Here is a 64,282-nt window from a genome sequence, read left to right as displayed (position 1 = left end):
GTGTGTGTGTGTGTGTGTGTGTGTGTGTGTGTGTGTGTGTGTGTGTGTGTGTGTGTGTGTGTGTGTGTGTGTGTGTGTGTGTGTGTGTGTGCGTGGACATCAGTGGGTGCTTCACGTCCAACACCAACTGTTTCCTGAGGTTCCATACAGAATAATAGAGATTATGCTTTGTAAAAAAAGAAAAACACAAACGATTCAATCAGTAGCCCATAGGAACACACATTCAGAAACACAACCACACACTGCATCTAATTTCTAACCCACTGATTGATAAACTGAGGCAAGTGTTTCCTTGCCTCTGATGCCTAGTACTTGCTCTTGGTGGGAATTGTTGGGTTTCGGTAAATAACATCCCAGAGTGCGGTCTAGACCTGCTCTTTTATGAAAAGCGCTATGAGATAACTGTTGTTGTGATTTGGCGCTGTAAAAATAAAATTGAATTGAAACCGTTTGCGGTTAATGATTGTTGAAATAAAACTTGATATTTTTGATGTTAAAATAAAACTTTTTCTAATGTATTGCTTGTTTGTTCCTCATTACACTTAATATATAACATTAAAAAACCTTCATGTTTTAGTAACCTCATTGCATCTTGTTGACCAGAGGCAACAAACCAAAATCTGGTAGGGGGGGGGACACATTTTATGATTGATATATTATCAGGGACCCCCAAGCTCTCAAAAACTAGTGTAAAATATTTTTTTTTCTCCTGAAATAAAAATTCATGCCATAGAGGGTTTCGAGGAAGTTTTCCAATAGAATAAAGCACTCTGGAGTGTAAATGCTCAAAACAAGAACTTCAAGATCATAAAGACAGCCTCCCATACATGACTTAAATGAAATTAAGAGTCTTGTGGCTGGATTTACCAACCTCCTTGGGGAAAGACTCTCACCATGTCTTTATTTTTCCTAAGTTTAGTCTTTAGAAGAAAGTGAATCAAAATAGCAAGGTTCACAAATGTGTTACCGGTTTTTCTTAACTTGTGTAGATTTTTTTTTACTGATCATCTAAATAAATTTAACTAATTTAACTTATTTTTAATTCAGTGTGATTGTCAAAACAAATGTAGATGTTTACTCCTAAAATATTTAGGTGAAGAGAAAAGGCATAATTTATTGTACTTTCATTCATGGTTTAAGTAGACAATGTGCCTCTCTTAAAAGCAATAATTGCACTACAGTATAGAGTACTGCCCACTGCCTTCATAGGAACCAATAGGTGATAAGAGTTGAGACTAATGTCAAGAAATAGAAAAATTCTTCTGGTGTAATGTGTTGAGAGAGGTATTCTCTTGTGGCACAGTAGATCTGCTGCATTGAACTGCACAGGTAAAATGTAAGATAGGCCCACAACAATTCCAGCACAATTATTTTTCATATAAACTAACAGTATAGGTTAGGGCTATACAATATTCACTCAGATTTTCTCCTTTTACCTTTGTTGGCAAACATTATGGAAAATACAAACACAACAATTGCTGGGTTGAAAGTAAATTTATTCACAAGTGCAATAACTGTACAGTGTAGCTTACTCACAATATTATGAGTTGGTCTAAAAAAAAACTAGCAAACAGCTGTGGAAGAAGCACTAAGATCTTTTACTTATTAATAAAAGCAGTCATAACACATGTAAAAATAGTTTGGTATGAGTTAAGTAAACATTTAAATGAGGGCTATTAAGTAAAAGTGGAAAAAGTAGCCTATTACCAGCAAAATATTAAAGAAGGAAAAGTAGTTACAATACAGACTGGCCACTTTGCTAAGTGTCGTTACTGACCCATTAACATGTAACAGTGATGTAGCAGGATAATTTGAATCAGTTATACACGTTTAATTATAACAAGTTATATTTTATTTGCTGATCACATGTATTGTACGTTAAATATGAATCTGACAAGAAGCTGGCAACTTTAGCGGGCAAAAACGTAGTGGAGTAAAAAGTACAGCCGAGTAAAAGAATACAATCTAAATACAGTACAAATACGTACCGGCATGTACAAAACTTAAATAAATATACTTAGCCTATTCACTTCCCACTACTATTCCCAATTATTTTTTTCTTCTCCAAAGATGTCGAGCTCGCATGTCTATACACAAGTTTCATCAAATGGAGACACTGCTGTTTCACAGACGCTGGCTCGGTTTTAGCGGGTGATATTCAAAATAAAATGACGCGTATTGTAGTGTGCGCCAATGCCAACGGAGGGGGGCGTCTCCAACTATTTTGTTACAAACACGAATCCGGAGTAAGGAGTCTTTTTCCTGGGTATGTAACAGCTGCTTTAACTAAATAATATTTACAATACTGGTGCTATAACAAGTGAACGATGTTTATCTCGAATCGGGTAGTGTTTAGTGGTCATTCGCACCTTTTGTGTTTTTAAATGAATTGAAGGAGGCTTTTTATGGTAGCAAACGGCTACAGAATAGCCAAAAAACATAACGTGGTAGATGGCCAGATAGGCTGGACGTCATTTTGTCGGCTAGTAAACAATCTCCCCCCCGGGCTGTGTGATGGTAATCTGAGGCATGCCGCGGTCTGGAAGTCGAAACATTTTGTCTGCAGCGTTGTGTGAGCATGTAACGCTAACGGATCGGTGGGGGGGAGGGAGTTGTGGTGAGACAGGTTAGACATTTTACTCCCGACTATTGAAGTAAACAAAGAATACGATTTGTTAAGAGCGCGGTCGTCCTCTCTGCAGGGGAAAATGGGGTTGATCGGCTGCGTTTTCTCATTCGGTAGAGCGCGGAGAGAATGGCGTGGCTCCGCCGTGCCGATGTGTTTCCATAAAGCGACACCGTAGTTCCCGTTTCGTTTGACTTTGGCATTGTTTAGTAAGGACAAGTGGATCAGCTCTTGCCGCCTAGAAAAGATACAGCGTTTGTAGCCGCCTAGGCCCTGCTTCGCCATGCCCCTGCCAGCGTTTCTTACAAAGCGTCAATTACCACATGATGCATTTTTGTGCCATGAACCTTTTGTTTGGAGAGTGCAGCCTGCAAATACCCAGGGTACACGGGCTAGCTGATCCTCCTAACCGTGTGTTTTTGGTGTTGTGGGGATCTCCTCAGCCCGCACTGCGTTGTCTTGGATGCCTTTGCACAAAACTTGACAAAAACACACTTGTTAAGCTGTTGAAAAATACTTCAACGCATTCAGATATGCGTATTGTAATGTCAAATGCTGGTTTCGGTCAGTTTTGCAGAGGCACACAATAATGTAGGGGAACCAGTCAGGATAGTGGAATTATACGTGTAAGCTGCAGCCTACGGTCACTGCTGAATCCGCCTGGGCTGAGGAAGGAATCCCGGGCTGGTGTTGCAGCTCCGCCTGTCGTGGGCGATGGTTTATTTTGGAAGTTCAACCTTTTTGGGGATTTGTAATGACGGTTGCATGCAGCGATTGGCTGAAATGTCCACAAAGAGGAGGGACACCAGTGCAAAGGCAGACTCCCTCCTACAAAGTCACGTGTTACCAAACTCCAGGAAGTAGCTATAGTTGTGTAGATAGTTAAAACCCATCGTTATAGATATGACACTCAAACTCTAACATATATCCTATAAATATATGCCTGGTAATTTGCTGTAGCCTACAGCAGTACAGCTTTCCAAGTCTGATCTATTATGTTAATGTGTGCAGCGTAGGCCTATTTAATGGAAACTTGGTAGGGTACAGGGACCCAACAGTACATTTTTGCCCAGGTGTTCACAAATAGGTTAATCAGGCAATGAAAATATATGAATACCAAATACACACAACACAAAAAACTTTTGATGTGTATATTAAAAGTAGGCTACACATTTCACACACACCATTGTTCACATATACAATCTAATCTTTTTTTAATTATTACAGACATACAAACAAGTCCGTCAGTAACATATTTAAGTTTTGACGGAGTCTTGAATGAATTATACAGTACAACGAATAAGTTAAAAATATACACACAGACAAAGAGTAATGTCAATTCTTCAATGGTCAAAAAAGAAAACAATAAGTATAATCTGAGTACACGTTCACATTGCCAGGGAGTCTTACACATCAATCATACAGTTATCAATAATGTTATACTACCCACGCAGAGTATGAACGACTCTTCTCACTGCTGGCGTCGCGCTTCAAGTCAAAATGGGCGTGCTTGACAACTGTGCCATAAATCCTTGATTGACAGTTCGAATTCACCACCCGAATTCGTCCCCCCGCCCTTCTGGGGAGTCGCTGGACGAACTGACCAATGGCGCCTGTCGGGGGGCGGGACTATATCTGAAAACCCCGCCTCCTCCACAGCTAACCTAACGGAGATTGTTTTCCTCTCTCGGGAAGATTTCCACTTTGCAGTCCACTGCTTGAATTGTTTATTTTAAAAAAACCCACGCCACTCATAAGTTGCTTTTAGCACATACGTCACTTTGGTCTCTTTCCCAGCCAGAGGTGTAGCGGTTAAACCACAAATAACGGATTATCAAAGCATCATTTGGGATCTTCGGCTATTTAGGAGAGGGGTGAGTTCAGTTGAATTCATTCAGCTTGCTAATACAGCTAGCTACATACCTACCGTTAGCAGACGTTTTAAGTGAACCACACGGGGAATCGAGGTTCATTTGTATGTCACTCACTGGTAACTACACCTGATATAATTACTCTAATAATCGATAGATAGTGCTCGCTTCAGATAGCCTGTTTCAGCAACAGTGAACCTGATAGCTAATGGTTAGCCGCATGTGCTTCCCTGCTAGCCCCGGACTGTGCTCGGTGTCGGGCTAACGTTGCTCATTTTGTTTACATTAGCTAGCAGCTAACTGGCAGCTCACATACCGTGTCGACAAAATTAATTCTCGGCGTAGTTCGTAGAAACAAATGCTTCCGTATACTTTGAAGATGGGTAGGCAGTCAGACGTCTAGCAAGTCAGCTACTTTTCGTGCTTACCTGCTTGAAATGGGGTGTAATTTGCTGCACTCCTGCGCCACGCTCTAAATGGCGGGCGTGGGGAAAGCGTCGTGCTGTAACTCGAGGTCGGTGCTTGTGTTGCCAGGCCATAAAGGGGATGGTGAATCGCTGTTGTCGGCTAACGGCTGTTAGCATGCAGCTAGCATACAGAACTGTATTTGCCTCTACGTGACTATAACGTTACTACACCAAGTGAAGTTGAGGTGTCTATAAATACTGCAGCCGCGCTTTCTTTGGCTGCGGCTGTTTGGAGCGAGACTTGTTGGAACAGCTCAGCACAGCCACACTGTCGGAAGACCGAGCGTTACTTGGTACACTTCGGTTTGACAGTCTTTGTGTCACTTTTGCTCGATGGTCGGGGTTTTAAACGTTATTTATTCTCCCCCGTCGGGTTTCTAGCTCTGTCTTTCAATAACGCCATTCATTCAGATGCTCAGCAGTCGTTGCTGTCTTGAGGAAGTTGTGAATGGCAGACTGAACTCCCACGTTCCCACAGCACCTGTTTGTTGCATCGGTGACGTAGACTGTCTGTATTTCATTGGCTATGGGGACTGCAAGTTTTGCATTCAGTACATGTTAACATTTATAAACCTTTAAGGTCTCATTATAAGTCATCGCTTTATCACTGAGTGGGCACCTGAGTTCGTTGACAGTATAAAAAAGGCCATGTGGAAAAGTGGTATCTGTTGTGTGCTGCATTGTGAAGTATACGCCCATTCTTTATTAAATCCCAAACTGCAGTACCCAATTGTTGAGATGTGATTCAACTTTAGGCAGAACACAGGTCTTCAATTTATGAGACTGTTCTTCATAACAAAGAGGGTGAAATGTATGAAAGATATTAATCCCTTGATCTTTTAGTGAGACTTTCAGAACAGTTTGTGATTTTACCAAATCAGATTTCCCTTTTATTATTCAAAGAAAGGGAGTAGTTACATAAAAAATAAATGAAATAAAACAAAAGAGACAGGGCTGGCCGATATGGCTAGAAATGTTATAACAATAAAACATTTAATATCATTCAATATCGATAATTATTACGATAATTGTCAAATCATTATTACTTTCAACTATAAATTCAGATTTTTGCTCCTGAGTGAAAGTTGAAGAAACCAGGTTTAAAACTTTTCTATACGGTCAGAATAAACACGCTTTACAAATCTGAGGCAAAACATTCAAAAGAGTTATGATAATTTGTTTGTGATTCAAATGAATAAAATCAAACATTTATTGAACATTTGTTTTATTGTTATTGAGTAAAATTATATCGCGATAGATACATTGTTAATTCCAGGTGCTTTATCTTGTCTATTCTCACTCGCTAATTGCTTACTTCCTCCCTCCACCCTTACCTCCTCTAATCTACTTGTACACGCAGTGTTTCTTCATTTTCATACTGCTGCACCATTTCTGTGTTGACGTAGCTGCTCTGTTGTTACGTATGCAGCAGGACGGAGCTTCAGGTTTTGGGGCCAATGGCACTCTTGGAGAGCCTTGGAACATCAGCAAACCAAATAGTAGTCAGACACTTGAAGTCAGTCTGCAATGACATAATCTTTTGTCAGTGTAACTTTAGCGTAGTCGCTGGAGGTGGAAACATCCCAAAGTATAACACAAACTATAACTGAGAAGTTAGTAAATCATCGCGGTCCCAACTGGTGACGGCTGTGAACTCCCATGGTTCTTTGTGTCATTAAAAGCATTGGATGTTTTATTGGCTATATGGTCAGAAATCATGTAATAATTTTCTTCCTAAGCCAAACAACAGTGATGACTAGCTGGCACTGTGTGTATCCATAAATTCTTGGTTGAAAAAAAATTATTGTCATATGTTCCTCAATAACTTTATTCCCAGGTCTCACAGCTCTTACGAGTATGAGTTCATAATGAAGCGGCGACTGGAGGATCAGGAAACGGTTTTTGCGTCCCAGCAGCGGCGCCTTGCTGGCAACGCGGAGGCTTTCCAGCATCGTGTCCTGGCCCCTGCTCCAGCCCCAGCTGTGTATGAGGCTGTGTCCGACAACATGCAGCCCACAGCAGGCGTCCAGTATTCCGTCCCCCAGGGATATCAGGTATACTCTGCTTGTGCACTACAGATTTGTTTTAACCTAATGTATTAGAGTTTAAACTACTTCAAATGCAGCAGTTTTAAGTCACTTGTTGCTCATATCTCAGGCTGTCTTGTTAGCCTCTGTTAGTTTGTGGTGCCTGTTGGATGCAGAGACTGAAGCTCTTTTTTTTTTTTTCTTTCTGTAAGCCATCAGCATGTCTTACTTTTTATGAAGATAAATTGCTGTTCACTTATTGTATGTGGCGCTGTATAAATTTTCCTTTTAATGACAAGGTTGTAGTGCTAACCATCAGATATCTTTGTATATTAGTTTACTAGTTGCCATCATTTTTATAAGTGTCTCTGCCTCCCAGGTTCCCTCAGTGGCCCAGAACAGTGGCGGGCACGGGCACACTCCGAGCCCAGCCGTCCATGGTGGGTCCCACCACCACAACCCGGCAGTCCAGTCCCATGGGCCATCAGTGATGTCAGGGCACAGCCATACTGCTGCTCCTCAAGCCTCTGCACAGGGCCAACAGCAGTTCCAGAGGCTCAAGGTTAGTCAGCCTGTTTTATTTGGACAGGTCACAGTTTCCGTGTTAACCTTGGGTTTTATCTAGCCATGCAGATGGTTCATCATAGGCCGCAGGTAAGCATTTAACCAAAAGCATGCTGTAGTAAAGAACTTTTAATGAACCATTTAAGACCTGGGTTAAATTCAGATATATTTATTGCTTTACTTTTGTCAAGATTCCAAAATGTGATGGTGGGGTAAATGGCCACTGGTGATTTATCTAAGCTATACTTCTCTAACTGTAATAATGTTTGGTGTTAAATATTATAATACCAGGACACTGCTGCCAAAAATTTATATAAGAAATACAGACTGGCAGGTTGATGAAATTGACTTTCCTTCTTCTCCGTCCCTAAGGTGGAAGATGCTTTGTCCTACTTGGACCAAGTGAAACTGCAGTTTGGCAACCAGCCTCAGGTCTACAATGACTTTCTGGATATAATGAAAGAGTTCAAGTCTCAAAGGTGAGGCCAGAGAAAAATACTGTTAGTGTACTTGACTTTAACCTTTGTTGGATAACTGTGACCTGAATGACTGAGAATCTTCATAGACACTGTTAGTGTAAGTGTTAGTTATGATGCACATGAGACCAAGTTTCTAGTTTATCTACATTTTATAAGTTCTTACTCTTTCAGTTGTATCTTGTACAATAGTGTGATGGTACAACTAATTTGCACAATGCCGTAATAGGAATAATACAAATTCTTTGTGTCTGTAACTTGCAGAAGCCAAAGGATAAACTAATATATGATATACACCAGACTACCAATTCTAAGATATTGTAAAATATTATCTAACCAAAAGGATTCCCTTGTGTCCCAAAACATATGACATGTTTTTGACTTGCCTTTTAATCCTTGAGAAATTATGAAACATAAAGATAATTAGCATATTTCCACTCTCCCTTTTTGATGAAAACAACCAGCCTGTTATTCCTGTCACAGATGGTAGCTAAATATTGGCATTTGTTCAGAACAACTCAAGTTTAAAGGGTACAAGCTGCTATAGGTTTGGTAAAACTCTTAATGTGCCAAAATGTTAGCAGTAGTGCTGGCACGAATGTCATTTTTTTTGAGCTTCGAAGGTTTGACAGTAATTAACAGCAAATAATGGAAGCTTAGACGGCGCCGCGGGGGGAGTCCACTACTGGTGGCGTTACCCGTTGCCTTATGCCAGCTGTAAGCACGCTGTAATTTCACGAGATACAGCTATATATTTCATAGATTAAAGCAGAACAACAGAAGGATGAATGCCCAAAAAGTTCTGGGAATGAGTAGAGTGAGGGAGAAACCGGGGGAGAGATCATGAACAGCAGTCACTGACTGTGTGTGCGTATGTGTGAGAGAGAGAAAAAGAGAGAGTACTTTGTTTCTTTATTTACATGTAGGCTATATAATAACAGCACATTATTATTACCAAAAGATTTGTTTTCTCGCGGTTAGGCTAGTAGTCCCAAGTGCAGAACTAAGAGAGGGAGGAGACTGGTGTTAGATAAAAGAGGTGTATTTATTGCAGGGTGGAACTGAAGGAAGACTAGATGCTGCAGAACCAGGTTCGTGGCTGCAGTGCAGAGCAGAAGGGAACCGTAGCTGAGAGTCCAGAGTGTGAAAGCATGAGTTGAGCAGATCCAGAACAGATCACGGGAATATATTAACCGGGTGGGGGTCCTGGGAGAGCAGACAGGATGAGCACCGTTTCTGGTAGCGCAAAGTAACAACACATTATTATGTAAAATTTGCTTTTAACTTTTTTATAACCTACTAAATGTTCTTAAACCCCATACCTGCCACACTGCCATTGTCATCATTCAGTTTAAAGTGCTCCCACAGAGCCGAGGGCTTCATTTTGTTTTCCCTTTGATGTGAACTGGAGCGTTAAGTTCACTGCTGTGGGTAGGCGTGCGGGAAAAAAAATAGCATTCGAATCCCAGAATTGAAAATCGAATGTGTACCAAACAATCGAATAATCGGGTCCAGCCCTAGTTAGCAGCATTTGAATGCACTTCCCAGGATCACAGTTACAGTTTTTTCAATTGCTTACCAGCGTTGTTCAAAACTGAAGTCACATTGTCAAAACTCTTCACACAATCAGCGAAACAGAAATGTCTGTGGACCAAACTGTGAATCATTTTTCATTGCTTTCACATAAAATGCATTCATTGACCACTTTCTCCAAAATCCAGGAACTGTTTTCTCATTACTACTTCACCACCTGCAAAACACTATATATCTGCAGCACATTTTTCAGATGCTAACACACTGTGTCCAAAACTGTAAAAAACATATTCAAAACAGAATGATTGCAAATATCCTGCATTTTTGCAGTAGCTGGACAGATATATAGAAAATCTTAGCCATTTACAACATTTACATACATTTTATGTTGAGAAATGTGTGTAGTGTTTTAAATGTGGTTTTACTGTAAAACTGCAAGCTGAGTATAAAGCAGGAAATGTGCTTGTATTTTAGCAGAATTGGTTCAGGGGGTTGGTACATAAATTACAGGCTGTGGTCATTGGGTCTCAGGTACCAGTGTGTACACAACTGAGAAAAACTGTATTGCAGCACTGAAATTTCAGTAACTTCCTTTTTTCACAAGTAAATTACTGAATGCATTTCTGATTCATTCCTGTAACATTTGCTATAGTACAGTCAATAAAATTAAAATAGTTTATTCTTACAGTTCCTCTCAGTCACTTTGGTACATTTCTAGAATCATCCTTAACATTTGCAAACTATTTGTATTTATAAACTATTGCTACGGTTTGGATGACAATGATTGAAAATGCACATGGCTGGACTTTTTCTGTATGGCATAGATCAATTTCAACATTACAGAATTATACATTGCAAAGGTTTGGATTGAGATAGTATTCAGTTACACTCTTACTGTATGAACTATAATTTGTTGACAGAGCATGTCATTGTGATGCAGGAAATAAAAAAACACTGCATAGCACAACAGAAACATTTACAAAAAGAAATGGAAACATCAAAATACCCCCTCAGGTTGCTGTTCCTGTCTATTGGGCCACAGATTCCTATTCATATTACAACAGATATCTTCGTCAATTTACTGTAGGACACGTTTAGAAGAAAATCTAATCGACATATGTAAAAAAAAATGCACATTATGAGGTGACCATTTTGCATGTTGTGACTTATGCAATGAACCTATGACTAGATGTTTTGGTGTGTAAGACTACAGAACCAGTATACTGTAATACATTGTGATGAACATGACATACACTAAGCAATTGATGTAGGAAACAGCAGACAATTGAACATAATCATTTGCATAAATGTGTCAAAGCATGTGCAATTTGCAATTTCTTAAAAGACTTTTACATATGATGTGCACAAGTGACTTGATGATGTGGAGGTTGAACAAGTAGAATTTCAATTCTGATCTGAGAAGTGTACCAAAGTGACTGAGAACAACTGTATTCTATAATGAAATACTTATTTATATGAAAAAATCGGTCACATTTCGCAGATAAAAGTTCATCAAATTTACGTAATGCTTTCTGTTGTTAGTGCTTTGTAGGTCATTATGTTATGAGTGAGACTGTATGCTTTCCGAGTGAGTATTGTTGCCAGTGTTTTGATTTTTGGACTGCAAGATTGATTCACTTTGATGCCTTGTGGTTTTTCCCTCATGTACCAGCTGCTTGTATCTATATTTTCATGCAAATTACAGAAGTGATCTACGGGATGACAGCCAGGGGAGATTTGAATTAATTTTGTCTGTTTTTGTTTTCCCAGTATTGACACCCCTGGGGTCATCAGCAGAGTGTCACAGCTCTTCAAAGGTCACCCTGACCTCATCATGGGCTTCAACACCTTCCTGCCACCTGGCTACAAGATCGAGGTCCAGAACCACGACCTGGTCAATGTGACCACGCCTGGTCAGATCCACCACATCACCCCGCATGGTATTTCAGTACAGAACATCCCCATAACAGGAGCAGCTACCCAACATCAGGCCCAGGTCCCGTCTGCTGCAGCCACTACTGCTCCGCCCCTTCTGCCACAGCCCACCCCTGCCAAGATGAGCAAGGTGAGTGACTGATTGACGCCAGCAGAGTTTTACAAACCAAAAAAATGTTGTTAATCCCGTCTTCACAACGTCTGCATCTAAACAAATCTAGTGTTTTGTGGTGCAGCATTTGGTGAAATACCCCTAAAACCTCTATTTTTGTGGCCTTTCCCAGCCTCTTCAGCCCCAAGTGTTGACACCGAGCAGTCAGAGCAATCCGTCCATCCCTGCGTACACCTCTCCTCGCTCCCCGCCCATGCAGCTCCACCCGCCACTTAGCGGGACCCCCACTGGGCCACCCATTCAGAACAACCAGCCGGTGGAGTTCAACCACGCCATCAACTATGTCAACAAGATCAAGAACCGCTTCCAGGGCCAGCCAGACATCTACAAAGCCTTCCTGGAGATCCTTCACACATACCAGGTCGGTGGCCACACCTGAAACCTTAGTGATACTTGGGCATAAAGTACTATCGTGGCTTAAAAAGGTCAGAGGACACATGGGAGGTTGACTGACCACCGCTTAGTAGCATGTACAGCGACATAGAGCTGGAACTGAGAGCTACTGAAGCCACTGAAGAGGAATAAATCTCGTTCATGTGCAATGTCAGTTTTCTGCCAGGGTTTATTGTGGCCTGCTAATGGTAACACTAGTAGCTATGTGTAAGAAGCACAAACTGGGGCTACGGTCAGCCAGCGTTCTGCTATTTATACTCTGCGCGGCAGCTGACATACTAAATGGACCTCAGAGTCTTGCTTGTTTCGTCACGGTTAGGGAGGGGCCACAGAATTTGGCTGAACTGAACTTTCAAATCAAGCAGATGCGTACAAGCTGATTTTGAAAGGAACAGGCAGTCTTTACACACATCTGTTTTGTTGGAAAAAGCACCTGTATTAACATCATATGCCAACATGAGTCTATGTGATTATGTTTTCTTTGTAACCTCTCATATTACTCAAGGTTTCAGCAGTAACCTCACAGTAAACTTGTTTTCATCCATTACAGAAGGAGCAGCGTAATGCTAAGGAGGCTGGTGGGAACTACACACCGGCTCTGACAGAGCAGGAGGTGTATGCTCAGGTGGCCAGGCTCTTCAAGAACCAAGAGGACCTGCTCTCGGAGTTTGGGCAATTTCTCCCAGACGCCAACAGTTCAGTGGTGAGCAGAGTAGAGCCTTCTTGCCACTGTAGTGCAGATATATACGCACTTACTTCAAGTATGGAGTAGAAGAGTTACTGTTGTTCTGTGCTGTCTTTAAATACTTTGTTTGCATTATATTATGTGAGTGGGTATGTTTTCTATGTTTTTTTCAGCTGTGTACTCATTTCTCCAGCAGGGTAGCATCACCAGCTAAACAGTTCACATTAAACCGTGCTCTTAGCAAAGACCTGCTGGAATAATCCCTTAGAATCTATAGTTCTGGAGATCCAGAGTTGGTAGAGAGCGTATTCACGTACCCTCATCTTAACAAGTGTTTTGCATTCCCCATAGCTGTTAAGTAAGACCACGGCTGAGAAGGCAGAGTCTGTACGGAACGACCACGGCGGTACTGCCAAAAAGCTGCAGCTCAACAACAAACAGAGGCCCAATCAGAACGGCTGCCAGATCCGTCGTCATCCAACTCCAGGGACCACACCCACTGTCAAGGTACATACATGCATCTCACATACTGCTGAAGCTGTCGACTCCTGTTTCCTTGTTTCACCTCTTCAATTGTTAGATTGTTTTTGTAATTAATGTACCCATGTCTTCTCATTACTATTTTGGTAATGCTACAGAAGAAGAAGTTACTGAATTTGAAAGATTCCTCAGTGGCAGAGGCCAGCAAGCATGGAGTCGGAACAGAATCTCTGTTCTTTGAGAAGGTGAGTTTTCATTGTGCTGGGTTTTATATTTTTGTTTATGTGAAATACAAACAATCATACAAGGAAAGCATATGAACACAGGGTATGAATGAAGAAAACGTTATGCAGATAGCATTTTAAATCTTTGCTTTGCTTTGAAAAGCAAGGCGGAGACTCAGGTTTTACGGTATGTTAACAAGAATTTTACATAACCATAGATAGTAATATTGTTTTAATATTTTATGTTTGTTTAAATATGTGTCCCTTTTGGAATGCATAAGAAAAATACTACCTAATATAATCATAACATGTAAACTGTGAAAATAGTGAAGTATATGAACTTCAGTAAAGTAAAAATTTGTTATATGACTAAAGACAAATAGCTTAAGTTATGCTAAAGTAATTTATGTTCCTCCACTCGGCTCGGTCACATACTGTATGGTACTTACATTTATTTCTCCCCGCAGGTGCGCAAAGCCTTGCGAAGTGCAGAGGCCTACGACAACTTCTTGCGGTGTCTGGTCATCTTTAATCAGGAGGTGATCTCCAGGGCTGAACTAGTGCAGTTGGTGCTGCCCTTTTTAGGGTGAGTACCCGGCAAATGACATGGTGTTTTCAAAGTACAAAGTATACATCAAACGTTATGTTTTCACTTAAATATTTTACACAGAAAATTCCCCGAGCTGTTCAATTGGTTTAAAAACTTCCTGGGATATCGGGAAATGTCCCACATCGAAACATACCCAAAGGAGCGGGCAACAGAGGGCATCGCCATGGAGATAGATTATGCTTCCTGTAAGAGACTAGGCTCCAGTTACAGAGCCCTGCCCAAAAGCTACCAGCAGCCCAAGTGCACCGGCAGAACTCCACTTTGTAAAGAGGTAAGAGCGGAACTCTCTCCAGTCATAAAGATATCTAACTCAGTGAATTAACAAAAATATTTACATGTGGATAGGCACTGGCAAACATTGGCATGAAAATTGCCTCATACATCGGAGATTAGTTACTGTATGGAAGGCAAGATTTTGTCTGCAAAAATATGCTAAAACACCACAGTAGCATTAGGGGTGGGAATCTCTAGGCACCTCAACGTTCAATTCGATAATGATTTTAGAGGGCTGTGATGTGATTATAAATTATTATTAAACTGGTCTGTGTTATGTGCACAACACAGACTGTCCGGTGCTGCACTTCCAATTCCACCTTTTGCCTTTCATCAACGTTACGTTGTCAATTAACATTTAGATAAATGATTTTTGACATTTGTGAATCGATTCAGAATTGTCCAAGTCCGACTCACGATGCATCTAAGAAACGATTTTCTTCCCCCCTCCGCCCCAAAAATAGCGTATCATCAGACAGATGATGACACTATTACGCATTCCATGCAAATAACAGTGGGAATAAGATACATTTTAAATATTTTTAGGTCAATAAGTGCTAAAGCTACCAGTCAGCGCCATTCATGACATCATTGTGGACCTTTAAAGATGTTAAGTTAAGATGTGTTTGTTTCTGCTGTTTCCAGGTCTTAAATGATACCTGGGTCTCCTTCCCCTCCTGGTCTGAGGACTCCACGTTTGTCAGCTCCAAGAAGACTCAGTACGAGGAGCATATCTACAGATGTGAGGATGAACGCTTTGAGGTGAGCAGGAACAATAAACTTTTACGACTTGTCTGACGCGTTATCCCAGAATGAAAATTAATTTATTCCAATAGATCTTATGTTTTCCTCTTCGAGGATGTCTTTGTTTCTCATCTTTGTCCTAAAACATTCCTGAACAAAAACTTTAGAATAACTGCGAACAGTAGCAGAATATTAGAAAAATAAAAATTATTATTGTTTTAATAAAAAAAAGGGGGGGGGCATGCACACACAGCAATGTTTATTAAAACCACTGTGTTTTCTTGCCTGCAGTTGGATGTAGTACTGGAGACCAACCTGGCTACCATCAGAGTCCTGGAGACGGTACAGCGGAAGTTGTCCCGCATGTCTGCAGAGGAGCAGGCCAAGTTCCGCTTGGACAACACATTGGGTGGCTCGTCAGAGGTCGTACACCGCAAGGCCATCCAGAGGATATACGGAGACAAGGCGGCCGACATCATCGATGGTCTGAGGAAAAACCCTGCTGTTTCTGTCCCCATCGTTTTAAAAAGGTGGGAGTCGAACCAACTGTTGAATGTTATCAGTTACCGGTCACCCATTTTACAATTAATTATTAGTTAGTCAATCTGTGTATTTAGAAGCTGCATTTTAGTTAAGAGATTGTTCTTTAAGTGGAGGGTTTCAGTTCTGATCATGTAGTTTTTTTTAATAGTATGGTGACAAATCAGTAAGGTGCACATATGCTAAAACACACAAGAGTCACAAGCTCTCTGTTTACATAGTGCAGTAAATGTGTGTACACCAGCTTCTTGTGGGCCCAGACTGATGTTATGAAGCATAGTTTATGAACCCTCTAATCCACGCAGGGAAGGAAAAGCCAATATGATGTTGGAGTAGTGGATTTAAAACTGGCTCCTGGGATTTAATGTGTGCTTTTAAAGGCCATATTCTCCATTGCACAATGATTTGAAAAGAAGTCACTCCTTTAACAGTGTTTTAATTTTGTGCTGCTGCCTAAAATGCACAATGTTGCAGCAGATGTTTCTGTCTTGTGATGCGAAGTAACAAACGCGACACTGAAATGGCCTGACACCTTTGCTGAAGCTTGTGAGTGTGAAAGTTGCAGACGTTAGTAAAAAATGACATTTAAGGTTTAGCGTGTGTGTGTACATTATTTAATGGCCTTATTTGCTAACCAGGTTAAAGACCAAGGAGGAGGAATGGCGGGAATCCCAACGAGGATTTAACAAGATCTGGAGGGAGCAGAACGAGAAGTATTACCTCAAGTCTCTTGACCATCAAGGCATCAACTTCAAACAGAATGACACCAAAGTGCTTCGATCCAAGTCCCTGCTGAATGAAATCGAAAGCATTTATGATGAGGTACATTTAACACAAAATATGGAGTAAAACGTGAATTTACGAAACGCCATTGTTTGCCTTTTGTCTGAGTTAAAATGTCATGTTTTTATAGAACATAAAGTGTTTTAGGAAACTGTTTCTGAAATGGGAATAATCAGGAAACCATAGAACCTAAACTTGATGTCAAGGTCAGCATCACACAAAATATATTCTGTGCATTCAGAATGCTGACATTGAATTGTTCTTGCTATGCAGCGCCAGGAGCAGGCATCTGAGGACAACGCCACTCCACCCACAGGCCACCACCTGACGCTGGCATATGAGGACAGCCAGATCCTGGAGGATGCCGCAGCGCTCATCATCCACCACGTTAAGCGACAGACCAGCATTCAGAAGGAGGACAAATACAAGATCAAACAGATCATCTACCACTTCATCCCCGACATGCTGTTCTCTCAGCGGGGTGACCTCTCCGACGTAGAGGAGGAGGAGGAGGAAGAGGAGATGGATCTGGAGGAAGGTGCTTCCAAAAAGCACAACGGCATCCCCGGCAGTGGGAGCCCCTCCAAGTCCAAGCTGCTGTTCAGCAACACGGCGGCGCAAAAGCTGCGCGGCTGTGACGACGCATACAACCTTTTCTACGTCAACAACAACTGGTACATCTTCCTGCGACTGCACCAGACATTGTGCTCACGTCTGCTGCGGCTGTATGGCCAGGCGGAGCGACAGATGGAAGAAGAGGTCAGAGAAAGAGACTGGGAGAGGGAAGTCCTGGGAATGAAGAAGGAGAAGAACGACAATCCAGCTGTCCAGCTGAGACTGAAAGAGCCCAGTGAGTAACAACATGTTTTCTATGTTCTTAATTAACTGAACTGCGTTTGTTTCCTATTGAGGACGGAGCATAAATCCTGTTTCCATTGAACTTTGTGCCACAATACTGCTCTGACACATAATTCACATTCCTCTATTTCCTTGAGAAAATCAGAAAAGTATTTTAGGGCGTACTCACACTAGGCGATCCGTACCGTGCCCGGGCACGTTTAACCCCCAAAGTCCGGCTTGTTTGTTCAGTGTGATCGCTCCGGGCCCACTTGAAAAGGTGGGCCCAGGCATGGTTAGGCTGGACTCCGGCACGGTACGCATATAGTGTGATCGCAAACCATGCCTGAGCACGGAATCCTGACACAAACTCCACTGTGCCATGCGAGAGAGAGAGCGCCACTTCTTTTTTTATTTTATTTTTTTCAAAAGAGTGCAGTGATCCCCACAGAATGACGGTCAATATTGACTTCCAGCGATGTACGTGCTTACTTCACAACCCAGCTGTGATCTAACGTTAACATAGCTCTCCTTATTGGCTAGGCTCCTTTCATGCTCGCTAATAACTTTTTTAAGGTGGGTCTCCGACATTGGCAGTTGTGTTGCGCTGCGTGAATATATGCACCGCACTCTGCAATCAACTACGATTTTAAATAGCCGTAGTAAAAAAAATCGCATCAATATGTCCCGGTCGGCATTGATACTGCGGCGGGCCGCCACAAACGAATCAATGTATGGGAAACACTGACTGAGTGATGACGTAAATGGTCATTAGGTGCAGTGTGAGCGCAGGCCAGCGGGGGAGTGTGCAGGGGGGAGAATCATGCTCAGACATGGTACAAGGCAACCGGGCCTAGCCCTTAAACATTTTTGCAGGCTTATTGCAAACAATTGACATTGCAAGAGAAGAAAGTGAGTAATGGAAACTAAAAGTGGGTGAAGGCAGAAAAACTTGAACTGCGAAATCACTCAGATTTGGAAAATTAAACTGCTGCCAAAATGAGCACCGCTTGCCAAAGATGATTGATTTGAAATGCCGCCAGTCTTTCTGATTTTTGGAAATTTTATTCCCTTCAGTGGACATAGAGGTGGAAGATTACTACTCAGCCTTCTTGGAGATGGTTAGGAATTTGCTGGATGGAAATATGGAGGCTTCGCAGTACGAGGACTCGCTTAGGGAAATGTTCACCATTCACGCTTACATTGCCTTCACAATGGACAAGCTCATCCAAAGCATCGTGCGGCAGGTAAGCGTCTGTTTGTCCTCTCACCTCCAGTTTTCTTCGGCCATATTAAGCCTCCATTAGCACTGTGGTGAGCAATTCTGACACATTTAAAAGGTTGTTTTTCCACTTTAAGACAATTCTTTCTCTCCCTCATCCAGCTCCAGCACATTGTGAGTGATGAGATCTGTGTCCAAGTAACAGACCTCTACCTCTCGGAGAGCGCTAACGGCGCCAGCGGAGGAACCCTGTCCACCCAGTCTTCAAGGAGCCCTGCAGAGGCCATGTACCAGCGGAAAGCTGAGCAGCTCATGTCTGATGAGAACTGCTTCAAGGTAAATTCATGATGCTCCTGCAATCATCCGAAACTGGGGAGATAATGCCATCGGATTGTGGGACATGAAACATTGTGCAGAAGTTGTGAAAATATTGAAATTAGTTGAATTAAAGTTAATTTAAGGAGAAGTGATTTCTAATTTTCCACACGGCTGCAGAAGTGATTGCTGTAATTAATCCAAATATGGAAGTTTGTTTGCTGCAGAGAGGAGCTTACCATCCTTTCCAACTGAGACAATTCTGTTCTCGGGTGTTTTCACAACCAATAAATCTTCTCCTATGGTAACGAATTATGAGTGAAATACAAGAAGTGCTGTGCATAGTCGTCTGTTAGGAGAAAGCTGTTCTCACCAGTAGAGCCTAGGGCTGGGCGAAATGGCCAAAAAGTCATGTATTTTATACCGGAATTCTGCCGAACAGTACAGGGATATATCGGTATTTTCTGCTAAGCGGGCTCGGGAGGGGGGCAGTTTTAGCTTTCAAACAGCTTTCTCTTGATTTGAGTTTAGATCAGCGGTCGCCAGTCCTTATGTGTGAACTTCACAACGGCGCATCAAAACGGCTCCGACATCTGGCAGACGTCGGCGATGTCGACGTCTGCCAGATGTCGGAGCCGTATATCTAGCATGCCAAATATCTGGAAAAGTCGACCGACTCAACATCCACATCCAGCCAATGAGAGCAGGCAGCTGGCAGAGCAGGCAGCTAATTTTTCACCGCAAAACCCTTCTTACTCAGCTCTCTCTGTAGCTCAGACAATCCCTGCTACCTGCGTGTGCAATCCATTCTTTCACCCATATTTTTGGTCTTTATAATTGGTATCTTTATAATAACAAACAACAGCTGTTTTCTGTGTAAGTACACGCCACTTCGCGTTTCACATTTCACCTGTGTTTTGTTGACAAACCGTGGTTTGGAGACCAGCATCGTGTGACACAGCTGCTGACAGCTCGCATAGTGTGTGACCCCCTTTCATTTATCGGTCAGGTATTGTGAACGCCACGGCGATTTCAAGACTTCCGCCACAAGACAGCAAGTTGTGTAGTGTGAACAGCACGGCCATCGGCCAACGCTGAAAGTCGTGTAGTCTGCACAAGACTTTTGTGAATTGAGGGCTGCGTGCAGACGCAGAGAGGGGCTGCGCGGTGAGGGAGAGAGAGGAGCAAACGCTGGCAGGTCTTTATGGAAACATATTAATTAACTCAATATCAAACTATATTGGTATAATAGTTATTGTCTAATTTCATATCTCTTTTGAAATTATTCCACCCAGCCCTAGTAGAGCCTGACCAATATGGGATTTGTAAGACTGATGCCGATTTTGACATTTGAGGATTTTAAAATCAGATATATCGGCTGATATTTTGTTTTTTTCTTTTCAGATACACATAACATAAACAAAGATTATCCCCATTTGTTAGGTGTACTTATGAGACATCGCCAAGATAATGTGACATAATAGAGTTTAAAAATAAACTTTGTTTATTGTTATAAATATTAACTTGAACACAGGATAGCTGATTATGTCAGCTAGCTGTTGTTCCAACCAGGTGTGTTGCCAACAGGAGAGTTGCCGAGTGCCCTCTTGTGGACAAACTATGCAATGACAACACTCATAACATGATTGAAGGATCCATCTTCCATCTCTCCATTGCTTTTTTTAATAGTCATTTAACAGCTGTTTTTAACACGAATACCGATTTATCTGCAATTAGCTCATATCATTCGATAATATCGGTACGCCGATTTATCGGTCTACTTTCCCTTGTCCCTTGGCATCTAAAGAGCAAAATGAGGTGTAAAAGGTTTACAACAGCCAGCCTGGAAATGTGCTGACTGCAGCTTACCGATTATTATAACATGATAGAATTTGCTCTGATATGTCACTGGCAATGTGTAATGCAGCTTAAGGACACCTGCGACACAAGTGAATTTCCCTTTTCACCTACTTTAAAAGCTTAATTTTAGAGTTGAGAAGCTGCTCGGTTCACAGACGTTTATCAAGCTTTGTCAAAAAAGAAATAACAGATCACATTTTGGAGATGACGATTTAAGAGTAAATCCTCATGCAGTGACATCAGGTTATGTGCACTGTAGTTAGATATGACATGATAGATGTTCCGCAAAATGCAGCTTAAAGTTGTTTTTCATTTTCACATTTATTAAAGACAAGAAGAATGAGTGAGAGAACTGCTGAAAAACTGTTTTTTTTTTATTTTTCACACACTGAATTAATTTAGCCTCGTGCTTCTTTATTTGTCTGTCACTTTCTCAGGTGATGTTTCTGAAGAACAGAGGGCAGGTGCAGCTCACAGTGGAGCTGCTCGACACAGAGGAGGAGAACTCAGACGAGCCCATGGAGGCCGAGGTAAGAAACCTTTAAACCAGCTTGAAGACTGTCGGTTTGGCTTGTGAGCAAAGACTTTGGATAAACGTGGGGAAATAACTTTTCAATTCACAAGCCGCACAATAATTTCAAAATACATCAGCTTTAAAAAAAAATAAAAATATACAGCCTGGCTGGTAAACAAATTCCCAACCTCTGTGTTTGGCTTTCGACAGTCTTAAATTCCTACACTGATGTTCAGTGGCAGCTTCTTTTGCTGCCTATGTCATAATAAGTAATTTATTTGATCTTTATCTTCATATCATCTGAAGGAACTAAACATACAGCGAATAACTGCAAATAAAAGTTGTCATTTTTACATTTTGTCTAGTAAGAGGGTCCACTTTCCCAGCTGGAGTGGAAATACCAGTAAGGACCAATTAATACTGGTGTTTGTAGTTGTGTTTATAGATCTAATGTGTGTCTTAAATTTGTTTTTCACTTGTGTTTTGTTTGCAGCGCTGGTCTGATTATGTTGGACGTTACTTAAACCCAGATTCCACCACACCTGAGTTGAGGGAGCACCTCGCTCAGAAGCCAGTTTTTCTTCCCAGGTGAGTGAATGAATTGTTTTGTTCTTTTCCTGCATTAAATCATAAGAAAAGAGAAAAACCTTTATTTGTCCCACAGTGGGGAAATCGCGGTCATAGTGTCTTGTTCAATAAGCTTTCTGACACATCTCTTCCAAAAGTTGGAACACAGGCCATTTTGATTAAATTAACTCTAATCGATTTGTTCTCACACGTTCCTGCTGGGTCTCGTTAGTCACTCTCATCATGTTTGTCTGTGTGCTCGTGACCAGGAATCTCAGACGGATCAGGAAGTACCAGAAGGGCCGAGAGCAGCTGGACAAAGAGGCCTGTGAGGGTGGCAAGAAATCCCTGGAAAAGGAGAAAATGGAGTGCATGTTCAAACTCAACTCTTACAAGATGGTCTATGTCTTTAAGTCTGAGGATTACATGTACCGACGCACTGCCCTGCTGCGAGCTCACCAGGTATTCGCCACTTTTTTACACACTACTATGACCTCCTCAGTTACTATGCCAGATGGATTTCCCCCTTTCCCCCTCTCTGCGGTGTTTAAGGTGTACTGGGAACAGAGAGAGTTATGTCTGAGTTTATGTGATTGGAGGGTCTGTTGAAATGTATGTAAGGTAAAGAAAGTCATTGTGCAGTTACAGTCAGGAAGTTATGTGCGCTCTAAAAGTGAATGAGAGATGTTCCACAAATGCAGCTTAAAAAATTCACATGCTTTTTAATACCTTTTTCATTATCATTTTCTTTAAGTTGCTTTTCTTGGCGTGTTCACATTTATTAACCACTGTCATATCTGTCTGGTTAATACATGACTGGAGCCAGCAGCCGCTTAGCTTAGCTTAGCTTCAGCTCTGTTCGAAGGTGGCTGTTTACCGTACAGATGTGAGAGTGATATCAGTCTTTTCATCTAATATTCAGCAAGAAAGTGATTTTAAAAGCGTATATCCCAAAATGTCAACCTATTCCTTTAAAGGACCTGTGTGTAACATTTAGTTGGATCTATTGGCAGAATATGGCAGAAATTAAATATTCATAAGTATGTTTTCGTTGGTATTTAATCACCTGAAAATTAGAATTGGTGGGGTTTTGTTACCTTAAAATGAGCCCTTAGTATCTACAGAGAGAGCGGGTCCTCTTCCATGGAGGCTGTCATATTGAACCACCATGTTTCTACAGTACCCCAGAAAGGACGATCCAAACACTGGTTCTAGAGAGGGCCTTTGGAGATTTTTGTGAGTTTTGTGGCCACCGTGGATTCTCTTAAGGCTCGTGCAGACTACACGACTTTCAGCCGATTGTCGTGCTGTTCAGACCACACAACTTGCGTCTTGTGACGAGAGTCTTGAAGTCATTGTGGCGTTCACACTACGTGACAGATCGGTGACAGACCTACACACGAAACAGCTGTTGTTTGTTATTATAAAGAAAGAACGCATTAGCACACACAGGTAGCAGAGATTTTCTGAGCTACAGAGAGAGCTGGAAGTGAGTAAAAAGGGTTTTGCAGTGGAAAAAGTAGCTGCCTGCTCTCATCGGGTGGATGTGGATGTTGAATCGGTCAACTTCTCCAGATATTTGGCATGCTAGATATCTGTCTGCAATGTGTCAGCGATGCATCGTTGAGTAGTTCACACATAATGTCTGGCGACCGCCGATCAATCACTGATTTACCCCTGATCATTGCCTGCCGGTCACTGAGCTAGGCTTTACACACTTGGAAGGGGAGAGTGAGACTAGGGGTTAACAGTCGGTAGCAATCTGCAGCCTCACCACTAGATGCCACTAAATCCTGCACACTGGTCCTTTATGTTCAGTATAAACTAGGCCTGTATTTATATGGCTCATAGCCTTATAAAGAACGTAACATAATGTATATCATGCATTTGACATTTTGATTGTTGGGGCTTTTAGTCACCAGTGAGAGGAGCTCTAATGCTAAATGTTACTCAATCAATCTTTCATCACACTCCGTTTAGCTTGAGAGCTCAGTGTAAAGATCTGGTCTTTCATGTACTTATCATCCTTAGCCATGGAAGTGTATGTCACTGTCCCACTTAGTATTATAACAACTTTGTGACAAGAATGTCCATCTGGTTTTTTTCCATAGTCACATGAGAGGGTGAGCACACGGCTGCACAAACGCTTCCAGGCCTGGGTGGATGCGTGGGCTAAGGAGCACGTCACCCGCGACATGAGCGCCGAGACCAATAAGTGGCTGATGGGGGAAGGCCGTGACGGCCTATTACCCTGCACCACCACCCGCCAGCCAGAGGTCCTTCACTTCATGCACATCAACAAGTACCGCGTCAAATACGGGACTCCCAGCAAGGCACCATAGCCGAGGAGAAACGGGGGGAGAGAGACTGATTTCTGGGGGTGTTTGGTCTTAAGTCAAACATGTCAGGAGTAGAGGTAGGGATGAGGGCTTATTAAAGTGTTTTTAAGGCCGACATGGGAGCACAATTAAGCTAGCTACCGTGTATGTTGCACCCGGGGCGGCAGGATTACTGATTTTACCAGCGTTTTTAGCTGGGCCCGTTTTTTGCGCAGGGCCTTTGGTGCCAAAACTTAGGAATGGTCATGATCCAGTCGCAGACCTGAGCTCTTACCAGCACTCTGAGCCACTTCTCAAATAAACTTCCCTGAGCCTGTTTGACGGGGCTTAGCAACAGAAACAGTAAGCCTGTGAGAGATAGAGTGGTGCTTTTTGTACTTTATCACAACTGAGCTTCGGTTTAGCTTTTGAATGACCATTTTGTTTGAAGCCATCAGAGTCAGAGCTCCATTGAAATCAATCGTACAGGGATTTCTTTATGATAGTGTTCTTCTACAATATCCATGGAAAAACAATATGGTGGACAAGTGCACTTATTTAGGACGAGGTCGATGTTGTTTCAAAAGTTTTGTTTTCCCAGATTGAATGTTTGGAAGGGAGCACAACAAAGTCAGAGATCTGGTTCAGACATTCCTGCGTTAAGGCCAAATCACAATTATGTACCTTATGTACCTCCAAAACACATGGCAGCATTATTAGAAACTGTGCCTGAGACCCAAACAGTATTGTTGGGTTAACATCAAAAAGCATTCTTGCATTTATGTAATTAAAAAAAAGAAAATACAAGAAAGAGGAAAAACATAGCCTCACAACACTGTTTGGTCTCAGACTGTAAAATTGTATAGCTTGTAAATGTCAGATACTGACATGTATACCGGTGTATGTGTTGTGTATATATATTATATATAGTTCTATTAACACAAATGATCCTCGCCGCCCTGGAAGTCAATCTTTTTAAACTGCCCTCCGCCAATACACCAGCTTGTACACACACAAACACACACACTCACACTCATTCTGGAAGGACTGTCCACATGCCGCTCACGTTGTAAATACACTGTATATAGTCTCAGACTTTTTATGACAGATCTGTGTTGTTGTGCTAGTAATACTTTCCAAGCTTACTGTGGACTTTAGTGATAAATGGCTAAAGTTAGTATGTATATGAAAAAGAAAAATGCAAGACCATTTATTACAGTTTTTACCAAAGGGAGTTGATTATAAAAATAGCTGTTTTCCCCCCTTTGTGTGTTCCTTTATGTCTTTTCTTTTTAATTTCTGTAGTAAAAACGTGCTGAAAAGTAGAAATGTATCCAGGTCTTTCAGTTTTTATATATGGAAAATAACTTTTTTTTTTTTTTTTTTCTTCTGAATGTGACGTTTGGTTGGTAAAAATCACTGCCCCCTTTTTGACAACTGACACCGTCCATGGTGATGGTGGGACTCGATTCAAAGTTCTGTCCCCACACTGGTCTCACCTTGTGATGCACGCTTCCCTCCCTGGATAGATTTCTGCTGCAAACATCACCCCACACCATATTTTTGATAATGGAAGAAGTCACACGAGCATGTCTTTAGTCCCTTTATTTAGACATTATTTAAAGTAATAATAAAAATGACATTTGTAGCCTACGGAGAGCTTTGTGAAGTTGTTGAGTGATTTTATTTTTTTCCCCCACTTTCATGTGTCACTTATGTTCCGTTAAACTGGCAGGAAAGCCGAAGCAGAACCAACTGTGTTTACTTCTCATCAAACACTCAGCCACTTTTATTCAGCATAATAAATCTAAACAGATTAGTCATGGTTTGCTTGTCTGATACATTTTTTTAAAATGTACCACTTAAGACTATAAAAAGCAAACAGGCTTCGTTCACATCCAATTAGACAACTAGGTTAATTGTAATCTGCCTATGAAGTGTGAGTGAAGTGTGAGAAATAATAGCAAACAGAATGATTCCCACAGCGAAAGTTTTAACACTCAGTTCTTAACTTTTAAACACCAGTTTAACAAAACCAACTCAAGTGTGTTCTGTATGTACACTGTCAGTTACTTGTTTAATGTACTTATTGTGCAAAACTTTGGTCTTTTTATGAAATGCCAGAAGCTTAAAGCTGTCATTCTCATTCTTAAAAAGCAATTAAGTCAGTTTCTTAAAAAAAAAAAAGGGCCTTAGAAGGTATTAAAAAGTCTGACGTTTAATTTAAAAAAGGCCTTGGATAGTTTCCTCTTGCCTGCTGTAGGCAGTAATGTTAGTTATAAAAGGTTTTCATATCTAATTGTAGGCCTTCAGGAGACGTTGCATACTTATGAAAATGGGATTGTTGGAACAGTGGCTTGTGCTGCAGGAGGCTCTTCAGTCATCACTGTCACTACTGCTAGCTACAGCAGATGGAAAGCTCATTGTCTCATAACGGGCAAGTGTCCATTTTTGCCCAAACATAAATTAATCAATAATTTTTAATTAGTTAATTCATCCATTTTCTGCTGCTTATCCGGACTTGGGCACGGTAATTTAATTAATTATTTCATTAGGAATTACTGTTTACAGCTGGGAAGTACTGAAAAAATCTGATTTAATAATAAATAATTCTATGCCCGGTGGTTTTTCCATCATGCTTTCATAGTTTGGCCTATATGACTGAAACAGGTATTAAATTTAATTCAATGTGGTATTAAAACGGTCTTAAATTTCACTTGGTAAACCCTGGCTTCATTTCAATCTACTAATACTAGAGAAAGAAGATTTTAAAAAAGCATTTCTAAACATGCAGCAGCAAGTGGTGTACTGTACAGAGTTGTTTTGCTAACAACTCCATCCAATGATCCATTCCCTTCCAATCCTGCAGAGGGAACCCTCTAACTGTCCAACAACATGAAGTAGTCCTTGCATCTTTCGCACACTCTATGGTTTTACATGTGTGAATAAGCTGCCTTGAAGAAGAACTGAGGACACTTAAGGACTTAATTTCATCAAAACTTGTATGATCCTAATTTACAGGTTATCATTTAGCAGATCATATTTTTGTAATCTTTCCATTGTCATCATGGCAGGAGTTTCTCTAGTTTCTTTCCTTTATGATTATTGGACCAGCGTCAGTTTTCATTACACCAGTAGCAGTAAACCGCAGGCGGTAGTTGGTAATTGGGATTGATCCTGATTTCTATTTTCATTAATGAGTTTATATTTGGGTTTATGTATTCTGTTGTTTAGTCTATAAAATGTGAACATCCATTACAAGAGTCCAAGGTAATCTCTAAAAAGCTTATGTGGTACGAAAAATCATTTATTCAAGTGAATTACATTAAACAACAAAAAGCAGAAACCAGTGATCGTTTGCTTGATAATCAACAAATCATTTAATTGATAATGATAACAAGGCATGCAAAAAGTGCACAATGATAAATGTTTAGTTCAGAAACTGGCAATAGCACATTTTTGTTAACACTGGATATCATGTTAACACACCATACATCTTTTCTTTAAGAAGTCCGTTAATCATACTTGAGTCGAAAAGTTAAGTGAAAATGATTTGGTGCAAACTGGTGGCCTTCAAGACATTAAGAGAGCACAAATGATATCTTGGAGAAAGTCTGAAACAAAAACTATATATACATTTTCATTTGATCAAAGCGTTTGGTATGCAGAAAACAAACCCACCTCTTACTCCTGCTTCTTAAACAGTAAGAAATATTTGTTAGATATAATTTCTCACAGGTTTGTAGTGACCAGAGAGATGAGACTTGATGATGGCTGTTGAGAGAGAGAGAGGGCAGATATCTCTTTTGTGGGGTTTGTGAGATTCAGGTCTGATGGTGGGACAATTTCTCTGAAGCAAAAAGTGAATTCCACTGGTAAGCTGGCCAGACTCCACTAGGCCTGTATGGGTGGTCCCACATACTTTACAGTGAGGGTAGAGAGAAGTGAAGCTGAACATGTCCCAAACCCAAACTTCACCTCACTTACAGTACCTGCAGCTTTCAGACCCTTAAAAAACACATCCACTCAAAGACACACACCCTTTACCCACTTGGCCGTCACAGTGCTGAGGCCCTGACGAGGAGTGAGACTGACACATGCCAGCAGAGCCCTCCATGCCTCCCACTGGCAGCGCTAACAATGAGTTCCTCAAAGGCAGCACCGGGGGAGTGGGGGGTATTTTCCTCACTCCCTAAAGCTCTTCTGCATGATTTCTTCCTTGGAGCGCACACTCTTGAACTTTCAGCAGCTTTCAGCTGCCTAATGTCGGTGCTTCCGCAACTTCTGACTCAGAGAGCAGTGCTATTGTCACAACTACAGAGCTGGTATTGTCCTTCAAGCTTGGAGGCCCTGGCACTCACTGTGCAGAGCAATTAACTCACTGAGAGTGACCATGTAGATTTCTGTTCTTTATTCTTGTATGTGGGGAGGCTGGCGTTTTTAAAGTGTTTGCTTTATTTCAAAATTCAACAGGCACTTTCGCTCTTTTACAGGCTACTGTGCTTTTAAGATGAACAAAACCTCTAAATACTTGTGCTGCACTTATTGGTGGAGCAGACAATCCTGGCAACCATGACAAGACATTTTTGCATGATGGCAGAATTTTTTTTCATTTAGTGAGCACATCAATAGTGTTGCTGAATAAGGGTAGATTATTCAAAACTATGATGTATTTTTGGAATGGGTTATAAGGTTATAAGGCCAGCGGATTAGAATAATAAGAGTGGATTGGAGCAGCTATTAATAATACAAAGAACTCATAATGTTTTTCACAACTCGTCTGTCCCACAACTTCGTGGGTGATTTCTACCCGCTGCATCCAGAGGCTATTTTTGCCTATATGAGAGGATTTTTCTGTACGGTGGTAGATGCACAGCCCAGCTGAGATGTCTGCTTTACCGTCTGATTTGTCTTGATGATGAGAAAGCGCTACCCTGCAGGCTCCTCTCCTCTATAAAAGGATTAGTGAAGTCCAACACTCTTACATAACCGCTGAAAGCTCCTGTGCTGAACAGTTGAGTTTATATGCTTAATTCCAGCAACTAACTCCTCTTCACCAACTGTTTTAACCTTTTACTGGCCATTTTACTGCAGAGATGTCGAACACAAGGAGGTCACTTATCCTGCTGTGCTCTGAATGGATAGACCCATGTGTCCACTCTTCATCTTGTTTTCTTACACTTTAAGCTACAGACCAAATGCTGCAGTGTTGGGGAAAATAGAGAACAAGTTGCAACAGTTCACACCTTTTCCAGAGGTTGTAGCCATGGTAGCAGCGTTGCGCCACCACTTTGGTCCAGACTCAAATATCTCAAAAACTGTCAAGGTTCAAGGGTATCTTTATTACCTGTTGGATCGATTACCATGAAATGCGGTACAGACATTGGTTGGTTGGTTCCCAGAGGATAAACGCAGGACAAATGTAGGTGGTCCTCTAACTTTTCATGTAGCGACTTCGTCAGGTCAGGTTTTCAATTTGTCCAATACTTTGGTTTATGATCAAATACGTGCAAAACTAATGTAATTCCCATGAGCCTCAGCTGTACTCTGTTTAGTGCTAATTAGCAACTAAGATACTAAGATGGAACACATAGTAAACATTATACCTGCTGAACAACAGAATTTTAGCAATGTCTCTTGAGCATGTTAGCATGCTGAAGTTAGCATTTAGCTCAAAGCACTGTGGTGCTTAAGTACAGCTCACAGTACATTAAAAATGCTCCATTAACTACCATACACTCTACTGCCATTTGTATGCACAGTGAGTGGACTAATGAACACTAGCAGCAATCTGGAAGCCTGCACTCACATTCAAAGTTGAGAATTTCAACTTTATTGTTGATGATGTACGGCTCAGATGTGATGGTGATGTCATTTTTAAATTACAGTCAACTTTGTTTTCTTCTCACATGATGAAATTATTGTCTCATTAACATTACCAATGAAACATGTGTTTTGAATCACATTAATATGCTGACTAGTGACTCATGTTTAGATTTTCTGACATAACTGTTGGGCTCTGCCCAAACTAAATAAAGATTATCACAGTATTTCCCAAATACAAATTACTGACATGTAGATTGTGTTTTCTATAATAATCAATAACAATAACAACATCATCACTTCAAAAAGCTTCAACCTCTGTTGAACGGGACACCTGTTGTTACACTGTGGGCACTGTATCAGGTTTAGTGTTTTTTCAGTTTCTCAAAAAAGCAGATAAAACAACAATGGGAAAATTATCATGTTAATCATTTTCAGAACGCCAAGGAGAAAACTTTTTCCTGCCAGGAAGCAGTGGGATTTATGGGAAGTGAGGTGTAAACATTAGCAGTGCCGCTGACATAGTTTTACCTTAGTTCTACCTGTTGTGTTGACAATGATCTCATTTGTTCTCACTGTTTGTACCAAATTGTCAAAAATTACAATTATATGTTTACATACATACATACATACAACGATAAATTGTCATCCTAATTACAGTACTTGATCACGCTACAGATACAGGAATAAACATTTGATTACTTATCTGTGGCGGTACTTAATAATTCTTTTTTCTTTTCAGATATCCATACAGATATCCATACAACCTTCTCCTAACCCCTATCTCTAATACAGTGGAGATCAATTGAATTTCAAATCAAATATTTCAATACTTTTAGCACCACTAATTAAGTTTGCCTCCATTGTATTGTTGTGGTTACAGAAAATTTAGAGAAACCTGAGCACAATAAACAAAACTGTCTGCATGGTTAGATATCACTTGAGATAAGATAAAAAAACAAAACAATCCTGGGTGAACTGAACCTTAATCCTCTGATAGACAGTGAATTTGTGGGTGGGAAAATGAAATGTTAAGCGTTAAGTCTACTAGTTAAAGCATTACATGGCTATTGGAATATAAAACCAGAAGACAAACAATAAGCAAAGGCTGTTACTTTGACAAGAATTATGTGAATGTTTCTTGAATTGAAAAAGGTTACTGTTTGGTTGCAACTCTAAAGCATATTGCAGTGTCCTTGAATGTACCCCTATGGAAACAGACATTGCCTACATGCAAAATAACTGAATGACAGAAAGTGGAGGCAATGAAATGTGAAAAAATTACTATTTCAATCTTTAGCAGGTTAATCATCCCTTTAATTCCTGCTGATTTAAATAGAAACCTGGAAATCAGACCTTGCAGTAAGGGAAAATAACACTTAATGGGTTAAAATATGCAAAACCACCATTATAATCTTGTGCAGTACACTCAAACGTTGCTGCGGGTATGAATGACAGGTGGAAAAATATAAATGTTTTCTGTTGTCATCATCATGGTCATGTTTATTCCTGTTTTCTTCTTCTCCTTCTCTTCTCTTGGCAGACATTTGCCAGAGTGCTCTGAACATGTGTGTTTCCCCTCCTGAGAAAGCCATTTATTGAGAAGCGTGACTAAATATATGACAAGATGAAAGTCATTGCACAAAGCATGCTGGGTAATTTAATGTGACAGCACACACACACACACACACACACACAAACACATACACACATACGTCTGAACTTGACCTTTTCTATCCTCCTTTTGTGTTCATCCAGTACATGTAAGTGAATGCACTGCATGTTACACCAAAGTGGAGGGTTAGTCAGCACCATCTGCCAGGGTTAAATACAAGTGCACTGCTTAGCATTTTCTGACACTTGTCTATGCTGTGTGACCTTAGCAGTGTCACAACAGGTCAAGTTATTTTTACTATTCTGGTTCAAGGAATCTTTTATAAAGGGCTTATAAGTTGTAATTTACAACTTTGTTAATGTTTAATAAATCATTTACAAATAGTTTGTCGATCAGTTATAAGCCATTGATAAAAACAAAATTTGGGTTGCCGGCTTTAGAAATACCTCATTGGCAGGTGTTCTGTAAGATTCTATTCTAGGCCTGCTCTTGCCCACTTTAGCCTGTACATAGATGATCGACCATCGGTTTGCTCTGACGTTAATGTCCAGATGTACACTGATGACACGGTTGTCTATGTACATGGCAAAAACAAAGATGAAGCTGCATCAAAACTGTACTGCTGTAACAGTACAAGAAAGGGAATATAATTTGGTTGGGACACATCAAAATATAACCACTGTTCATCAGTGTCTAGACCACGTAGTTGGTACACAAACAGTTAACAGTCAGCCAGCAAATTTGAGAGAGAATAATATAAACCAAAAGGTGGAAATGTAACTTCTACAACTGTCAACTACGACTGAGTATGAAGCTGATAATACATGGGGAAACTTTTTGAGCAATGTTGCTGGGCAATGTTGCTGGTGGCAAGTCCAACTATGTTTTGAACGGATAGCGGTGGTGCGGGGAGGGTGTAGGAGTGATGGGGAAAGGGGATTACGGTAGTAATCTTTACTCATTACCACTGACGGCAACATTGCCCAGCACCATTGCTCTAAAAGTTGCTCTGTGTATTATCAGCTTTAGGGCCACTGTTAGAAAAAAAATATAGTAATGTGAGATTTCATACAACATACATACATACAAGCAAAGTGACAATATTTCAAGAAGAAAATTGTAATATTTCAGGTCATAATATAATTGTTCCCAGTCATATGTGCATGCACTTAGTAAAAACTTTGGAGATGGTGTCTGCCTCCTGAACCCAAACTGGACCTGATTCCAAAGGAGAGGAGTTTGATAGCTGAACGCTCTGGCTCCTAGTCTACTTTTGGAGACTCTAGAAACCACAAGTAACCCTGCATTCTGGGAACGCTTTTATCCAAAGCGACTTACATCTGAGAAACAACATACAAGCATCAACAAAGCATCAAATACAGCAAGAGATCTACAACTGACACTAGTAAGAGCCGCAATAAATACTAGTAAGAGCTAATAGCACATATTGCATCAATGGGGTAAATACCTAGGGAAAGAAGTAAGAGTTAACAAAAAAGGGCAATCAAAACAAGATAATTGTAAGGGGATAAAAGAAGAAGGGATGTACTAGATTTTTTCAATGTTACATGGGTGACAAAAGGTGGTCCTTGAAGTTTCCCACACCTCAGCAATTAACTTGGTGCATACAATGTTATTATTACCAATAGGAGTGGTGGCCAAAAGAAAGAAAATGAAAACCCGGGTTGCTTGAAACTGGAATCTCACTTAAAGTGTGCACTAATTAGTCAGTCTTATTGTGCAGGAAACCCAATGGGCCTTTTTCAGATGCATCCCAAACTTCAAAACCTCCTCAAGCCATGGGAGGAGCTAAATTAGGACACCAAGCAGAGAGGAGGGAAACCTTTGTTTTTGTTTTTTCTTTAGGAAGCGGCGTTGTACTCCACTGTACTCACAGAGGCTTCACTGTTTGGTGCCCAGAAGAGAGCAGTAAGACAGGCGGAGGGGCCCCTTCCCTGAAAATGGAGCAAAAACACCACAATCCCTTTATTCAGCTGTTTGGACCTGCCATCTGAACAGCAGCTTGTCATTAAATTAACATCACAGCAGGCGCGCGCCCTGGACTTTGGTTCCCGGAGCATTGTGGTGCACTGAGGAGGAAACTCATTCTTTCAGGGGATACCAGGTCAAAAAGCAGGGGTGGTATAGACTCGACCCAGCAGCCTTGGCGTTGAGGAATGGGAACAGTCGCCGTGCCACTGTGTTAGTCCTCGCGAGGCAGAGAGTTGAAAGGACAACCTTTTAATCCCTGGCAGCCGTGAAGGACAGAGACAGATTTGCTTTTTGTTTTTGATGTTGTGCCACTTTCTCGCCATATCCACCCCAATGACAGGACTGTAGTCCACGCCAAGGCCACTAGTGAGGCATTTCACTGCAGTGAGGCTGTGTTGGCCCGGATCATAGATTCATGTGTTGTGCACCTGCTCCGGGGAAGTGTCTTGAATAAGTTCCCCAATGGTTTCTCAATAGAAAGATTTGTATGGTAGTAGTACACTGCCTGAACCAAACAGTAAATTACCTCCTGGGCCGTACTAAAACACTATTTAAATAAAACAAAATTTTTTTTTTTAATCGAAACCCACATTTATAACAAAATGGAATACAATCATTTTGCCTTATTCATTCTTCAAAATGAATAGATTTAGTCATCTAATTGAAATTGTTGGGTCATGGACTCCAACCTGTGTGAATGGGTTCATTTAGGTCATTCAGCCAATTCTCTTTGTCTACAAAAAACCCTTTCTAGCAAAACAAAAACAAAACAGCCCCAGCTCACCAGAGGAAGAAAGCGAGAGTACTCCTCCTACAAGCAAATAAAGAGGGACGTTTAAATGTCAGTATTTAATAACAATAGTCACCTTTTTTTTGTAACAAAAAAGATAAATGAATTGTACTGTTAATCAACATTACTACATGGACTGGTTTGAATCAAACACCCAATGAAACATCCAAACATCCTTTCATGAAAGTTTTGATCTTTTTGAGACATTTATAGAAATGTAGTTTAGAGTGTAAAGTCTCGGTTCCATCCATCCATTTCTTCTGTCTGTCTACCCACCCATCCTTCCATTCCCATCAGTATGAGCAGCAGTGCAGCACTACAGTCCACACCCTTTTCCCCAGCAAACACCTACAAGTCTTCCTCTTCCCTTACACTTCTGAGCCAGCTTACATCCTGAGTCCTCAATCTTTACATTGGCCGTACTTAGACCACCTTCAGATGGGGGACACAGGTGGTGCATATTTAGCCAGGTGCCCGAATCAGTTTAACTGGCCTCAAACATGTGAACGAGCTGTGGGTTGGCACTAAGGTCCTCATGGTTTGCTGAAATCCTGTTATATGGTGCAGACACTCCCTGTGCCAAAGAGCCTGAGCAGTTTGGTTCCTTCACAAACTTGCTTTATGTTAAAATTGCATGAATATCTTGTGTGGATCGCAATGCCCATCTTGAGTGACCAAACATAGGCGCAAACACACCTCGAGTGCCTTGTTTGGCACTACATCAGGTAATAAGATTTTCCATCTCTACAAAATATGTGTCACTTATCCACCCCTATCACATGTTGTCTCCAGCTCGCTTTCCTCATGTTTCTCTACAGTCAGCTGTTAAAATAAAATGACATAAAAAAGAGAACAAAATAATCCAGTTAGCAATTTTACTTAAACTGTAGTAATAAGTAGTAGTAGTAGTAGTATAATGAGCTATTAGGCATAACTTAAGCAAATGGAGAAAACTGTGTTTAAAATGTTTTTGCACACGTTTTCCAACTTTTAACTTACACCTCTGGGCTGCTCTACAGTCATCCCACGTTCCACATAGTTGTCCATGTATAATAACACCAACAGCACATGTGTCATGTGTTTTAACACTGTCTCAGCTATTATTCTTTTTGTTCATTAAAAACAACCTGCTTCTATTACCGGCGCCTTCCTATTCACTGGACTTTCTGGACTCTCTCTGACCACCTTGTTGGTAAAACAAGGGGCAGCATAGACCACTGGGCAATCAGGTTAAAAAGGCTAGTGAAGCAAAATAGGTCAGATAGATGAACTGACCACAACACTACTCTGTCTGTTCGTTCCAATAACATTGTCTCCACATGACAGGCCCTGAGGAGAAAATCACATGAGAACGACTTTCCTCATTTCTCACATCTACCTCTGTTTGAATTCCAAAATATATCATGCAATAAATAACAAATGTACCCACTGCGAAAAAATGAAAGCTCTTATGTTGTCTATTTCAGTGAATAGACCACTCATGTAAATTTGCCACTGAGGCATTAGTCATGCTAGAGCGACAGGGCCCTGCTTGGAAGCTTTGACTGTATTTGCTCCAGTCTGTCTGGTCTTATCTTCCCACCCCACTCTGCCTTTAATCTTGTTGATTCAGAACTGCATCAGACACAAAGACGTGTCTCTCAGGAGTGTCTGGGAAGAAGCAGAGCAAGTGACGAATGGCAGCAGGGTGTGGAGGCTGGATCATGACGGGATGTGAGGTTTTCAATCCAGGCTCTTTTAAAGGGGCAGTTAGGGTTTTTAAGAGGCGTGTCTGAGTTCATCAGAAGATGGGTGTCCTTGCAGGTTACTCCAAACATGTCTGCCCCAGCTGTTTTGGCCTAGGGCTTGTACTGAAAAGCTGGTCATAGTCAGAGTGGCTAAATGCAGTTTACTAATAAAAAATGTAAGAGTGTTTAGAAGTGTTTGTTTTTATTATTTTAAACTTGATATTTGCCCACTATTGTAACTGCTTACAGTCTGATCTATAACTGAGAATAATTTGCTGCTCTGAAGCTTTCAATCATATTACAATTTTTTATTAGCAAGTCTCATTAGTTTGTCTCATTGTCCATTTTTAACCACACCTGTCAATACAGCTGCAATGTTAACGTGTCAGCTTTGGAAAAAAAAAAAAAGGAAAATCTTTTCCATGGAAGCTGAGGAAACTGTCCACTGATAAAGATCATCACAACAGCTCCTAAATTGACCTTGAGGTGACATTGTTTTGTTTAACTTCTGTTTCCAATGGCATTTGAACCTCAGGTCTTATTTGGTATTTATTTAAAGTTGCTGTGTGGAGTTTTTGACCATTAGTGGTGCCATGGAGCAATACTATGATGATTAGGTCCCTCTACTTCTGCATGTACATGTGCATGAGCACTTGGGTGATGTACAAGCTCCTGCCATCTACAGAGGGCTGTAATGCAATTGTAGGCATGCAAGCCACACTATCCTCTAATTGACAGTTGGTGGCAGTAATGTGCCAAGAAATTTCGCAATGTACAAACAAAAGGAGACAAAGATAAAGAGTCTATGCTGATATAAATAACCCAAATTTGAAAATTTTATGTTTTAAAAAGGAATATTGTTTTGCCTCAAAGATTGGTGGGAAACACTGGATGTAAACATAACTATGTCTGTTTACACATAAACCCCATAAGATAACTTTAAAAGTAAAGCATACTATCAAGAAAGATGCTTTGATACTGTTTGTTCCATATTTTTATTGTTTCCTGACACTGAACATGAATACAACGAATGACTAAATCCTACGTGAATAGCTGACACCAGGGTTGTAGATGTGGAAATGAGATATCCAGCTACTGTACTGCAGATACAATACTCACTACAAATAACCAGATTACAGAGACATTGCTATTGTTTGTAGAGACTATGCAGATCTATGCTGAGAGGTTACACAGGATACTTTGCAAATGTGTTAGCGTGTTAGCATGACATGAGAGTTATTGGGTTTAAACAAGTCGTGGTCCAACTGGTTTTCTGCCTTGTCTTCATGAAGGTTGCAGAGCTTCATTCCCGGACGTAAATCCGTGTGCACACTACATCATCGGCCCCAAAAGTCTATAGGAAACAAAAAGATAATTCTGCGTTTTAGACACCTGATAGTGATTAACCCAGTTAGGTGGCAAAGAAAATGTTACATTAGCTTCACATATTAATGCTGTTTGCTGTTCCACTTCAACAAACACGTGTGACAGTAAGCCTACTAGGCCGGATGGTCTGAGGCTGCATCGGGGCAACAGTAGCCCTGCGTTTGGACCAGCAGAAGCTCTCTCATTGATTTGAATGCAGCCAGTCCATCAGCAAAATTGAATTGGGCTCAACATTTGCTGCAACACAACGTGACACAAGGCGCTGCATTGGCCAGTCAAATACATGCACGTGTACATGGTGGATTACATTGTAACGTGAATGCCATATTTCTACTGTTTACCTTACCAGTGTTGCAATGAAAGATGAAATTATTGCCGTCGTCATACATTTACATCATTTTTAAATCCTGTGTCAGAGTATTATAAACCTCTGCAGTGTTTTGGCATCTGAAAAGCCTTCAAATTATTTACAGATCTGTTCCTGGATTGTATTTCATGTCTCACCTTCATCAGCAACAAGGCACACTCCCACCAACTCACAATGCAAGGGTGGTTGATTTCAGTCTGAAAGCCCACTTAGAGTGCCTGAACCCTCTCCCCCTACACCTATTCAACATCTGAACTGGGTGGGCTGTGTCCAACAATTTCTGTAACTTTCCAAAACCAGTAATCCGACAACCATGCCAACCTTGTCACGCCTCCACACACTGTGATCAGCCAGGTTTGTGCAGGTGTAACAAGGCAGGATTTTTTTGTTTTACATGACTACTTCTGTCTTTTTTTGTGTGAATAACCAAGTTCATAATGAATGTCTTCGAGTAGAGACTGTCCAAGTGTACACCCAAGTGGCAACCTCCAGGTCTGAAAAGTGAAGCCAATGCGAAAGTGCCTTAAACGGCATACTTTCTAACAGCCAACAGGGGACGACTACACTGGTTGCAAAAAGTCAGATGCATTGGAGTCTATGAGAAAATGACCATACTTCTCACTTGATTTTTAACCTTACTAAACACTTTTCAAATAAGTTTATGGTGTCTATCATTCTTCAATAATCAGAAAAGAAGGGTATGCTTCAGGGCGTGGCTACCTTGTGATTAACAAGTCGCTACTAGAGCGACCTGTCAATCAGGTTAGAGGCGAATTGCATCCACTGCTCTGCGTAACCATACAGTGTACATTTAACTTGCCATGAACTTGTTTCAGGGTTTTAGTCTAAGAACTTTGACTCTTTCACACTGTTCAGTTTCAGTTGATCAAAGTTAATTGTCTTGTTTAGCATTTGGTTGAACTAAAAGACACTCTAAGGAGTCGGCTGTTCTTTTTTTTGCTAAGTTCATGTTAAGTCTGTTTTCGCTAGCCAAAATTAGCATACCAATTAATATCACAGTTACGGTGAATTACAGTGAACTAGATTGTTTCTTTTTTCTTTGCATTCAGTTTGGAATGAAAGAGCATAAGTTGTTCAAAGATAGTGGGGTTATGATATTATTACCATATTGTTAGCTTTGGCCTAAAGTTAAATCTCTTAATGTCAAGAAAATCCTATTAAACAATGATGTATGTGTCACAACATCACAGTCAAAATGATGCCCATCAATCTAGGTCATACTGCAGACTGTTGATGATGAAACCAAAAGAAACAGCTTAGTAACGGATTTATGTGTCCTTTGAATGCACAAGCTTGATGTGATGGAGTCCAACCTTCTGATATGCCATAATTTTTTCATTTTATTTCAGGCTGATGTAGCCAGAGAAAATCCACACGACTTTTCCCTTAAAGTGTTTTCTGACTAAACCAATTAAACGGATCATGCAAATCGCATGGAAATGTGCCCCACTTACAGTGTGAACTGCCACAGACAATCAGACCATTGCTTTATGATCGCTAGTCTTCCTTTGAGTCTCGCGCTGAAGCTTTGCAATTGTTTGGTTGTCTCTGTGTCTGCTGTCTTTTTTTACAAACGGATAGTTTTGATTCAGATTCAGACAGTGTTTGTTTTGGTTTTTCCAGTTGTTTGTCCCAAAAGAAAGAAGCTGTCTTGGTGCAAAGATGACTCAAGTCTTTTTCTCTAGAGAGGCTTAACATTTTCCAGGCTGTCTATGTTACTGTATTTATTTATTCAGCATCACATACTGAAGCATTTGAAAAGTGCATTTGCTAAAGTTTATGAGCAGGTATCTTTAGTTATGGTCTCAAACTGCAATGATTATTTCCTAACTGATGTTGAGTTATTTGGTTGATTGGTTAGTGTGAACATCTATTGGAGTAATTTATGACATTTCATATTTACTTGTGTGTAGATATATAATAGTTACAATCACAGCCAAATATTCTCCCTTAAAGAGGCGAACTATTTCAGCCAATTCTAACTGTGTAACCATTTGCTAACCCCCATTCAAGCCCCGGCTTTTCTGTGTGTAGTTTGCATGATCTCCCCGTGTCTGTGTGGGTTCTCTCCGGGTGCTCTGGCTTCCTCCTACCGTCCAAAGACATGTGGACTAGGTTGACTGGTGACCCTAAATTGTCCTTAGGTGTGACTGGTTGTTTGTCTATGTGTGTGTGCGATGGATTGGCAGCCTGTTCAGGGTATACCACGCCTTTCACCCGATGTCAGCTGGGATTGGCTCCAGCCCTCTGTGACCCTGTATGTAGGATAAGCGGTTGACGATGGATAGAGAAGGCAGTTTGTTTGCCAAAGGGCTGGAGAGCTGTACAAGAATGAGTGTCTGCAGGCAACAGTGAAGAATAGTGGAGGTTCCTTTCAAGTTTTGGGTTGCATTTTTGCAAATTTGGTCAGAATAATTGGTCTTTGCACTGCTTAGTAGTTCTGACAGATTGTGTGTAGAGTGCCTAACTACATAGAAGAACTGTTCTTCAAGATGTTTGAGCCGCCCTCCCTGTCGACTACCTTCAAAATGTCCAAGTGTACCTAGAATAATTAATGCTGTCTTTAAGGCAAAGGTAGATCATACCAAATATTGATTTGATTTAAATGTTTCTACTGTTCATTCACTTTGTATTTTGTTAATTAATCAATATAATGTATTCATACCTATTCACAAGCATTCTTATTTTACAGCAGTTTTTTCAAATGACTAAAACATGTTGCACAGTACAGTATTTCAGTTGTTTTCTGCCAAAATAACCAATGTAATCGTAGCATTTACAGCATTATTAAAAAAAACATTTATGGTTATGTTTAGGCACTTCGTTAAAGTTAGGGAAAGATCGTGGACTTGGTCTGCAGTGACTTGAAACACACAAACACGTGATTATTGTTATTTCAACATTTAACTGAAACCATGATCTTTCACTAACCTTAACCAATGTGCTTTTGTTGCTTAAACCTATCCACAGATGGAACTCAGGTCTCCAGTGTCCAAGTCCTGCAGCTTTTATGGCCTCCATCTACCTGAGACAACCTCCCAGTGACTCCGGCTTCATTCACTCAAGAAAATTTTGCCTCTGAACACAATCAAGTTAGTGATTAGCCTGTGTTTGCCACCACAACTTAATTTGGGGGGAAAATAGTGATTTTCAGACGGAGTTGTCTCTTTGGGTTTTGATTAAATTAGAAACAAAGTGGTCATTTCACTTACTTTCCACACTTCCTTCATGCTTACTCCAACACAATCAAGCTGCTGTTGTACCAAAACAATGGCAGATGTCTCAGGCGAGTGATGACAAGATTTTCTTGTTAGCGTTAACAAATACAATGTGCATGCAACCAGTTTCACAAAATTTCCCTATCTGTAAACTCCGTTACAGGAGGAATGTGGCTCAGTGTAGCTTTTTGCTGTTGATACTAAAAAGTAAATTTTGGGACTCTACAAGCTGTCTGTCTGCTGGGTTGTATAATGGTGTGACAGCAGGGACTGAGGTGGGACTAAGGTGAGAAGAGCAGGGGCGCACAGAGACTGCTGTCAGAGCTCGGTCAGGTCATTCTCCTTTTGTACAAGAATGCTTCAGCTCCTCCAGGGCAGCTGGTCACCAGAGCGTCACATGCTTTAACACATACAGCAACACATTCTGCTTTTGTCACCTAAACATTAGAAAACATTTCATATGTTCTGCCTTCTTCTCATTCGAAGCCATGTGGATCTGCTAGTGGAATATTGAGTTAGTATTTAAGCTTTGAAGGCACAAAAAAAAGGGCTTCTCTGCTTTCCTTTACTTGCTTCTGGCCGGTAATATAAAACTATGCAAACATCCTGTAATTACTTTTTCAGCATCTTAACCTTCTATATTGTTGTTTCAAGCTTTTGCTTTTTGGACATTCATCTTTCAAGTACTTGAGGAACAACAAAGCAGAGCGTGGGAGCGCTGAACGTTGGGAGAGTAAAGCTGTTGAGTCCCTGAGAACTGTTCGTCCAGTCCATTGGTCTTGGATGCTCCCCTGCACATCATTTGAGGGGCTTTGGACCCCATTGACGTCTGCCCATATTAATCTGGTTAAATACAAGGGGTATTACTGCAATGTCAGCAGTAGCAGCTCCCCTTGTTCTCCTTTCACATCTCACCGTGGGGTGGATGAAAGCTCGGCTTCTTGGGAAACGGCCTCTCTCATTTCCTTTACGAATGAATCTCCAGGGTGACTTCATACACTCCCTGCCTCATTTCATTAACTATTTCTCAAACAAAGTAGACTAGCTGCTCGAAAATCCCATTGTAATGCATCTGATGTCTTCTGAGTCTCCATGAGAACAAGCCACATAACAGACAAACCATACAGATTAGCTACCTATCAGATCATACACTCTCTGTACTTAGGATAACATTTGAAAATATTTGTCTTCTTCGTCTTGTATATCCTCTTTTCGTTAAGCCAAGCAATGGCCTGAAATAAGAGTTCACTGACTGACTGAACTTCAGAGGCTCTTTCATAAGCAATAATCTATTAAGAGGCTTTCAGTAAGATGGTGAGTCATTGCTGTGCGCTCACCAGTGTAAGCTCATCGCCATTTAGCTCTCGGGTCCAGTAGGTTTTGGGGCCGTCGCCATCCACCAGAGTCTGCTGACAAGAGATCTTGTTCTCCGACTCCCAGGTGGCGAGGCTCTGCAGGGAGAAGGACAGCAAGGTGGGAAGGTCAGTATGATGGTAAAACACATTAGTAAGACGTATCGTTAATGGGTCACTAAATAACAGGGTTTATTACCAGCATCACTAATCAATGTTGCTGGCTGTGGTCAGAAATTTGGTCTGTTGCATTTGTAACCATACCCAACAGGGATGTCACAGTGAATTGACACACCCCAGTGTACACTTCTACATCACTGCACCAAGGTGAGAAGTTAAAGTGTCTATAATAATTTTAAGAATTATAAAGTATCCTAAAACTTACAGAGTCATCACCTGACTCAGCTTTATGGAGCTTTAAAGCAAGTTTATAGCATTTTCTAATTCATTCTCATAATTTTTTTTTTAGCTGCTGCAGCAGTGAAAAAGCTCTAAAAACCAACTCTATGCTACCTGCCCGCCACCAAACAGAAGATAGACATGATAACAGATTAGCTGGTGAACATAGCGGAGCATTTAGCAACTAAATAGCTAAGTTTGTTCCCTTATGAGTCTGGCTTTCTCGTTCAACGTCGCTGGCTGACCTCACTAGCGCTCTTGTTGCTGAATGAGAACAAATCCCTGCAGCCAGGATCTAAAATCTGATGGAAAACCCTCCCAGATGAGTAGAGGCTGTTATACCAGCAGGTTGATGCTTGTAGTTTTAGAGTGAGATGTTCAATGATCATGAATGTGTGATGTCCCCATCCCATACCTTTGGCCAGATGTTTTACTGTCTAGTCAAAAATACATAAGTCCTGTGCTAATTCATAAACAGAGCAATGTAATATTGTATAAAAATCAATGGCCTAAGTCTTTAACACACTAAATTCTCTTGGCACTTTGGTCGGTCAGGGTGTCCATCTGCTAATTTCGCTTCAATAATATTTCAGATGATATCAACAGGATCAGTCAGATTTTGACAAGTAACTGACATAAATTGCCTATTAGAGAGTTGGGAATTCATAAAAGATCAGGATTGAGGTGACCCTGTGGCTCTAATTTAATGGAGAGGCTTTATAATTTTGGTCAGCTTAGGGTCCGCACTTGTATCTCATTTTCTCAACTGTCTATTGTCACAAAAGGCTGTTATGTTCGAGGTTTATCATGACATTTTAGGAAATACACTTATTACATTTCTTATCGAGGGTAAGTGATACCAATCTAATATTTGTCAGCTAAATATTTAGATGAAGGCAGGAGACTAGCTTAGCATAAAGACCAGAAACAGGGGCAATCATTGAGCTTTAGGTGCTATCGTTTTTGTGTTTTAGCGGTGCTGGGCGGCAGATTCTGTTACAGTTGAACATAGCTGTCTCCCTCTGTTTTCAGTATTTATGCTAAGCTAAAAAGTATTAAGCCTTTTCCAATCTGTGTGCTAAGATATGCTAACTCTTCTGTCTGTAGCTTCATATTTAATAGACAGATATGAGAGTTTTATCAGTCTTCCAATCTAAAACTCAATAAGAAAGTGAATACACTTGCTAAAAAGCATTCATTTAATGTCTATTTTCCCAATCAAGTTTTTAATCCAAAGATTGGCCTACTCTTAAGTGTTGGCTTCGCGTTGCAATCTGAATCTGATTATATTTTCCCACACTGTTAAAATTAGTTTTTCCTCTCATCAAAGCCAACTGCATTTTCCTTTTCAACGTCTTAAACTAGTGATCCCGCTCCAAAGCCTGCAACCGATCAAAGCTGCCATTGCTTCATCCAACTCAAGCACAATGTTTATATCCAACAAAATACAAATCTGGACAGGCCTATTATGAAGAACCATCACATAAAGCATTTTCATGCGTGGTAGCATATTTGTAGGGTTGCTCATAGACAATTTATTTGACAATTTGTACATTTTTGTATTTTATAAAGCACCGCTGCTCAGTGTTGGAAGAAGCAGCAGCCTCAGTTTCCCAGAGGCAAATGTTAATCACCATATCAAAGGTAAGTTAAACCATCATGGATCCCCGCGGGCTGCCGTCCACAGACTTTGCCAAACTGAACAAGAACAGGGCTTTTCTACAGCTTTCTACAGCTCTCCTTCTGATTTTTTTTCTAATAAAGCCAGAGCCCAGAGAGTCGATTAGTCACGGCTCCATTTTAACGTTAGCATCAGTCTCACAGCCTCTGACTTGGATGGATTTTCCCTCATTCTCTTCAATGGGCATTAAGTCACAGAGAAATTCTTACACAGTCTCTCTCTTCCACGTAGCACACCAAAGCTTGTGCACACACATTTGAGACCAAGACAAATTCATCATGTTTTTTCTGCAGCTTTTTACATATCAGAACATCTGCTGCCTTCAGCTTTGATTCAGTCTCTTACAGACTTTAGTGTCTCTGTTGCTTATCAGACACAGTGTGTCGAAAATTGGTAGAACATCTCATTTCCTGCTTGGTTAAAAGTTTTTATGTCGGATTTTTACAGAATTCCTTTCAGAGCCTGAAATAACACGCTGTCTCCATCTTGGACTCATCTCTTCCCGCAGTTTGATCACATTATCTCTCCCACATCAGTGTTTGCTTGTCACCTTTCTCTCTCTTAGTAGCAAATGCCTTTGGACAAAAATAGGAAGCACAGCTGCTCTTTATCAAATCCACTCATATTTTACCACACAACAGATATCACATCTGAGTCCCTAATTACCACTTAACTCTGACTGCAACAAAAAAATCTGGCAGTAAAGAACTCCATTCAAAAAGTCCCACCTTCATGAAAGATGGGTTTCCAGAAGAAGCTATGGTCCTAATTGGTCATTCCACATCCAAAAGGTGTCCAGACGTCTTATTTATAATGGTAGTAATTACAAATTAGCGTGAAAATATTTTTTTTGCCTTGAGAGAAACGATACACAGATTCTACAAATGAGGCCACAAAAATCCAAAATCCAACATTCAGTGTATATTAGAATCAGTCCAAAATAATCAGTCTCACCACTCACTTTTTTGATTTTTGATTTGCCTGTCATTTGCTGCAGGCCTGGTCCTGCCTCTCCATGATAAATGCAACAATGTCAGAATCAAAGAAATCAGCCTTGCTCGAGCCACATTGGTCTCTATCCGTCCTGGAAATACATTCCACTTTTATCCAATAGCCCCAAACTTCTGCGAGGCTGCTGAGCTTTACAGATAAGAATTTACCTTCATCATCACATTATAGGATTACCTGTCAGGGGTGTATAGTCCATTATTATCTTGTCCTTGAATGCCACTGTTTCTTAAGTCAAATACCTTTAGTGTTCTGGCAGCTATTCTGCTTTGTCTCTGGTCCTTATTAACACAACATCTGCGCACCCTTTGCCCCATGGCACATCAAAGTCTGTCTCTATAGCAACCAGCTGGGTTAAAATACTCCATTTGTCTTTTAGCCCAGAAGTGACTTGCTTTGTTGTACACTGGAAAGTGTTGCTGCACTGCAGACACTGTTTTATTTCTCAAAACTCATTCATCAAACTTATTTTTCAGCAAAACTCAACCTCTGCAGCACAAGGCAGCAGTCTTAGAGCTTTTTCCACCTATACAACTCCATCTATCAGAACAAGTACATAATCGCCTCATTCTGACTTCCACTCTGCACTCAAGCCCGTCTGGTGTCTGTTCCTCTGTATTCTCTCAGCCTGACAGGAATTATCACTTTCTCCTCCTGGAAGTGAGAAGAGACCGTCTGATCCCTCCCAACTCATACAGATTAACTGGAGCTTTTTAACCTTGTGGCGGTGTTAATCAGCCCTCTGCTCTACGCCAGGCACAGATCAGCGCCTAATCCCTTTAACCACAGGGGCAGCTGGCCTCAGCCAAAACCCATTTAGGGCTCTCCTGCCAACCACCACCTGAGAGTCCGCCAACACCCCACACTGCCCCTCGCCGTCCCTCCAGCACATGTCACACTGTGTCAGTGGGCGCTGCCTCCTGCAGGCTTAGCTTCACTCTTGCGTATGATTGCCACAGAAGAACACAATGGTTAGTGAGAGCCAGCTCCTTGATTTCTTCTTGGTAAAAATAAACAAAATATATACTACAGTTGATAATTATTAAGACAAAGATTTTCTTATTGTGTTGGCTCATATTGGATTTGAAATGATTGTGATGGTAAAGTTCTGGCTTTCATTTGTAATACTCAGATCAGTAGTATTGGATTGAGCTAGTTCAACAAAATGCCCTAATTGACAACTGACAAATGACTACTGTATGTTCCTTGTGAAAATGGTCACCCGTAGTGACCTCATCACCAACTCTGCACTTCCCTTTAGCTCTACAGGGCATTCCACAGAGTTAATTGTTTTGGTTTTCTTTCGTCACTGCGTTCTTCTTGTTCTACTTCTGGTAGAATTCAGGCAGTGTAGACACTCATCACTATGTTTAATACGTATGTTAGAAGAAGAAGAAGTAGTAATAATATACTGCAGGGGTCTGCAAATATGTTTTGCATCAGAGGAATATTTTCAACCATTAGATGGTGGATGAGAATATAACCCTTAATGTTGACTTATGCTAATATGTAGTTCGGTTAGCTCAATTGGTAAGGCACAAGACTTACAGCTCAAGGGTTGAAGGTTTAATCTTATCTTTTGATATTATTTTTTCTCTCTTCAACAAATGGATTCTGCAGCAAATGTTTCTCAGACCACAGTATGTGCTGCACTGTTTTTGTTTCAGTGTTTGATCCATATCCATCAACCTACGGACACTTTTTCATTTCCCCAGTATCTCCAGGCAGTGGACATTTAGGGAAATCACATTTTCTGACGGCTCTTTCAGATGTGTGTCAAGAAGACTCTTTCATTGTCGTTCAGAGTTTTTCAAAGTAGAAGCTCAGTTTAACTCTGATTATTACATTGCATTACAGTAAACAAGCTTCTCGTGCTTTTATTTTGTAGGCAAAACCACTAAAGAGGAAGTGATTATGTGAGTAATTGTTGCTGTCATGACTGAGATCTATTTCAGCACCGCCATCAAAGTATTTATTTATTTATATTTTTTCTATCAAAGCACCATAATCTGGCAGCGGGCCAGGTATTATTGTTGGCGGGCAGTTTTGGCATGGGTCTATAATCACAGAGAGAATTAATGTGTTTCCCTTGTCAATGTTTGTATAAACTTTATCTAATGTGTGGTTTATAATGGACTGTGGTGCAGAAACAGTGACAATGTTCACAGTCTTGGCTTACATTTTCAGTGTTATCTGTCAGTGGCCAAGTCACAATAACATATGGTTCTACTGAATAAAAGTTAATATAATTTCTTAATAAATATACCTAAAGAAACCTCATTTCTTGACTGGCCACTCTCTGCTGTCTCAGAAGAGACACCTTTTGTGCTGTGTGAGACACCGTAGCTGGCCTACGCTCTTTGAAAGGTTAGGGGGCAGTGGTAGACTGGACCGATGGTTGCAATTCACAACCCTCACCACTAGATGCCACTAAATCTTACACACTGAACCTTAAAACATGCAATGACCATTTGGGAGAAGTGGAAACATGTGAACACAACATTGACATCTGTAAGTAGATAAGGCAAACTTGTTACCAATCAGTTCTTTTCACATCCAGCAGTTACAGAGCAACACTATCATTCATTATTATATCCTTGTGTATTGTCAGTAGCTTCACTTCCTGGTTTTTATTATTATTTTATAATTTTGGTGTTTTTGTCTAGCTTTGTTTCCTGTCTTCCTTGATTCTTCATGTGTCTCACCTGTGACAAATTACTCTGCCTGCTTGTGTGTGTGTGTGTGGTGTGTCCCAGTATATGTTGCTCTCAGTTGTGTTCAGTCTTTGTTGCATTGTAGTCATATGTTGAGCGTCCAGCTCAGTGCTCCGTTTTCCCTGGATTTCTGGATTGTTTCCTTGTGTTTGGATTGCTGTGCCTTTGTTGGACACTGTGTTTGGAATACTTTGTGTTTTATTTCGACATCCTGTAAGTGACTGTTATCATTAAAATAAACCTGCAAACTGCAAACCTTTGGGTCCACACCTCTGTTTCCCTGCCTTTCTGATAGCAGAATATCAGAAAACCTAAAAGAACACACAGGCAACGATTTAAACAGAAATGGACATTAACAAAATTACAATAAAACCCAAGATCTTGACAGCTTGTGTATTAATTGGAAGTTTGAACAAGAACGTAAACGGTAACTTCAGTAACTTTTAACCTCGACCTTATTTTTCCATGTTTTTGTGTCTATGTGACTTACTAGGACAACATTTTTTGAAATTCGTTCAGTATTGAGCGAGCACTCTGCAGTCTGCAGCAGCGAAACAGGGCTATAACATTATCCCTGCGAGCAATTGCAACCCATGAAATTACGTCCACTAAAGTGCTTATTTTTGACATTGAAAAGCTCAGGTTGTTATTATAAATGTCTAACAACACTGTGGAAAGGATGCATACAGAGATGGACCTTTTTTAAAACAGAAAGACCCTTTTTGTTTAACCAGAAACAGTCACTATATCGCTCTTGTCATGCCACCAGATACCAATGATCAAAATAGATATTTTTACAAAGCAGAACATGGGATTTGCTGGTCTAACGTTACCGCTGCCTCGGTGAGTTAGTTTGTTTGTGTTATTGTATGACTTTGTTGTTTTTGTTGTGTTATTATGTGTTATATTGACTTTGGTTTTTTAAAGGGTGAAAACACCAAAGTTGCACCAAAGCCCGTTTCGCTGCCGCCAACTACAGCGAAACGTGCTTGCTCAATACTGGACCAATTTCAAATTAGTCACACAGACACAAAAAACATAGGAAAATAGGGTCCAGGTTGAAAAATACCAAGTTACATTTTAAATCCATTTTAACTTTATAGTCAGTTTTGAAATTTAAATAAAGTGTGCTGACTGCACTGTAAGATTAAAAAAAAGAATCATTTTTGTAGGCAAATGCTGTGATGCTGATGCCCAGACCCAAACAAGTGGATGTGGCAAATTTGTGATGACAACTCGACTTGATCAGCCTCAGAGAGGCGTCATGTGACCAAAAGCCACACTGAGAGCCGTCTAACCCTGCCCAGGACCCAGCATGCCCCAGGGCACAGACAGAAGGAGCCACACTGTCTCCTGGGATCTGAAATAGGTCATGTCTGCTCTCCCTGACCGCAACATGTAGTTCATGCTTTAAAATAAAAGGTACAAAAATCTATTTAGCTCTTGTTTAAGTATCTATGTCTTTACAAGCATTATGTGAATATGTGCAATTTTGCATGTTATGCATGACGGAAATACACAGATAAAACCCCTTTTATGAATTCTGTACTGCAGTACTGCACATACCAGAAAGGCATTGTGGTTCCCAGAAAATACATATCTCCAATTTCTCAGGCTTTTGGCTGACTTTTGTTAACTTAATGTAGTGTATGCACACAATTACACATTTTTCTTTTGCAATATTTCCTCCCACAAGCATGAAGATTAGACCTATGAATTTAACAGGATGAATTTTCTGTTTTTTTTTACATTTCAGAATAGAACCAGAAACCATCCCATCTAGCCATTTTGGAGGAGTAGCCTTGGAAAAACAGGTTTATATATTTATTAATTTATTTTGTTAAATACTGTTTATGTGATCAGAGTAACTAGGAGAGACATATTTCCTTGCTGAAGGACACTTTTTTTGGCTTTGTCACCAAACTAACTCAGACATCATGAGCTGTAATGTGCTCATTTCCAACAGGTCACATTTTTGTAATGGTCAGAATTACTTTCAAATTCACAAGTGATCTAAACTCTTCAATTACATACTTATGTAAATGTGTATTTCAAATTGGGCCTTTAAATTGGACCTTACTCATAGTCAGCTATAAATATGGCCTTTCCAAAAATGCTTCAGTCCTCCAGCTTTAAAGAGTTATTGTTGTTCTATGATTAAAAGATTTATAAAATTTGATATTCACCATATGAAATTTGAGGGTCCCATTAATTGAGTATGTAAATATCTATGTTCATTTGGATATATTGGATTTTTGAATGAAACCCTATAATTGTAGAGGTCGGTATTAATGCCAATATGAACATTTAAGATCATGGATTGGTTTTTCCTTAAAAATATAACTAATCTCATCCATAAAACTCCAAATTCATCCAGTGGTTGGAGAAACTTGAAAAATTATACTGTGACTGTCAACAACCTCCCACCCTGCATCTGTTATGCATCTATCCTCTGCTGCACTGCAGCCTGTTCTTCATGAAAAGGTTGTAAATGCAGATGGATGAGCATATTGCGGCACAGCTCTAACTTATTTCAAACTTGTTTTTCTCAAGGGGATATAACATGCACCTATGGATGGTAGGGTGTATGCCAATTTGAGAGACTGTCCTGATTCAAAGCTGTTCTGTGCTGCTGTGTCCTGAATCAGGATTTACACAAAGACAAAATACTTTTGTTCTAATATTGCACTTGCGCAACATATAACTTTAACATGATTACAAAAAAGTCGCCTTACGTTAGTGACGTTGGACCAGTTCAATTCCTTCCAGCACCACACCCCAAAATTTGGAGATTGTAAGGTTCTGATTGACGTCATGTCTGCAGGTGTTAGAATGATGGATTTTCTTCCTCGTGGACAGTTTGATTGAGTATAAGATAAATCATTTTAAATTTTGGACCATAGACCCAAATCCTTCCCTGAATTGTAATTGGTTGTTACTGATAACAACAACTACATTTACTTAGTAGATCCAATTTCAAAAACATCTTAAAACTGCTTAAACATACAGTTTTATGTGCATTTAGAACAGTAATTACAGTGTAATAACCCAGAATAGTATCCAATACCACATACTCTCTAACTATGCCATATAGTGAAGTTACATACTTTGATGGGAGGACTGTAATTAAGCACTGTAATTTGTCAGTTAATAAATAACAGCCACTTTTATGTGGCTCCTTGCATGTTTTGTTGTCCCCTCATCTGTCCATTTGTGTGAGAGGATAACACTGGATAACATGTCAATGTAATTTACAAACTGTGTCCTTACTGATGCCAAACAAGACTCTTTTTCTCTTCAGCTCAGACACTGGTTGCTAAGCAGTTGGGTGATAAACAGATATCACCATCTGGACCATTAATGCAAGATTCTCGTTACCTGAAGTGACTCAGTGGCAGTGTGTTTTTGCTGTGACCCTTCATTGTTTAGGTGGAATTTAATTGTTGAGTGAATTGTTCCAATAAACGCAACCAATAGCACATACATCACACGGTTGGATAAAAAGGTCAGCTTTGGGAATGTCATCTAATAAGTTATAATATGCATAATTACGCTCAACCTACATTTATAACGCAGATGAAGTAAATGTCTTGAGATCATATCAGATGTCTCTAAGAAACCAGTTTACTCTTATTACATATAACAGAACTCAGACTACATGTCAGAGCTTGAAGAGTTTTTGCTATTTTAAAAGTCCGACTTCATATGTTACTTTAGTGTTTTTATGATTTGCTAATCTTTTTTTTTTTTTTTTTTTTTTTTTTTTTTTACAGTTTATGAAGTATTTTAGCAGAATTTCTAACAAGTTCCAAGAATTTAGAAAACCTTGATGTTCCTGAGAAAATAAATAAATTAAAGCATACATGTCTTTTCGAAGCTTTTCAGACCTGTGTAGGAGCTCTGACTCTGTCAGGATGTGAGAATTCCCCCTTAGGGACTGAATTGCTTCAAAGAGAAACTCTCATCTATCCCAACTCAAGCTATCCTTAATTCAGCTTCACAGACGTGAGGATGATACCAATGGATGAAACTGCAAGGAGGTATTAATTTTTCATTTAACCCTCAACAACAATAGCGTGCAGATAGCTTTGAAGACTTTGACTGAAAACATACAAACACACAGAATATCCTGAAAATCCAAATGATGTGAAAAGGTTTAGACAATCCATTAAATTAGATATCTACATATGTTAGGATTAAAGTGCTGTTCCCTTTCTTACAGAAGCAGATTTAATCACTCAACCAAATATTGAGTTTTAAGACATTTGTGGCTCTTCAAAAGAAAACTATTTGTTAATATGTGAATATATAAATTATTCTTCATTTCTTTAGCAATTTAAAGAAGAATTAGACTTTGACTCAAACCATTCTGGATCTGTCCACACACACATTGACTTGTGCGACACCCTTTTGTTTTTATCTCTTAAAGAGGACTTAGACTGACTTAGATTCATTCCGTGGAGACTTACCACAACCATATCCAGCACATGCCTAATCCCAAAACTGAAACTGAATGTAACCCAGTCATACTTTTAACATAACCATAATCCAAGTCTCAACCCCAAAGTTTGTTCATTGACCTTAAGGGGTCTCCAAATTTGTCCCCACTTGGAAGGTGAGTCCCCACAATGTGACCGTATGACTGGAGTTTGGTCCCCACAATGCCATTAGTAAAAGTATGCTAACACACTAATGACTGTGACATCATCCATTTGCAGTGCTAGAAATGTTTCACAGAAATGAAGCAGATGTTTTATATTTGAATAAATAAATTACATTTCAGTAACATTTAAGGACCATACCAATGGTTTTGAATACTTTAGTCAATTTGGTTTGAAGTCCCTTAAACTCAACGCCACAAGTAACAATTTTGCAAACATTCCTGTTTCCAGGCAGCCAAAGGTTTCCATCCATTTTTGTATAATATGTCAAACAGCAGCATCTTAAAACTCAAAGTGTGGGGCATCCTGGTTGTCTATTGGTTAAGACATACCATAAAGCCAAAATGTCTTTTGTTGCATGTTATACCTCTCTCTTTATTGTAAAAATAATGTAACATTGACAAAACAAAATTCAGCTCTGATGTTCTCTATCATGGTTTACACAACTCAAATAGTCTATAAATATTCTGTTCACGGATGTTCATATTGTGTAGAAAAACTAGAACCCACGACTTTCTTGCTGTGAGGCAACAGTGCTAACCGCCGTGCCGCCCCTGTAGTATACATGATTTGTTGTTAAAGAACTAAAACTGGCAAACACAAAGGTATCCTCTTTAAAGCTACAAGTTTTACATAAGCATTTATGTGCCATATTTCAAAAATGTGCTTTTTGCAAGACTCATTTTCAATTGTACCTTGCACTTCCGTCCATCCACCGTCTCCTCATCAAATTCTTCACCAATGTGGAAGTTGATCTCAGTGGTGCGCACACTGGTGGATGTTTTGATGTAGAACTTCTCACCGTCCTGACGGATCTCCACATGGGGGTTGGAGGCCGCTGCCACAGCCACCTTCCTCAGCATGGTGTTCACTCCTGACCAGGAACAACGCAGGCCAGAGCAACAACAGGGAGAGACAGGGGTTAGTTTCACCATTTTAACAAGATTTATTTGGGGCAATTCATGGCATATTTCATTGCCTCATTGTACAACATGAGTATGAAATATCCTTGGGTATTTTTAGGTGTACTGTATCATTACCCATGACTCAGAAACTACAATATGCTGACTTTTTCTGGTGATTTGCTCTTTTCGTAAATATAGTTTGTAGCTGAGCCGAGGATACTTTATTTTTATTATCCTTAATTATGATATTTTCCCACTTTATCAAAAAATGCCGTTTCATGACTGTTTTAATTGGTTAGCAAATGCAATAAATATGTGTTACCATTCATGAAGCTTCTTACTGGTCACAAATGGAGGTGGCTTAATACTCCATAAAAAAAAACTTTAACCATGAGTGATAGATATAGGTGACAGGAAGCAAATGGGCTGATTTGAGAGCTGAGAAAATGTACGGCTGGATTTCGGTCGTGTGAATATGGTTCTTTTGTTTTTGTTACAACAAAATCAAATGCACCTGTGTGTCTGATAGAGACAGACACAAATCAGCACAAAAAGGAGAAAGAGAGAGATGAGGTCTTTGTCATTAGGCATTGCCACTACGTTCTGTTGTCTTTCTATTGTGCTTTACCCTCAACCCCACCCAAATTTAGACCTCTCCAAGCCCTCCTGCCTGCTTCTATCAGACGCTGGTCCTTATATATAGAGGTACATGCTGGCTGTATGTCTCCTTGTATTTCTGTGTATGGTGAACATGAACGTGAAGCTAAGTTTTAACCAAGAATGACAGATATGTAGCTGTTTCAGAGTATAGACACAATAAATGCTCTGTGGCTCTGACTGAAACCTCAGCTATTCCTCAAAACTAAGAGAAATCTGTGGAATTTTGCCATTGTGGTCTGTGTGAGGGATTATTCAGCCGTTTCCACAAATAAAAGAGAAATGTGGAGGATGTCAGGGCAAGTCAGAGCTGGATCTTGTCTAGTGGCTCTAAGAGTGGCGATCCTGCGTGTGGCACTGTCTGGGCTTGTGGCAAGACTTTGGCATGCGTGGTTTAACTCTGAAAGGCCATCTGGCTTTATGTCCGGCCAAAGTCATGGATCTTTTATTTTATTGGCCTCTCCTACCACCGAAAAAAAATTGCATATATAGAACACCTATATCTTTGCAAACGAGTAGTTAAAAGTTTTTTTAAAAACTAAATTCCCCCTTAATTAAAAACCACTGTGGTTTGCTTGGTCAACACCCAGGCATAAAAACACATTAATTTGACAGCTTACACTTGGCCCCACCCATGATCTGAAGGATCACGCCATGTGTTGTTTTAGCATTAAATATGTATGAGCATCAGTGAGCCAAGCAGTCTGTCCTTGTTTATGACAAAATTGAAAGATTGTTCTCAAAATAAAATTGGCTTACATTTCAAATATTAGACATTTTTATGCTTCATTTATGTCTAAATCAGAGGTAGAAGGACATTAAGCACCTAAGTTCCTCTGCCAACATTATTATAAGGAGCCATTAGCAAGAAGTACATGTTCTTAGAGAAAACTGGGACAAGGCTGGAGAAAGGTTAGTCAGTCATTAAAGATATTTTCCTCAAACACTATTAACCAAGTGTCATAGGTTTCTGCTGATTCCAATGCTCAAAGTTAAACTTCAGCAGTTTGTCTTGTCTTTGCATTTCTAGACTAGAGTCCCCATTTACTCAGGCAAGTCTTAAAAAAGTCTACGTTTTTGCTCAGTAGTAAAATTGTACATGTATATGAAGTGTAGACTGTTTTTACATTCTTTGATCAAATGCAAATACATATGCCTGCTCTTAATTAGCAAACTGTGAATCTGATGGATTCGTACAGCTCTGTTCACTCAGAATGTTCTTCTGCTATCTGCACCCTGGATATAACAATCCCTTTATACTGTACAGAAGCCTCGAACTCAACAGATAATTATGAAGATGTTGATGGACTTGCGGCACTGTACGGTATCCAGCTCCCTATTGACCAAAACCTTATTTAAGAGCGAACGAGTGATCTGCTCAAGCAGATGCGGGAAATGTGTTCTCGAATGGATGAGGTGCTAAACTTGAAGGAGTGACTGATTTCTCCTTAGACTCACCAGCCAATTGTATGGATAGTTGGCTTTTGAACCTTGCATCAAAACAAAACATGGCATGGGGTGTTTTTTTGGAGAGCATTCTGTTTTGAATTAGTTTCAAGTTTTTAGTGGTGTTTTAGGATGATCAGGGCTTTGTCAGTGATTTTAGGGTCTTAAAGAGAACTGTAGATTAACATATAATGTTGGCAATAATCTATATTTTTCATATTGTCAACAACTTACATGAAAAGTCAAACAATCCCCTCTTTAGTCTATCAACCCTTCCTGATTACCTCCCTATGTCTGTACTTCTCTGTATTCTGCCCCAAGCCCATTCATTCCTACTGAAGATGTAAATCTTTTATTAGGGTTTATTTAGATTTTTGATTTAGATGTAATTTTCCCGAAAACTGCTGGGCACTGTGGTTTTTAGAAAATGGCACTCAAACAAGAGTAAATAGTGCATTTGCTGGGGACTATTTTCTGCTGTGGATTAATACACATTTGGTATTTACAGCAGCAGGATGGTGCATTTGAGGTTGATTCAAAATTACCCAGGTTCATCATGGCATCAGTAAGGACACAGTTTGTAAATTACATTGACATGTTATGTGGTGCAACAGTGTGGCATGTTATGTGGTACAACAGTGTGGCATTTCTTTTTTTTTAATAGCTTTTGGACAAAAAATTACATCTATGGCACAGCGGAATAATCTACATCTTCATCAGGCTTTGACACAAAGGGAATATTTGTTAGTTGTATACCACAAAGTCGAGGCTTTCAGGGTCGAAAATGCACTCAGATACTCAAGAAATCTTTTATGTGTATGATGCAGCAATGCACAACTGTTTCAGCTTAGCAATTATAAAACTGTTCATTTTTCAACTTAACCTTCCCAGTCTGTGCTAAAACAGGGACCATTCATGTCTAAAAAGTTCTAACTGTGATCCAGTTTGGTGGAAACAGTTCATGGACAGTTGTTGAAGGATCTCCCTGTACTCATGGTGGGTCTTCTCCCTCAAGATTTCTACATTATTCTAAAGACACAGCCTTTTTTTGTGTCTGTTTCAGCATTCCCGGCGTGACGAAACGCTGCAACACAATTGAATGACCCAGTTAGACTGGTCCAAATCTAAACCATCACAACCATCAGTTAAGACTTAAAAAGGGTAAAAAAAAGAAAGGACCCAAGAGAATAGCAATGGGCTCCAGAGACCTCCCCTGGCATTGCTAATGCATGCCCTACTTAATGCTTTACATGAATAATGTTGTGCCTCCCTCCTATCTTCATGCAACAATACCACGTCTGTTTAGGCTGGAATTCAGCATCCAGTGTTTCATATCTCCTGTAAAGCCGAGGGATTTCCCATCGGCAGCATCTCACCGTAGATCTCTGCATTCTTTTCCCAGGGAGCCTCTCTGAACAATACAATGTTGTTGCAAGTCAGGCATGCAATTCTCGAAGAACAAGAAAAGCCTTTTTCTATATGGACAAGATGGATAGTCAACCTCATGCAGGGATGTAGCGCTGACTATGGAGGGGTGAGAGGAGAGGGAGAAAAGAGAGAGGAGAGGGCTTACCCAGGGCTTTGAGAAGTTCATCAAAATTCTCACTCCTCTTCATCTTCCAGGTACCGGCAAAGTTAGGCATGTCTGCTGAGGCTGAGTGCCGAAAGAACTGCCGAAAGAACCTGTTCCACGCTCTGATGCCTCTCTCCCTCTCTTTCTTCTTCCCTGTGTCTCTCTTTGACTCTTTCTCACCCTCCTCCTCCTTCCCTGTGCCTCTGTTTCCTCTGCTCTGGGCTCAGCCTCTTGTTCACACTGTTATACCCAAGAGTTTCTCTTGGTTTTTTTTTTTGTTTGTTTGTTTTCTCCACACACTCTCTTGCCTAGTCTGTGGGTCTCAGTGTGCCAGCTGAAATCTTGTCCTTAGCTCTTTTATAGCTACTGTCTTCAATGGGAGTCAGAGAAGGTCCCTCCCCCTGAAAGCTCTGTCCCATTAATACAGTAGAGAAAGACTGAGGTGTCTGCTTTCTCTGTGGATTAAAACCACTAAATTCATTCCTTTAAAGCGTATTATAGTGCTTGTTTGTCAACACCTAAAATGTGGAGGCTGGCTTTCACAATTGCTGACATCTTTTGGCAAGATGGTTCAAAAGGCCTTTTTTAAAAAGAAGAGCAGCAGCTCAGGTCACAGGCTGTTATTTTGTTCATGGAATAAATTTTGTCAAACTCTAAGAACTTTTATTGGAAAAAAAATATTCAAGCTAATCAAGCTCTACCACATTTAGATATTAAATGTCCAACTATAAAGGACTTTTATGAGTTTTTTCTAGTCTGTCTCTACTCTTTCGCACCAATAATGAATCATCTGGATGTTTCCGTGTTGATTCCTCTCGGACATTAGGATGTGTATTTATCACATACAGATTGTATTGTATTAATTATGTATTAATATGTAAAGTGTGACCATTTGTTCTGCACTGTTGACTACATAGGAGCAAAATATTACAGTAAAACTTTGAACAAATTAGCCTCAAACCATTCCTGCACCACAAACATGGATCAAAGAGATGAATCCTCTGGATGTTTTCTCGTTGACACCCCCCCCCCCCCCCCCCCCCTTGAATTTAATAAGGAATTATGAATTTATTATATGTATTGTATTGTATAATATGCATTATTGATTAGCCTGTACTATTATGTAAAGTAGACAAGGTGTGATCATTTAGACTTTTTCACTGTGCATTGGAATTTCTTTTACGTAGTATAGTTAGTGGTACTAATTAGCAGTGTACTGCTGTAGGAAAACTATAGCTAAGGTGCCCTTGAGCAAGTGTCTCACCCTTGAACCACCCCAGGGAAGCATGACCAAAAGTTTAAGATCATTAACATGACTGTGTGTAAACTGACAGAATGAAGCAGAGCTTTGCTGTAATTTAAGTGTCTCTCCAAAGTGTCTCTCTAAATTCAAAATGTTATTAAACCTGCTTATATTATAAATTACATCAAATCATGACTAATAAATTCATAGTTTTCCTCAAGAAAGAAAGAAATTCATACATACATATTATATCTTGTAATACAGCTTTATAATAAAAACTTGAGTTGTGACATTTTTGGTCAACATTATATTGTTACCCTTATGTTGAATTAGACACAGGTTACCAAAAGAAACCTTTTAGAAACCTTTCATAAAACATTAGGATGCCTTTTTAACATCTGGCTTATTTAGGTTTTTTCAGCTAGAACTGTCCCTGTAAAATAAATTAATAAAATAAAATATTGCTCATCTAAATGGGCATTTTAATGAATTATATTTTGTCAAGAAAGCATTACATTAACCACATGTTGCCACATTATCAGTGGCTACTAGATGCCAAGTTACAGATCTTAACAATTGCAAATAAAATAGAGTATACATATTTCCACAGTTACGCTTAAAATATACTTGTAAAAATGTGTTGGTCATTATGCGGATGAGAATATGTGGCCCTACAGACAGGAACATCAGCCTAACGGGTGTTTCCTGTGTTTACATTTCTAATTTTGTAAAAAATTAAAAAATGTAGTCTTGTAAAACAGTTGACTGTAAAAAAGTTTTGTCTTTTTCTTTTCTGTATCACAATGACATGCTTTGTCAATAAATTACAGTACAAACAGTAAAAGCGTAACTGAGAATCCTGTCAAATCCCTTGCAGTGTCTACATTTATACTGCTGAAATTGAGACATGCCATACTGAAAAAGTGCAGCCTTCTGCATTTTCAATCATTGTCATCAAAACCTTACCCACAGTATACAGAAAATACTTAGAGTACGCTGTTACATTGACAACATGGCTAAATATTTTAACTATCTTATTGTTTGTAAACTGACAGGTTCACTGACCTAAATATTTACTTTGGATTTTGAGCAAGTTATGCATTATGCATTTGCAGGTAATCCACTGTTGAGTGGAAAGAAATGCACTTACTGTTTTGCACATGTTAAGGATGACTTAATAATTAAGAATATTAGAAATATTAAATGTGTCCAAAAGTTAGGATGTGGCGGACAAATCTTTGATTCTAACTTCTGATCTTCATCTCTGTACAAGTATATGTCCATCTGATCTTACTCTATGTTTTGAATCAAATAGATAGACAAAATTAGAGAGAGAGAGAGAGAGAGAGAGAGAGAGAGATAGAGATAGATGATTGAATGTTTTATGGTTTTCTGCTCTCAAAGCACTTCCTCTTGGCATATCAAAAATAATGACAACAGACGTCCTGCTTTCCTACCAGCATGCTGCAGCTAATGCCTTAACATTAGGTTCATTACCCGGCATAATTATATCCCTGAAAATATGAATGAATCACTTAGCTGAAAATAGCAGCACTGTGATCATTACTGCCTGGAGGACCAACAGAAGGTTGAAGTGCCTGAAGAAGAAATTAAAGATTCCAGTTCAGACTGAAAGAACAGATTTCAGATGTGATATACATGCACAATTTTGAAGGTAGAAGATAACGTTTTCGGTGCGCAACTATTTGTCTACAATTCAAACTTCTCCTATGAAGACATATTTTAAATGATTACAACAGTGTTTCACTAGATCTATATTTATTCATGTATACTCTAGCCTCTACCTATGAGTGGCCACAGGAGGAGTTTATTAATAAGTGCTTATATATGCTTACAATTACATCACTGTCATTAAGGCCATGGCGTGCTCATCATAATCAGGATTACAACTGTTTGTGACTGTTTGTGAGGTTTTAACATTATACTTGTACAACTAGCAAAAAATAACTATAGCTAATATCAGAATCATTTTGGGGCTTTACAAAATCCCACCTGTCAAGCTCTCTGTGTCTCTCACACACATAGACACACACTGCTCTAACTAGGACATCTCTCATCTCCTTCACTCCATTTGTCAGGAGATTCACACTGACATCTTTTCTCCACACCTCAACTACCCATTTCAGCTTTACTTCAGGAGTTATTTAAAACACACTGGCTGTATTTGCCTGCCTCCACTTGGAATAATTCTCTTGAAACTTTATCTTGACAACCATTTTTGAGTGTCTCAGACTGCTGCTGCAGCAGCTGTCAAAACATTAGAATGTTTTTCTGCTTGCTCTTCAAACTCAGGTTTTTCTTTTTCTCTGCACCATAGATATTTTACTTTAGGGCATTATTATTGTAGTCAAGATGAGCAGGAACATTGTTTTTTTTTTTTTTTATTCACCAACACTGAGAAACATTTCGGTACCGGAAAAAAAAATCCATGAGTAAAAGAGTAACGTTATTTCTTGAATCCGATGGTCGAGATTGTAGACAGGGTGCAAACTACTGGGGAGCTCGGCTCCTCTTAACAAGACGGTAGCTCCCCTGATGGATCATCCCTGAATACATTTCTATAGGCTATGTGTTTATGCTTTAACGATTTACTTTCATGTTTAGAGAGGCTGCTGTCAGCTCACCTGACTGATCCTCTCGGAGTGACGGGAGATTCAAATAATCAATGACGTTATTTTGCTGTACCTCGTGCGTAAATGCGCGCAGCGTCTTTCTTAATGGGGAGACGATTCATCCTCTTTCACTTTGTAACTTGCCCAAAACTGTCAATAAAACGCTTCATAAAACAGCTATGAACAATGTCGACTAATTGACACAGTAATAATTACAGTTTTATGTCTTATTGTAATCAGTGATTAAATTACTGAATTGATTAAACTTTTGTTTTATTATGCATACTTTTTTTTAGCCTATAATCACGTTTTGCCGTCATGCCCATGTTGATTTTTCCTCACACCCATCTAACTAGCTTGTTCTATATATTTACCTGTAAAAGTATTAAGAGTTTAAATCATTTAAGCGTCTATTATAGTAATCATTTAAACTTTTGTTATTCCATGTCATTGTTATTTTATTAATTACACCCCACCCCCCCAATCAAGTTTTGCTGCCACGCCCATGTTGATTTCCCTCGCACACATCTAACTAGCTCATTGTTTATATTTACTTGAATACTAAGTGTTTGAACAATTAAACGTCTATTATAGTAGGCCTAATTATTTTTCTATTGAAAAAAAAAAACGTTAATCGTTTCAAACACCTTTTGAACTGTTTTTTTTAAACGCTTTTCTCTACAGTTCCGCTGGTGGCGATAGCGCGCTTCATACCTTATTCGCCAACCTGTTATTAAAGAAACGAAGAAGACGTAGAGCGGAAGCTACGCCAAATGTTGTCATGGCGGCTCACATGTAAATCGCCGAGCTTCAGAAATTGAATAAAACATCTTTTTTAAGGAGATTTGAAGGTACGTGGCTGCATATTATACCAGAGTGAAATATTAACAACCTATTGTCAGTTCAGTTGGTCCGATAAACTGGGCGACCACCTGATAATCTTGTAAATTAGCTGATAAATCAACAAACTGCACTTCGTTGCCAACTTGATGCAGAGCTAACCTACGATGATAACCGCTGCTAGACAGAGCTAGCTCTGGTTAGTCATGCAGTTTTAACAACCTTTTCATCTGTGCAACTGCACAACTATGGTGCCGTTAAAATGTAGTTTAATTTGTTATTAATTTATTCTGTTATCCCATAAACTGTGGTATCTCTAACGTTACAGATGTAAGCGCTTGTCTATAAGGTTGTGTTTCTTGGTAGCAAGACTAGCTAGAGACAGTTGCATTTATTGAATGAACATGGCCTGCTCTGTCAAAACTAACACACTTTAATGTTGTTTACAGGTTCAAGTAATCTTAACTGGCCCTCTGACTCCTAGGACAAAAAAAACCAAAAACATGAGCACTCAAGTAAGCAACAAATTCAAATAGCTTCATATTTACACTCAACATATCCTCCCTTTTTTGTTTTCTGGGTGAAAGGATTCAAAGATTAACTTTAAAATTGTGCTTTGATTTCAGTACAGCATTCTTTTCAAGCAAGAACACGGTGAGTAACATTATGAATGAACAGATCTCAATGTATAACTAAAGCTAATTTCCTTCTCAACAAGTTAGCAGTGATTTTCCACAGAATGTTCTGTTATTCAGAACTACTACTTTTTCCTCTATTTAAACCTGTCTTGTTGCTGAACGATGAAATAAAAATCCTGTGATAGTCTGTTTTCCTTATTGTCAACACATCCCTTATAAGACTGCTTTCTACTAACAAGTGTTGTCCAGAGCTTGATATAACTTATTCCTTTGTGCTATAGAGCTCCATTGTTCTCCAAAATCAATTAAAACACACACACACACGAGCCACACCATTGCACATACTCATTTATTATCATGAACATGATGATTACTGTAGTTTTATGTTGAGTCAATCCCACAAACATCATCCTACTGTAAATTCTCACTAGAGCATCAAATGTGATTCACATCTTCATTAGAAATAAATGGGGTCTTGGCTGAGAACCACTGTCTGGGTAGGGAAGTATTCAGAGTCTAATAACGTGGGTGTTTTCATGGGATTTGTTGACAATAACAAAAATATAATAACAATACCAGACTTTCCCAGCCCTGCTTGTTTCTTGCTATGAAACACCTCTTGTACTCACACTATCCTCAGAGTTTTAATGTGTGTTTCCTCTCAGCACACGATGATGCTATCTGGACAGCGGCGTGGGGTAAAAGTGAGGCTGATGGGACGGAAACTATTATCACTGGCTCACTAGATGATATGGTGAAAGTCTGGAAATGGTGAGAATAGAATAGAAAAAAATAAAGTGTGTGTGTGTGTGTGTGTGTGTGTGTGTGTGTGTGTGTGTGTGTGTGTGTGTGTGTATGTATGTATGTATGTATGTATATGTGTATATATATATATATACATACACACACACACACACACGTTGGTACCCCTCCACAAAAAACGAAGAATGCACAATTTTCTCTGAAATAACTTGAAACTGACAAAAGAAATTGGCATCCACCATTGTTTATTCCACATTTAATAGAAATCAGACTTTTCTTTTGATTGTTTATTCAACACAATATTGTAAATAATAAAACAAATGAAAATGGCATGGACAAAAATGATGGGACCGCTAACCTAATATTTTGTTGCACAACCTTTAGAGGCAATCACTGCAATCAAACGTTTTCTGTAGCTCTCAATGACACCTCTGCACCTGTTAACAGGTAGTTTGGCCCACTCTTCCTGAGCAAACTGCTCCAGCTGTCTCAGGTTTGATGGGTGCCTTCTCCAGACTGCAAGTTTCAGCTCTTTCCATAGATGTTCGATAGGATTCAGATCAGGACTCATAGAAGGCCACTTCAGAATAGTCCAACGTTTTGTTCTTATCCATTCTTGGGTGCTTTTAGCTGTGTGTTTTGGGTCATTATCCTGTTGGAGGACCCATGACCTGCGACTGAGACAGAGCTTTCTGACACTGGGCAGTACGTTTCGCTCCAGAATGTCTTGATAGTCTTGAGATTTCATTGTGCCCTGCACAGATTCAAGGCACCCTGTGCCAGGCGCAGCAAAGC

At 39.9% G+C, this 64,282-nt stretch overlaps 3 protein-coding genes across 3 annotated transcripts in view; 2 read left to right on the top strand and 1 right to left on the bottom strand.

Moving 5' to 3' along the window:
• Window positions 1-4,268: 4,268 nt before the first annotated feature.
• Window positions 4,269-25,689, top strand: sin3aa (SIN3 transcription regulator family member Aa). Its single transcript, XM_046038602.1, has 21 exons — window positions 4,269-4,500; window positions 6,802-7,018; window positions 7,371-7,553; window positions 7,928-8,034; window positions 11,335-11,629; window positions 11,784-12,032; window positions 12,615-12,767; window positions 13,101-13,256; window positions 13,388-13,474; window positions 13,921-14,039; window positions 14,124-14,334; window positions 14,982-15,098; window positions 15,372-15,610; window positions 16,259-16,442; window positions 16,677-17,253; window positions 18,318-18,487; window positions 18,625-18,798; window positions 21,075-21,167; window positions 21,645-21,739; window positions 21,988-22,180; window positions 23,830-25,689. The coding sequence occupies exons 2-21, from the start codon at window positions 6,833-6,835 to the stop codon at window positions 24,058-24,060; spliced, it is 3,819 nt and encodes a 1,272-aa protein (XP_045894558.1). The 5' UTR covers window positions 4,269-4,500; window positions 6,802-6,832; the 3' UTR covers window positions 24,061-25,689.
• Window positions 25,690-36,959: 11,270 nt separating this feature from the next.
• crabp1a (cellular retinoic acid binding protein 1a) lies at window positions 36,960-57,631 on the bottom strand. The gene is made up of 4 exons (XM_046037859.1): window positions 57,372-57,631; window positions 53,486-53,664; window positions 42,313-42,426; window positions 36,960-37,337 (listed from the first exon to the last, which is right to left on the bottom strand). Exons 1-4 carry the CDS (start codon window positions 57,439-57,441, stop codon window positions 37,287-37,289), a joined length of 414 nt encoding a protein of 137 aa, XP_045893815.1. The 5' UTR covers window positions 57,442-57,631; the 3' UTR covers window positions 36,960-37,286.
• Window positions 57,632-61,948: 4,317 nt separating this feature from the next.
• wdr61 (WD repeat domain 61) overlaps window positions 61,949-64,282 on the top strand; it is a 9,654-nt gene continuing 7,320 nt past the window's right edge. Inside the window, exons 1-4 of the mRNA XM_046038579.1 lie at window positions 61,949-62,098; window positions 62,537-62,602; window positions 62,714-62,741; window positions 63,391-63,496. Coding sequence (XP_045894535.1) covers window positions 62,591-62,602; window positions 62,714-62,741; window positions 63,391-63,496 — 146 coding nt within the window. The 5' untranslated portion in view covers window positions 61,949-62,098; window positions 62,537-62,590. The remainder of the gene's footprint in view (window positions 62,099-62,536; window positions 62,603-62,713; window positions 62,742-63,390; window positions 63,497-64,282) is intronic.

This window comes from Micropterus dolomieu, linkage group LG22, assembly GCF_021292245.1.
Source record: "Micropterus dolomieu isolate WLL.071019.BEF.003 ecotype Adirondacks linkage group LG22, ASM2129224v1, whole genome shotgun sequence".
Taxonomy (NCBI): domain Eukaryota; kingdom Metazoa; phylum Chordata; class Actinopteri; order Centrarchiformes; family Centrarchidae; genus Micropterus; species Micropterus dolomieu.
This window is presented reverse-complemented; position numbering and strand designations above follow the sequence as displayed.

Coding starts and splice junctions, on each gene's coding strand:
- crabp1a (XM_046037859.1), bottom strand. CDS start 57,441: ATGCCTAACTTTGCCGGTACCTGGAAGATGAAGAGGAGTGAGAATTTT. Junction 53,665..57,371: donor TGAACTTCTCAAAGCCCTGG/GTAAGCCCTCTC, acceptor GTTCCTGGTCAG/GAGTGAACACCATGCTGAGG. Junction 37,338..42,312: donor ATGGCGATGAGCTTACACTG/GTGAGCGCACAG, acceptor TGTTTCCTATAG/ACTTTTGGGGCCGATGATGT.
- sin3aa (XM_046038602.1), top strand. CDS start 6,833: ATGAAGCGGCGACTGGAGGATCAGGAAACGGTTTTTGCGTCCCAGCAG. Junction 7,019..7,370: donor CCGTCCCCCAGGGATATCAG/GTATACTCTGCT, acceptor TCTGCCTCCCAG/GTTCCCTCAGTGGCCCAGAA. Junction 21,168..21,644: donor ACGAGCCCATGGAGGCCGAG/GTAAGAAACCTT, acceptor TTTTGTTTGCAG/CGCTGGTCTGATTATGTTGG.